Here is a 61,843-nt window from a genome sequence, read left to right as displayed (position 1 = left end):
GAGAGGCCCTCAGATGTGAGCTTTAATCTTCCTGTCAATTAAATGCTGATTGACACACGCACAGTTACACACACGCACGGTTACATGGGCTGACCTTAAACAGCCTGCTCTGAAAGAGACGCCATTCATTTCAACAGCCAAGTACCGCTCTCTATTTGGCTCCGACAAGCTTTTTCTAATTATACAACAATCCTTTCCATGTTTGAGTCACTTTGTAGCTTCATCCTGTGCATTTTCCACGGTACTCCTGGATCCTCTTACAGTTAATGTCGTTATTAATCTAATGAGCTAATCCTCTTTTATTTGTTAACCCATTAGCTTTGGGGAATCTGGGATGACTGCCCTTTTTCGCTGTATATCCTGCAGTTTTTTACTTGAAACCATTGATAAAATGAGACATGGCTTATAAGGACAAACATATTTTATCCATATAATTTTACAGAGACTAGAACTTATTTTTTATGTTTAATGGATAACTGGAAAAATAAAATGTTACATTGAAGGTATATCTTCATGACAGTCTTATTGCAACTCAAAGTCTTTCAAAAAAAGTGTGGATCCTAATATATTAAAAGGGGTTGTATTCTAACTGCAACAGTCAGCAGTAGGAGGGCTATATAGTTAAAAATATATTTTTCCATCTGTTTGCAATAACTTTAATACATTTACATGTATCTTTCTTCCTAAATAAAGTCAGTAATTAGAAGCATGGTTGAATATCTTTTACTGATTCAAGAATATCATGCTTCAGGAATAGAGAAGGAATCATTGACTCATTGAAATCTTGTTATACAAAACAAACTAGGCTCATTTTTACAGATGTATACATGTCATAGTTTTACCAAAACTGGAGTAATACTTATCTAATCTCCTTTATTTCTTGTAAACTATGTGGAGACACTCCAGCTCTCTCAAAGAGGGAGAAGAAAATCTGCGAAGTTACTGCCTGAGATAATGTTTGGGATCCAGATGTTTATTGAGTAAATCCAGCATCACTTCTCACATGCCACACTTTTTTACTGGCTGGCAAACGTTGAAATGAAAGGATTCATGGTTTTTCCCTGTCTTATACCATTTCATAATGCGTAATTTATGAATATCTATGGTGAGATTTCTTTGAATGTGTTAACTTTATGAATTGTTACTGACATCTGGTGATAGTTTCATGTTAATTGCACCTTTAGGATTATATTTACTTAGAAAAGCACTGATGCATTCAATACTTATCTTACTCACTAACTACAATATTATTACTGTATATCTGTAATTTCATAAACACTATCTTACCTTTGTCTGACTTTGTCTATGACTTTTGGCTGCATCTGTGTATTGACATGTGCACACAGATTAGAGCAGGGGTGCTGTGATTGACGGAGTATGGTAATTCAGGATGTAAGGACGCTGTTGCAATTTGTATCCTAAAATGTACATAAAAGACATAAGACATTTGATAAGGTTATTGGTTCTTTCTCAAAATACTTTTAAATCTTTAACTTTGACTTTGATTTGCTACAAGATAATTATTTAATCTACTGCAACAACTGTTTATATTTCACTATATGGAAAATGTCTTTTTTCAACCATCCTGTATTTATTTTTTTAAATTCTTCTCCTTTCATATTTTTGCATACTGAACAAAGTTTTGTTGTAGGTCATCAGTTTGTCGTTAGTGCGACATCCAGCTTAACACTATTTAGCACCAACTGGAAATAAACCAGTTGAACATTTAGAATGTAAATAAGACATTTTGCCACAGAGAAAATATATTACATATTATTATGTTAATTATTCACACACAAAAAATCTGGTTTTAAATGAGTCATTGATAAGGCTGTATTAAAACTAGAAGATTTTTTAAAACTAATTTACTCTAAAATATTTGGACACTGTACACAGTATATTTGACTAAGACTTGTTGAGTTGTGGTAACTACTTGCACAATTTAGTCTTTGTTATATAACTGTGTGGGCAGCATTGCCAAAAAATAAGCATGCAGGTTTATTTGCCAGGTTATACTGACAAAGAATATAGAGGTAGTTCTGATTACATTATTATGAAAATACAGTATACAATTGTTCAATCTTATACTCACATCATATGCTTAGAAATGCCTAAAAACCTACTTGAAAAGTTTAAGATGTTCAGTACTTGACCAGAATTTTAGTGTACGATGCAAAAGTGAGCTGAATCTGAAGGACTTGCCTTTTCCATGAACTGGAAAAGGCATGCAAGGCATGGTTTTGTCCAGAAACACTAGAACATTATCACATCTCACAGTTCTCTGTGAATTCTCGTAAAGAAGACATACCCTCAGACATCATAATTACAATTTAGCCGATTCCAAATCTGTTCATTAATGATAGATGAGGGCAATTCAAATGGAGAAACCCACATTTTTTGAGCTTTTACACAAATTCTTCAGAATCCAGGCAAGGAAAATTCCGATATTCTTTTTAAGATTATTTATTTATTTACCAAGTGTCAGTTTTTATTCCTCAAATTGCCTCTGGACCCCCTTCTGCCATTCGAATGACAGAATTCCACGTTAAAGGTTTGTGTAGTAAACCTGACAGAAAGCACTCAGCATTACACTCCCTTAGGTGGAGTCGGCTGTTTCTCAGACACAAAGAAGAAAAGAAGCTGCTCTTTGAAAGATTGTGTTTGATTACTCCTGTCCGCGTGTATGTGTGAGGATTTCCCCCAACCCCTAACAGAACATAACAGAGGCGAATAATAAACTGATCTCGGTACTCTACGGGGAGCTGCATAGACCACAAAGAATAAATCAACATTGTTCCTGAGCCTTTTTTGTCCTGAAAGTAAACAGTGAACATTTCCTGATGTTACAACCCCAAGGTTCGTTGTGTTTTAAAGGGATTCTACATGCTAGGCCAACATATGGTATTCACACCTTTTTTTACAATTAAATATAAAAAAACAAATGTATTCAAACATCCTTATTTTGAAAACCCTAAATAAAAGACATCTACAACTCAGGTGGAGGAATGTGTTGAATGTCTTGCTCTTCAAAAGTCTGGCCTTGATTGAATAGGGGCAAGATGAAGGTCCTTGTTTGAAATAAGCCTTGATTAGTCTCATTTAAAGTAGGAGACACGGAAAATGTGGAATAAAGTGTTTTGGTCAGATGAAACAAAAAATAAACTATATGGCCTATTGACAAAACACTGTTTGTCGTGGAAAAGCAACACAACACAATCCACCCTCAGGGTGAAACATGTTGGTGGAAGCATCATTCTGTGATGTTGTCTTCCATTAGCAGGGACAGGATGTTGATGGGAAGGTTGAAGAAGATAAATTAATAGACCAATAAATCATCATTATGTGGATTTTTTTTTTTTTTTTAGCAGAGACGATGACCTCTTCCTCTTTCCACTTTGTAAATGTGTACAGTGTGTTGATCAATGGGAAAAAAAAGAGAAACTAAGGTTTGTGTTTTCAGTGTAACAAATTGTGGAAAGTTCTAGTTATCTTGCAATGCTCTGTAAACAGAGCAATATGAATTGAAGTCTGTGTTTGCTCATAACTGTCATCACTGTTGGTTTTCTGTGACGAAGTTTTACTCAAACATGCTTATTTTATTCAACTTAGCTGAAATTAAACTGTTTCTATTATAGTATTTGCAGGATCTACCACATCATGTGAACACAGTTTGAATGTGTAAGCACAAACAGGCAGAAAGGAAATTATATAATAGAAAACAGAAACAAGGAAATGTAAAAAGAGGAATTAACAATAAAAAGTCCCAAGATTCTGTGAGTTTTCTATGCAACACTTCCATCATGTGGCTCCAACCCTAAACTACAACTAGTGTGTATCTCAGACATTCAGTTTGCTCATTTTCTTTTTTGGACAAATCTAAACATCTAGTGTTTCCCTTTAGCTCCTCCGAAATTACTTCACTATAATTGTGCTGCAAACATCTACAAGAGGATATTGAAATGTCACTACACCGCAACAAGGGGCTTTACCAGGTGGCAAACTTCCTCTAAATATTATGTAATACTTGCTTCAAAAAATCATCAGGCAAGTGACATCACCGTGTTGCCTTTCCAGTGACAACTGGTGTTTTAGGGGATGTTTTAGATGCTGTGTTTCACTTGTAACCAATAGTTACTCTCATTCCACTTGACATACATGGCATCAGAGTGAGTTTCATTTTCACATGTGGAATGAGGAAGGGGCAGGTCTTAAGCTCTTAGACATATCTGCCTAAATAACAGATGGAGAGAAAAGAGGTCAGTTGTTAAAACCTTACAGTGAGTACTATTCCTTTTTACCAACTTTGTTGTGTTTTGAAAGCCTTGAAAGGCAAATTTTGTTAATTTCTTGTTAAGAGTTTCATATATTTGTCTGATAAAATAGAATGGGAGGCAGCCAGTGTGTGTCCCAACAAAAAAATCGTTCCTGCTTGTGTGTGAAAGTCATCTGATGGGAAAGTTAATCTTTAAGGAGAAGTTCTCGGCATATATTAAAACCACAATTATGCTTTCTGCGACAGGATGTGACTCCAGAGGCAGCAGAGGAACAAGCTTACTGCCACAGGCATGGGAGCTGACATTATGATGGCATGCTTGCCCCAGGAGCTTTTACTGAAACGACGTGCTGAAATTCTCCATGCGCTCTGCAGCGGCGGGTCTGTCGAACATCTAGAAAGAGTCATCGACATGCTGCTCGCCCAAGGGGAGCTCGGATGGGAGGACTGCCAAAATGTTCTGGTACCAGGAAGGGCTCTATACAGCAATGCACGGCAACTGCTTGACTTGGTTTATACAAAAGGTGCAGACAGCTGTGAGCTCTTCTTCAATGCGGTCAAACAGGTCTTGCCAGAAGCTCTGGGAGACGCTTTCTTCTTGTCAGGATGTCATTCCACTTTAGATTACAAAGAAAAGCCTCAGAGAACGTCCACTGAGGAACTCTTGACTCAAAGGCCGGACCTCGTCCTCAAGCTCCAAGGCTGTATTGATGGTGCTCTGAGAGTGCTTGTTGAATCAGGCCACTTTTCCTCCACAGATTGTGATGGAATTCAGCTGCCTATTTACACTCCCTCTCAACAGGTATAGTGAGAAAACACAGCAGTCTGAAAATATGTGCTATGAAAAATTATTTGTATTATTTGCTTTTTTTGGTTAATCTTACATGTTTCATGTTATCAAACAAATTTTAATATCAAACAAAAATTTAATCAAAAAATCATATTATGATTTTATTTAAGGGAAAAAGCCTGTCCAAACCAACCTACAAATAAAGTAACCAACCCCTCTTGTTAATCTTGAGTTAACTAAAATGAAAACAGTGTGATTGACTTCTATTGATATTTAAAGGTAAAGGGTTACAAATCCATTTAAAATGTTTAGTGACTCTAGCTAATCACAGTGAGAGTTAGTATTTCCAAAAGAGGAAAACATGAAAAGTAATGAAGCACCATAAGGGAGGCAGACCATCCCAACACCAAAGCACATTGAGGATATACAGTAGTTGGGGAGGTGAGGGGATCGCAAAAGAACCAAGAACACCATTGAAAGCACTGTAGGTCTCATTTACCTTAACTAAGGTCAAAAAAAGAGCACAAGACTGGGGACAAATCCAAAGCAAAAGTCACAGCTTGTCAAAATGAAAACCATGGCTTAAATTTTGCATTTGTCACAAAAGATATGATGATCCCCAACAATTTGGTAAAATTAGACTTTTGAGTGACAAGACAAAAGTTTTTTTGGACAATATGGGTCCTTCTACATCAGGTGTAAAACTACGACAGTATTTCAGAAAGAGAACATCATCAACTGCCTAAAGTGGTGGTGATGTGGGGCCGAGGTGCTGCTTCAGGACCAGGACATGTATGCCTATGAAATATGACTCATGATGGCATGAATTCTGCTCTTTACCACAAAATTTTATAGGACAATGTCCAACAACTGGTGACTGAGTGGCTCATTCTATGGTGTGACCATAATAACTATATAGAAGACTCATTACCAGCTATAGCAAACGTGATGGCAGTTCATAGTAGCAATTAGACTTCTTATCCACACAGAGCCATGTTGCTTTGGATAGCTTTTTTGCCTGCTTATAAAAATATATTTTTAGTTCATCATTGCTTCATTTTGTAATTTATTTTATGATCGGATACATTAAAATGTGTCAGATCATAAAAGCAGAACAATTCTCTTAGGGCCAAATAATTTTTCACATCGCTCTTTATTAGAATAGAACAAAAATGAATAAATGGTCTTGTCTGACCTGCTAGCAATAAAGCTTTTCTCGTCTACGTCTATGGCTAAAATACATCAACACATGCATTCATAAAATACCTATTAATAGGTATTCATAAAAGGTATTAGGTATTCATAGGTAGGTAATAGGTAGGTAGGTAATAGGTATTCATAAAATACCAATTACTGTTATGATGTACATATATGCCTGTTCCTTTGCAGTAAATGTCAAACTGGTACCTAAAATTGGTATTTCCTTCAAAGTTTTAGAGATATGACATGTGTCCTAAATGAATCAAAGATCACTAAAAGTGATCCTTGGCTCACTTTCAAAGGATATTTTTGTTCATTTCACCATGTGACCATCTTTCTATTTTAAAATGTTCACATGACACCTCAGAAACTTCTGTGGTTTTATCTATTTAAGTCAAGGTCTTCCCCAAATGTTAAGCTGTTTCTGTGATCTGAATGTTTCTGTTGTTTTCACAGGCAAGACGTCTACTTGATCATGTCAGATCCAAAGGAGAGTCGGCATCTTTGGTAGTCCTGCAGTATGTTCAGCAAAGCCTAGAACCTGAATCAAGCCTGGAGCAGACAAACCCAAGCCTGACTAAAGGTATGTTGACCACAGTGGTTAAATTTTCAGTTGTGGTTCCTTTTTAAAAATGTGTCAATAAAATATTGTAAAGACAAAGACAAAAAAAAACTCAATAAAATGGTAGTTAAGATAAGTTGAATAACATTATGGACTTTACAGTTCAATACGTAAAGAAATCAGGTGAAATGTGAAGCAACTAATGGTCCACTCATATTGCTTCAATCTGCTTCTATTAGTGAAATAATATATTGTGACAAAACACTTAATCAAATCCCATAACACGTGAGCAGAAATTAAGGTCACTGTTCCTGACTGCATTTGTAAACTATAATCTGACCTTTTGTGTAATTGTTGCCGTTTTTGCTTCCATCTTGCAGATTGGTCTTTCAGCTTATGTCAGTTCAGAACTTTCCCTGCAGAAAATGACACTCTTATCAATACAAATACAAAACTCATTGGGGTTTACTATGTTTCACATTTTGTGTATATCTCCTTCTTTTCCGTCAGAATTTGTGAAATACCAGAAGAAATTGAGAAGCTCTGTGTCGGCACAGTCCCGCTTCCTTAGTACTTATGGAGGGACCAGCCACATGCCCTTAGATGACATCTACACTGAAGTCCAGATGGAGCTACCGAACAACAGTGCTGATAACTACAAATCTATGGGCTTTGAGGAAATAATTGGACCCGTGGGGTCAGTAAATGATGATGCAGACACAATGCTGGCATCCGGGGAAGCAGGAAGTGGAAAGAGCACCTGGCTCCAGAGGCTACACCTTCTTTGGTCTCAAGGGAAGGCCCTCCAGGACTTTCTCCTTCTGTTTCCATTCAGCTGTCGCAGGTTGAACTCAGAGCAAAGGGATCTGTCAGTACAAGAGCTGCTGTTTCAGCACTGCTGTTGGCCAGACAGGGGGCAGGAGGAGATCTTCCAGTTCATTCTGGATCACCCTCATCTTGTCCTCTTCACCTTTGATGGTCTAGATGAGCTCAAACAAAGCTTTGCAGACGAACATAGGATTTGCTGCCCCAGCCAGCGTGCACCTGTTGATGTACTATTATTTAACTTAATCCAGGGTTCTCTTATGAAAGGAGTGAGAAAGGTTGTCACCAGTCGTCCAGAGGCGGTGGGTCCTGCTTTGAAGAAACACTTACACAAAGAGATCCATTTGAAAGGCTTTTCCCTGTCTGGCATTGACTGCTTTGTGAGAAAACATCACAGTGATCCAAATGAGGCTGCCAAAGTCTTAGAATCACTACAGGCAAACACAGCTTTACTTGGACTGTGCCACAGTCCAGTTCTCTGTTGGATAGTCTCACAGTGCCACAAGGAGCTGCTTGGATGTGGTGAGGGAAGCCTGCAAACAATCACTGATGTTTACCTGATGATCTTACAACACTTTTTCCAGCACCACAGCACTGTTAAGAGTGCCATAGGAGTAAATTGGCTGCAGGAGAACCTTGGGACAGTCTTGCATCTTGGACAGCTTGCCTTTGAGGGAATATCAAACTCCAGTTATATCTTTTCAGTCACAGACATGGAGACATGCGGTGTTACTGAATCAGATATCTGCATGGGCTTTCTCATTCAAAGCAAGGATATGTCCCTGGCCAACAGTAAATGCTATGAGTTCCTACATATTACATTGCAATGCTTCTTAGCTGCTCTCTTTGCCATTTTGTCAAGAAACACTGGTTGCTCAGGTATCTCTAAACTCTTTGAGCTGCAGGAAATGAAGAAGAAGAGGCTTAGAGGTACATGCTTTGGAGCTTGTCTGAATTCAACCAACATACCGAACATTGTCAAGGAACATTCTACAATGGCAGAAACACCAAATCTGCAGATCACAGCCACCTTTGTGTCTGGACTTCTGTCCCAGCGCTATCAAAAGCTCTGGATCCAGTGCAGCTCTAGTGTTTTGGTAGAGAAGAAGACTAAACAAGCAGAAAAATGTCTTTCAAAAGGCATGCAGCAACATTTCAGGTCAATTCCTCAACCTGTGCAGGGAGAGAAGAAAAGCATGCATGCAATGCCAGAATTTGTTTGGCTCATCAAGTGCATCTATGAAATGCAGAATAGCAGACTTGCTAAAGATGCCATGAGTAAGCTAGAGGCTGAGCACCTGAAATTGACATACTGTAACATCGGCCCTGTGGAGTGCACTGCACTTGCTTATGTGCTCCAACACCTAAAGAATCCTGTTGGCATCCAGCTGGACAACAATTCAGTTGGCGATGTTGGAGTGGAGCAGCTTCTACCCTGCATGCACATTTGTAACTCTCTATAGTGAGTAAAATGCTTCAATTCTTCTTAACTTAAAGGGTTTGATTATTTAATCAAACAGGCTCAATCTCAGCTTATTTTAAATTTTTTCAGATAATTATTTCAATTACTTGAAATTAATGGAGGTGGAAAGAGGGTGTGATTAAAATCAACCCACCAATATTAATCCTTTGATTCACCTTGAGAGGTAGTCAAGACTCATAAAGAGTATAATGTTGTATAAGGATAAGTGAAACAGAATAGTGCAATGATGTGATTTATTAAATGGTGAAAAATACAAACTGTAAAAAGAACATCTCTAATTACAGTAAAATACCAGCAGCTGTAGTTGCCAAAAATTTGCTCTATAAATACTGTAAAATTCTAGCAACCACAAAATTTACTGTTTTTATACTGTAAAATTCTGTGAACCACAGCTGTCGGTACTTTACAGTAAATTAGAGACACTTTTTTTACAGTGCAGAATTCAGCCAACAGTGAAATTACTTATACATACCTTCATACGAAGACTTGTGGTTTTGTGTTTACTGTGAAAAAAATCTATGACAAAGCCAAGTGGCTTGTAGAATAGGCCCTATTCCAAATTCAAAATTAGACATCAAGAATCTAAAATATCTCAAACATAAACTTTGTTGCTGTAGTTTAAGCAGATTATGTGTTACTATTTTTCAAAGCAATACTTTGATTTCAGGTTGTTATTTAGACTGAATGTAACAAGTTCCATGTACCATATATGAGCCATATTCAAGGTTGTATAACTATGAAATTTTATAAAATAGCGAGCCTTTGACTGTTTATAAAATTCTCAATTTGCTCTGCCAGCTCAAAATTTGCTCTGTAATTGCTCATGTTCTCACTAGGTATCATAGTCAGTAGAAATTGATTTTCCAAACTGAGATTGTTCTATGTTTTTTCTGTTATCACACTAGTTTTCCTTTTTGACCGTATCCATCAGCTTATTAAGTTTATCGAAGTTTGATTGTTTGAACTATGACAGTAAACAAATGTAACATATTAATGTAAACTGTCATTGTTAACAAAGTTGCATGTTGTTTTCTTAACAGCCTCAGAAATAATAACATTACAGATGAGGGCATCCACAAACTGATCGACAAAGTCATCCACCTTCAAAACTTCCAGAAAATTGCGTAAGTATATCAAGAACAGTTGCTAACTTAAATATAAATCTAACAGTGAAATGTTATCAGTTTGTATAATCACTTTGTTTATTTTGTCCAGCCTTTTCAACAACAGGCTAACTGATGCTTGCACAAAGCATTTTTCTTACCTGCTAAAGACAAGACAAAATTTCCTGTCCTTAAGGTCAGCTCATGCCATCATCAAAAGTGGAACCAGACCAAAGATTAAATTTACAGTATCCACAATGCCTGTGTAATGTGATAGAATAATGACAGTATATTTTGTCTTTCAGGCTAGGTAACAATAACATTACAGCAGAAGGAGCAAAGCAGCTGGCAGAGGGACTGAAATTCAATCGTTCACTGCAGTATTTAGGGTAAAAAAATGCTTGTGCAAAGTTTCCTTCATTCTGTTTTTCAGATATTATAAGGTACTTAGAGTATTTCTTTGTATTCAAAGGCTATGGGGCAATAAGATAGGCAATGAAGGAGCAGAGGCCCTTGCAAATGCTTTGCAGAATAGCGAGTCCATTGTGTGGCTCAGGTAATATTTGCTTTAAACATTCATAAACACTTTGTAAGCTTTGACAGTTCACAGCATTTCCACTTGTTTGTTATTGTATTTCCAAAATAAAAGAATACAAAAACTAACAGTACAATAATACTCTTGCAGTCTTGTAGGCAATGGTGTTGGAAGTGCAGGGGCTTGTGCCATGTCTAACATCATCAGGAACAGCACATCACTGGAGGAACTCTGGTAAATCTTAGCAAAACGTTTTGATACATTTAACAAGTGCAGATGCCATATGCATGAGCTAACTGTCTGGTTTGCCATTTTGGCAAATTATGCAGCAGTGCTTAAATGACTGTGCATTGTTATTTCCTTTAAAAGGTTGACTGAGAACTGCATAACCAGAGCAGGGGTGGAGTCTCTGACTCAAGCCCTAAAACACAATCATCATGTCAAGTCAGTATGGTAGGTGATGCAAAACCATACCCATACACACAGTCTTGCAATACCTCTTCAACAACAGGCTAACTGATGCTTGCGCAGAGCATTTTGTTGCATTACAACTGCAGGTGTGAATCTACTAAATTCTGCTGAATATTTGCTGGTCTTCCTTCACATCAATTTTAACTTGTATAGAAGTTTGCTTTACAGTGTGCAAAGTGAAATATTTTTAATGACCAAGCAGGTAATTTTAGAAAATTTTCACAAAGCACAAAGCACTTTTCCTAGGTCTAGCACTAGGAAAAGTGAGGCTTGACTTTGTAATCTGCATTCTGAACTGACCAGATGAAATCTCATTATCCGAGAGTGTTTGTGTGCAAAATAAATATAACCAACATGCTTTGTACAGCCCATAGACATATCATATCCAGCACCACTAAGTGCATAGTGATGCTGGAATAGAATGGGGACATTACCAAACTGAAAATTAGGATAGTAAAATTATCCCAAATGTCTTGGAACGATAACGAGCTGAAGGTTGAGGCCACAGGTTGCTTGTGATCCAAAAGTCAAAAACACCAGCCTTTTTTTCTTTCAATCACATTACATAACATCATGCTTTTGGATGATGAATACTTTCAGTTTCTTCCTTTTCTTTCCAGGTTGAAAAATAATGACCTCACTTCAGCAGAGATTGAAGAAATGCAGCAGACTGACTCACGACTTGTTTTCTGATTTGTTGTGATGTCATTCAGAGGTTATGTTTTGGAATATACCCATTATTTCCATACAATTGTTGATGGGATAATGTATACAGTGTGTATCATAACTTGTACAGCGTGCAAAGTGAAATGTTTTTAATGACTTTTTATTCTAATTTATTCTTATTTTAGTGTATTTGTTTTTACTGTTGCAACTTGATGTCAGTGTCATTTTGTGCCTAATGTGGAATAACTATAAAGATTTTTATATTCAACTTTTTTGTGTCAAAACACTCATTGAAAATCCCAGAACTAAAAATAAATCAATCGGGGGTTTTTTGGGGGAAAATGTATGTGTACTTTTTCCTTTAATATGTCAATTTGAGATATTTAATATTTCCTATCAACTACTAATGATTTAACAAAATTCTAATTCTCAACTACAGCATGGTGTAAAATATAATCTTTTATATTGGCATAGTTTCATGCATGGCATGGAAACTATGCCATGCTGATTTTTGTAAATTCTTGGGTGAAAAGCAGCTAAATAAAATCACATTCATGCCTTCACAACTATTATTTGGTTCAGATATGATTGCATTCTTATGGAGGCCAGGAGAAGGAGTTGGCCATTTTGTCGGGGTCTGGGACGGGTTACCCTACAGTGGTGTTTGTACCCGGACCTGGGAGTATGGTTTATCTTTCAAGTCAGGTCTTAGACTTCCCCTTCCCTTTTAATATTTCAGGCCCTCAGCAAATGTGGGGCCTATTTCCTCCTGTAACACTCCCTGTGGGGCGCCATATCCACCTTATTCCTGGAAAAATCAGGCTACATATACGGGACATTGGTGGTTCTTGGAGTCTGGGGCTGGGTGTTCAGGTGTGTGCTGGTTCTCTCCTAGTAGCTGCTTGGTGGGCCTGGACTCCCTGTCTTAAATATTTTGTTGTCTCTAACAGGGTGTTACATTGCCCTGATTACCCTGTATGTACCCCCATCCATCTTCTCATCAACTGTAACCAGCTTCCATATGCATCCCCACAGAAAGAGGCTGCCACCACCATATCACACTGGGCATAGTGTGTTCCAGGTGGTTATCCAAGCCATTTTGATACTGCTTTATGCATGTGTCTAATTTGATTTTGAGTGACTCAGAAAATCTGTAACATCTTGTATTCACTGTGCCCTCCTGTTAGGGTGAGAAAATAATGAATTACAGTATGGCAAAAATACTGGGTATGTAGTAATAATAAAATAAATATTAAGTAAACCCAAATGATTGTTTGCAAAGTTTGAGGACCTGCTTTATGACAATGTAGCCAATTTAATTAAGATTTAAAGATTTATATTAATGAATATCACTGAAAAATGCCTTCAGTGTGTAAGTATGTGTGTATGTACTTCAACCTAACTATGTTTTCCTGACATAGTGGGAAAATCCCTTATACTACGATTTCCTTAAGCACACAGAATTAACCAATCACAGGTCAAGTAAAAAGATAGCTGGCCAATGTCTATTAGAGAGCGCAGTGACGTCACGCCATACCAACGGTGAGGTCGTCTCCTGTAAATAATAAATGTAGTCTATGTATGCTGCGTTATAGCGTATTGTTTGAAGTTTTTTTTATATATAGAACCAATATCTAAATGCTTTTAGTTCATTTTAATTGGTGGCAGTCCTCTGCCCGCATCCTTATCACCTCTCACGGCTAACCTTAGCCTGACACTCAGCTGTTTTGAACGTTAGCGTTAGCTAGCTAGCGCTTGTGCTAGCAGAGGTTATAGCAGAAGGGATTTATCATGCTTTCAGAAGCCGCTTTCTAACTGATGGATGTATGAAATGATTTGTCAGTCACCCACAGCCTCCGAGTAACCTGCCTTGTCTCGAAGGTAAGCCGTCTGCCTCGCTTGCATTGGTTATGAATGACAGTTTGGTTCATTTTAGCCATTTCCTTCAAAAAAGGGGGGGCATTGACTGGCTGTTTCTGCCTGGTGATACAATAGTTTATTAGTTGGCAAGGAAAACGTTAAATGACAACCTGTACAAAATTTGTCATGTGGAGCTTTTCTGAGAGACAACATAAACAAATGTCATAGAACAACTGCTTTCCCGTTTCAGGTTGAAAATAGGTTACGCTGGTACAGCGACGTCTTTTATTGCTGTGCAACTCTATCCGTAACAATAATGAGTTAACGATTTGTCCAGATGCTGTGTCAGTTCTTGTAACCAAAAATATGTGAAGTAAACAAGTGTTTTAAATATTTTTTTTTGCCGTCATCCTTTTAACAAATGACGGATGCGGTGCAGGAGATATGCTGAACACTATCATATCTGAGACGTGATCAGGGGAAATCCACCATGCTGTTGTTAGTTCTACCATGCGTGGCAAAAAAAAAAAAAAGTCCACCGTCTGCTTCCCGACTATTTTTAGTATTTTCAAATGTGTATGTTTGAGTAACACGAGGTGCTTCTGAAAACAGAAGTGTCATACAGGGATGAATCGGCTTCATAGACCTCAGGAATTAAATTGAATATCAGATCTATCAAATATACACTCACCAACCACTTTATATAGCACTGGGTTGGAACCCCTCTTGCCTTCAAAGTCATTTTAATTCTTTATAGGCTAGGATGGGCAAGGCATTGCACATTTCTCAGAGATATTGGTAAAACTTGACATATTACTGAGGTGCTGCATCAGCTCCACATGTATGATGTGAAATTCTTCCACCATCTTCTAAAAACTATTTTGGTTTTGCTGTGTTGAGTTTTTGTCACTCTGGAGTACAGTTACCTCAGTGTGATGGTTAAAAACAAAACAGTTTCAAAGGAATTCATGTTGGCTGATTCACTATTTGTATTAACAACCAATTAAGTGGTTGTAATAAAAGGCTTGTGGGTGTAGTATTTTGACCGTGATATAATCAAAAAGCAATATTTATAATAGTAAGGTTTTCTGATTTCTGAAAACTGAAATAACATCTCCACTTTATTTTACATTTTGTAATGAGCTAAATCTTTGAGTCTTTCTGGTATCTGTAAATTCTTTGTTTTGTAAAGCTACGAATAGCAAAATGCTGCACCCATGCGTATGGGGCATTCACTCATCCAGTCTTACCGCTTTTAGTCATAGTGAAGATTAAAGATAACGTCTTTTCTTGTGTGATGTGTTGGATTTTCTCTAGATTTATTTTTAGCTTCTTCCATACATTTTAATTTTATTCTTATGGACTGCTCCTGTATACATTAAGGGGAGGCTATTTTACTATTAATTTCAGACCGCCAGTCAAGCTTGTCTTGGCACTGGGCCCCCAGTCTGCCATGCAGCCATGAGCTCTGCCCTGTGGGAGAAGCCTAGTGGGGGCTTCAGGGAGGACTGGCGCTTCTACATGGTTGTGAAGGAATGCACTGTGGAGAAGCCCACCCAAAAGACCCTGAGGATTCCCCGTGGAAGCCTGGGCCAAGCCTGCCAGGAGCGCAACAGCCTGGGGCGCACGCTGCCCCCATGTAAGGGTAAGAAGAGCCTTCGCATCCTGGACCAGACCAACGTGGTGCTGAGCCTGGATGAACGGGACGTGGTGGAGCTGGATGAGAAGCTGGCTGAGCTGCTGTTCCCTATCACTAACTGTGAGGAGCGATGCAACTTGCTCTGCGACGAAGAGCGGCTCGAACGGGTCAGAGACATCGACTGCGGCTCCAAGGTGCGCGTGCAGCTGCGCTCAGGGGATGAACCTCTGCCCGGAGTGGTCCGCTTCAAAGGCTCACTGCTTCCTGACAGAGCTCTGTCTGGAATCTGGTTTGGAGTGGAGCTCCTGGTAAGAACTAGATAATTTTTTTTTATAATAGATTAAATACTAATAAAGAAAAAAATAATTCAAGTCAGTTTAAATAATACATTTATAAAGAAGGGGAAATAACATGAAAATCAAAAATATTCTGATAACTTAAGGTACATGCAAAACAAATATGAAAATGTCTGCTTGAACCACAGACCAAAGCACTGCACAGATGTTGAACAAAATTAGGTTAAAAGAGAACTACACCTCATCAATAGGAAAGAGGTTGTGGTTTTGTAACTTAGTGTTTTATTTTAGGATTTGTGAAAGTAGGAACCTGACTTATAGAGAAAATAAGCTTATATTTCAAATTTTCTCACTATCATGTTACTTTTGTTTTTTCTTTTTCTTAAAGCCAAAAGTTATACGGTATGTTAACCTTATAAGTTCCTGTCAACAAAGGAATGAATAATAAGGGCTACCATATTGCTTAATTGTGCAATTATTAGTTAATTTTGTTCATCACTACTTACAGGTAATAAATCTTTAAATTATTGTTTGTTAAAAAATATTATACAAGACTAATAAAAAAACCACAATAAAGATTAAGTATTCATAAAATAAACTCTGTATCAATGTGACCTAAACATACATATACTGCTGTATTTGTGAGCATGTTCCTTTTGTGCTGAATGCATAAAATGGATGTAATTTTTTATTGACTAACTTTGCTAATAGTAGTTAACTAAGAAACCAATTGACAAATTATAAAAGTGTCCCTTTATCCTTCCAAAGTCTACTCAACTAGGGTGAGACGTTATTCCCAAACTGATCCGATCTCCAACTTCCATATCTAATTGATCAAACTCTATCAATCGATAGGTTGGCCTCATTTCAGACTTTAGCTCTTTAAAACTCAAAATGTTATATCAACACTGTGTTAGAGGATATTAACTGTGACAAGATAATGTTAAGTTTGTCATCATCTTTTCAGCCTGTGTTATGACATGAACCTACTCTGGTAGAGGCTACTGGTCGTATCAGTGACTCTGACCTGCTGCCGTAATCCCCAAACATTACAAGGCCTAAAAAAAAACCCGATCATTTACGTTTTTGATGCCATTGTAGAAATGTCATCAAACCTAAACATTTACTTTACTTTACTAACCTAAGCCAGACTGCTGAATTGAAGTAGATCAGGGAAATTAATGCATCCAGCCAACATCAGAAGACAACAACAAACTTAGCAACAATCTTGAAAGTGTCTAGATTTAATCTCCAGTAAAATTGTGTTTTCTTTTGTGTTTTGCTTTTTTATTTCAAAAATCAGATTTGACATCTATCAGCTATAGAAAAGGAAAAAAAAAAATTCTGATTAAAAACTTTACAGAACCTCACTCGAAAAAAATCAAACCTATACCTTTAAAGCAAACAAATGAAAAACATTAAAAACATGATGGATGTTTAAAGTTGTTTATACAGAGCGCTGAGCTGCAGAGATTAAACTTGCAGCTATTTTTAGTGAAAATGTCAAATGTCTTTTCATTTTCATACATCACATCTGTGTTTTTGACATCACAAAACAGTTCTTTTTTGGCTTTTTTTAATTTGGATTTTTTTTAAAATTAGTTAACTATTTAAATGTAAAGTATTTTTCCTTTTTGTCCTATTGGTGTTAAAGTCATTTAGTGTTTTGACTGAAATAGATGTAAGCAAACAACTGCATCATGGCAATTGTTTTTTGTATAATCTTGGTAGTAAATCTAAATCCCTGATGTGATGCAATTTGTTCTGGACCATATGTACAGCAGCAAGGTACAATGGGTTGCCTATTGTAGCACAATGTTGTTTTTATTCTAAGTCCTGCTTCAGTGTTTATGAGGGGGCTGAGACAGATAATGCATTCAAGCGCTACCTCCCTAAAATGCCATAAAAGAGTGCATGTAAGAAGACATTTTGGATAAGAATTGTTAAACCATGCAGGGTGAACAATGCATTGATCTCTCTCTTTCAGCTTTGTCTTGTCTCTCTCTGAATTAAGTTTGATATTCTCTCCTTTCATGTCCCAGGAGGAGGGTCGGGGTCAGGGCTTCACGGAGGGCTCCTACCAGGGTCGACAGCTCTTCCGTTGCGAGGAGGAGTGTGGCGTATTTGTGGCGTTGGACAAGCTTGAACTCTGGGAGGATGATGATGACGAAGATTTGGGCCCACTGGAGGAGAATCAGGTTAGACTGGAGGACGACCAGGACTATGCTCCGCTGGAGATCAACTCCAGGGTGGTGCTGAGAGAAGAGCCCGAGAGAGGAACCGTCATTTTTTGTGACCTGCTGCCAGGGAACGAGAGCCTGGGTTACTATGTGGGAGTTGACATGGTAAGTATGGCTCCAGTTAAATAGGATGCTGTACCTGCTGTTTTAAATCCAGACAGAAGTGGGATGGAACATGAAAATGGGATACTTTTAAATACATATGGCTAAAATAGTTGTTTTAAATGTAAACTGTTTGTACAGCGAAGTATATGGTCAGCACCACAAATGCTGATGGGCTGGCCACTGTCACGACAGAAGAAAAGAAGACAGTGGCTGATATTTAGACCTTTGCCGGGGTAGATAAGATCAGCAAACATGGAACTGTGCATTATGCCTAAATGTTTCCACTTTGGTCAATTTTGTCCTAAGGAAGGAGAGGTTGAAATACCTTCCAGATAAGTAATACTTTAGTGCCTTATTTTGCTTGAACATTTAATATTCTAATTGTTGAACTTAATGTGAAGGTTTCTTATTGGTCTTCATGTTAAAACACACTTGGATTCTCCAGAGAAGATATAGAAATGCTCACACCTGCCACTGAATAGGCTTGTCAATAAATGTTATTAGCACGTGGCTGCTACTCAGCAGTGTCGGTAAGCATTAAAGATGGACTTTCTTTGTTTTTTGTTGACTTGGTGTTATATGTGGTATATTGCTGTTAATCTGATGATTTGTATTTTGAGTTCTCTGTCCAGTTTTCTGACATTTTACTGTTATTGCAGATTGACCTGCACTGGGTTTAGGTCGGATTCTGGTTTAAAGATATACCAAAGTTTAAAAAAGTTAAACGTTTCTTTCATACTGCTCCCAAAGTTTAAAATACCTTCAGTGAGATACTAGAGAAGTGCTAGAGAGTGCTAACACTGCTATTGATGAGATTAATGGTGTGTGGTTGAAGTGATGCAGTGGTTAACAAATCAGATGTTGGGGTTTATCTGTTGATTCATAGTGACAGTTTAAATTATGCCACGATGGACTTTAACAGGGGAAATACGTTGACTAATGTATGCATGTAATATATTGACTCGTTTATCTTAGTTTTTGTCTTTCAATGACTCTTCCTTTCATTTAGTATCCATGGCTACTGTGGCGTTGTACTCATAGTGAGATTGAAGCATTTGACTACAGATTGCTAGTAGCAGCCACAGCGGCAGCAGCCCACTCAGTGCATCTGAGCCTCCCACACAAAGGCAAGGCAGTCACGCGGGGAGTGAGGTAAAGACTTGGAGCTGTATGACCCAACAGCGTGGCAAAGGGCCAACTGGGAGCTGAGGAGAGCCCACTGCTCTGCCTCACTGTTCGTCCAGCCTCGCCCTGCCTTCTCTTGCTAGTCGCTCTGGTCTCAACCTTATTCCACATAGTCCTCTGGAGCACAAGCCTAAATTTGAACCTGAGGAGGAGGAATAGCAAGCTTCTGCTTGGAGCTTTCAAAAGAAACGAACTGAGTTGGAAGATCTGCTATTTAGGTAGTCAAGAGGAGTTGCATAGTTTGGAGTGGTAGTATGCAGGATCAAGCTAAAGCACATCCTTTAGGTTGTGCAACAAGACAACTGGTCTCACTAATTATCAGAATCGAGGGAATTTAATATTTGGGCCACCAGCACAAAGGCATCAATTGATAAGGAGCACCTGAGACCTTGTCAACGTGTTCATGTCTCCAACTCTTTTAGGACAATCCTATCGGAGACTGGGATGGCATGATTGAAGGGAAGCTGGTGTGTGATTTTGCCAGTTTGGAGCACACTCGACTTGTTCCCATTGGTGACGTAATGCCAGGTGAGTCACCACATCTGTGTCGACGTTTTTACTCCACGTCTGCGTTGCTGGAACTTTTAGTTTCTGGAAACGTCCCTCCCTCGGACGAGCACTGCGCTCCTTCTGAGCAGTCTGAGTTTGTGTTTGGTTTGCAGCGGGAACAGAGAGCCTTTTGTAGTGATGGCTGTCTTGCTTTTGAAAGTCATGCGAGATACTCTGGCTCTTTGTTCTCCACAGTGGCATATTGATTTGCTTATGCATGTTTCTGCCATCTCTCTTGAGAAAGACACAGATCTATAAATACTGACATTGTAATTTATTACATTTCGCTATTTTCTTTAAAACTCTTGAACTCCACATTTAGACCACATTTAATCTTGAGTATATATAGAATGCTTCCCTGAACTAATTTTGAGTTAAACATTTTAAATATTTGATTGCATAACCAATAAAAGGATAGATTTTTTTTTAGCTTTCTTTGGATTTTAACATAGAAAAAAGATGGAAATTCCTAGTTTCACTTACTTTGTAGTGTTGTGCCTCTAATTTGAATTTCTTTCTGTGCAGAATATTCCATGCAGGACCAAAGGCTGCCAAAGCACAGTTTTGCCCCCAGAGGCAGCGACAAATCGTCCTCTGGCCAAAGCAAACCAAAGAGCAAAGGTACAGCACTGATGTTATGATGCTAAGCTACCTAACATTTCCACAGCTTAACCAGTGATTCTAATTCTTAAAAAGGCCTCTCACCCCAGAATATTATGCTTTTTATTGTACAAGTGAACAGCCGCCTGCTTTTCTCATGTTTTAGAGGGTTTCACAGACTTCTGTGTAGTTACAAACCACACTTAACAATAACTTTTTACCATTTTAGATAACATCTGATGGGCAGTCTTGATAAAATAAGGATATGAGGTGTGAGTTGATGTGAATACTGCTCTTCTTTGCTGTGATTTCCTTTAGTTTGTAGTTGTTTAATGAATCTTTTTATGTTGGATTTTATTTCCCATTGCTGTTGACACAACTTCAGATTCATACTAATCAGCTGTGCACGTGCACATTAAATCCTTCTCTTGTTTTTCCCTCCTCATGTATTTGCGTTACTTGCAGGATTAGCTCATCAGTGTGGCGGTAGAAGCAAGTCTGACTTTTACTATACTTTAAATGGGAGCTCTCTTGATTCCCCAGCCCAGCCCAAATCCAAAAGCACATGGTACATTGATGAAGGTAAAACTCGTGAGATGTTGATCGTCTCATTGGTAAGCTCCTGTTCACCACAAGCTGCGTACTGATTGGTCCAATAAATGGGTTCTGCCCGACTGCTGAGCTACCTCCACTCTATAATGACACATTCAATCTGGTACAGTTGGCTTTTCTAATAAAGGTTTCCTTGAATATGACCTCAACCCTGTTAGTATAGGATGCCACATCATAACAATTTTGACATGGTTTGATATGAATAAAAAATTTAACATTAATTCAAACCCATCCAGCAGACTCAAGTTTGCTCTCTTTACTACTGTAATTAATATAAGATATACAGTTCCTTGCAAAAATCTTTGTAGCCCCTGAATTTTTTTTTAATTTGTCACATAGGCCAAGACAGTGTTGTGGAATATAAGCCAAAAATCCCTTTTCAAAGCAAAAATACCATAATTACACATTTTATCACAAGTACCTATTGTATTTTCAGTAGGTTACATAAAAGATTGATTAATTATACACGTGCAAAATAAGCAACCATTATTGTATATAACATAAAAATGTATATTCCTAAAATGTTGGGTTTTTTTACATTATTTTTGTAAAATGCTATATGTAAAATATTTTTGATATGACTGCTTCCATGTTAGTGTCTAAATTGCTTGTGGAGTGGCACATTTATAGAAACAGTCATGTATTTGTATTGGAGATCGATGACATGAAGCAATTTCAGACAACAGAAACAGAATGAATGTGTCCTAAAATTCTCTGATGAAGCAAAAAATACAAATATTAGCTCATAATTTTTCTTTCTTTAACCATTTAAAAGTAATTGAAGGATTGGAATTTTTCTGCATCAGTTTATATTTATTTAGCATTTAATAGAATAAAATGACTCCCTCATTTTTGCGCAAAAATGACTGATGTTTTATTGCAGCAGTATTACTGTAAACTCAACGGACTTGAAGTAAATGTGTCCAACTAATTATGTTGACAGTGAAGAAATCTAGATAGTAGGTTGATGCAGGAGCTTGCTATGCAGACTTTTCCACTCGTCTTGTCCTTCATCATTTCAGTGTTATTTTGTTTCATATTGGGTTGATGGGTGTTGCTAAAAACTTTTAATAATGCTAAGCATTGCAACAGACTCTCATATGCCTTATTCTTATTATGACTACAGTTGCTGATAAGAGATTCAGTGTGTTTTTGTGGCTGTTTGCATGCCTGAGTATTTATAAAAGCTTTTGTCACTGAGATCATAATTGATTCATTTTTTTCAACAACACATCTCACTGTTTTATTTATTTTTTTATTGTTTCAGTGGTGTCATCACACAATCTGGATCCTTTTGTTGTTGTGTTTGAGCTGGCCGGTTCATGTTGTTACCAGTATCTTCCAGTTGTAAATAAGCTTTTCATTTTAACACCCACTGAGATTTGATGTTTTTTTTTACATGAGACAATTTATTTTTCTTGATAGAGGAGAAAAAAATGCATGTGTTATAAAATGTGAAATGAACCCTAAAACTCTGACTGGTGAACAGATACAGTAGAAATAAATGGCCGTAGTGTTTCCATTTGGCATAACAGCAGTAAAAATCGAAGGCAGTGTAAAAATGTTTTAGCTCTACGCTGTAATATCTCTCTATACTTTGCAGAAATGAGAAGGTCATTCGTAAATGCTGAAATTCTGTTTTTACAACTGCTTACTCATCCTGTAAAATGCTCATGTGCTCATTTACATCTTGCAAAGGATTGCTTTTGGGGCAGTATTGTCTCATGGTTTGGATGCTTGTAGTTTGTATCATGAATTAAGTGGAAGAATCTACTGACTTGCATTTTTTCTTACTGACGGAATATTTCTCTCTTAATCAACCCAAACAAGATGGATGAGGTGTGTCATTACTCCCCAATGAGCCAACTCCTTAAAAATTTTCAAGAGCTTATGGTAAATCACAAAAATATATTTTAAATTTGTTATATTACTTTAAGACCAGTGTGATACAGGGACATTACTGGGTATCAGAACAAATCTGCAGCCACATTTGAAAAGAAGTTATGTATAAATTTATGACCATGCTTTTTCTGTTTGTTACTATCAAATAAACAAAATGTCCATTGTAAACCAATTTAATAGCAGAATCCATGGCAATGCAGTAGACTGTGTAGATTATAAAAATTTGAATATTAGAGACAAAACATCACTAAAGTGGAAACAAAAAATCCTGTGGGAAACTAAAAGATCAGCTCAAAGCAGGTGAAACTGAAAAAAATATCAAATGCAAAAGGTTGAAATAAGTAGCAACTTTCACGGGCGCACCATACTATGTTAAATGATCTTCAAACTGGGTGAAAGATACCGGCTTGTTTTCCTCATGTGTTGAGATAGCTGTTGTTGAGATAGCTGCAATTGAGTATTAGTGAAAAAGGTTCTGAAACCATCCTGTCATCAAGGCATTGGTTTTCACTTTCCTCCATACAACATCTCTAAGATGGTAAGATCGACGTCGCATCTACACCAAATGGTAAATTTTGCTCTCTGGGTTTTTCTCGGCAGTTGGAGAGGACCCCGCCAAGTCGCTCACCGACACCCCTCCAGAATTCAGTCAGTCCTCTCCCCCCACCAGAGCACCGCCCTCTTCTTCGCTGTCAAGTGACAACAAGTTCCACTCACTACCCTTCAGCCTGAACCGCAAGACCCCCGAGAACATAAGCCAGGGGCCCATCTCTCTCTCCGTCGGGTCTGTAATGGGCGAGCAGCCTGAGCCCCCATCACCTGCTGCCCCTCCATCTCCACGGCCTCCGACGCCCCCACGAGGACAGCCAGGTCTTGAGGTGGGGTCTCTGGTGGAGGTGAAGGAGAACCCCCCTCTGTGTGGCGTAATACGCTGGGTGGGCCTGCCGCCTGGTCTGCTGGAGCCTTTGGCTGGACTGGAGTTGGTGAGACGCAACCTTTTGTTTATAATTTGACAACCAGTAACAAGTAAGCAGCTCCACCACAGCTCCACGTATCTGATATGTATCTTTTAGGGAATACCAGGGATCACATAAAATCCTTGAAAATGCTTGAATTTTAGTTGGGTGTTTTGAAGTTTTGGAAAGTGCTTGATTCTGTATAAAGTCCTTGAAAGTGCTTGATATTCAAACTGCAAAGTATTGTAATAAAGTGCAATCTAACATTTAATTTATAACCTAAATTTGGAAAACATTTACAATTGAAGCCAGATATTTTCAAACTTTCAAACAAATTTTTTCTTGATGTCTGAAGTTAAATCAGACTAAACTTTTCTTATTTTGGGTTAGTTAGAATTACCAAAATGATTTCTATTTACTAAATGTCAGAAAACTTAGTGAGGACATTTTCTTAGGTATAGTTTTGTAATTTGTTCTGTACGTTGTGTTTAAGCATTTAGTTTGAGTAGAAAGGTCTTTAACCTTACGTGATTTATTTTGGCTATTTCAATGTAATGAATATTTATTATTCCTAATTTCTCAGTAACTTATTGTCCTGGTTAACTGACATAAAGGTTGGTTATAGTTTAAACAACTTTATTGAAAATGAAATTTTTTTTGTTAAATTAGTGTTTTGTTTTCGGACCAGTCAGTGCATAAGGCGTGTGTGTGTGTGTAAAGTTGTAGAATACTATCACAAAACAGTGACAACAGTAATAAATGATGTCATATAATTGTGAATTGAAATGCTCTTGAATTGTTTTTATCTCCCAAGTGTGGTGCTGGAAAAGCTTGAAAACTTACCTAAAAATGCTTGTAAATGCATAGATAAATACTGTTTGAAAAGTGCATGAATCCTGGAAGATATGACAACTGGCATGTAAAAGGTAAAAATTTACCTTTCTGTAAAAGGTAAAAATGGAGAAGCAAAATAGGACAATCTGTGGTTTCATAGGGGGTTTTGTCTCAGTCGTTTTCATCTAGCTGATCTCATTGACTTCCTGGTTTTTCTTGTGGTTGCTTGGCAACTTTATGATGATGGGCAGACTTGAGGAAGTCACCACACCCAACAAAAAAGCGAACAAGCAAATTTCACAAAAGGCTTCACCTTTTAAGTCATCGTAGTACTCCAGCAACATTTTTCCTCTCATTGTATTGGGGCAAATGTGAACTTCCTTTAGAAAGCATTAGCATTAGGTGGAAGTTGCTTAACATCTGTTAGAGAAAACCGGTGTTTTCTACAGCCCACGCTTAAAGTAATCCCTTCCACTGATGACATTTATCGATTTGAACCTTCTCTCTCAGGAAGAAGAGTGTCCTGGATGCACCGATGGCACCTTCAAGGGGACTCGCTACTTCACCTGCCCACCCAAAAAAGCTTTGTTTGTGAAGCTGAAATGTTGCCGGCCTGACTCCCGCTTCCCATCCTTGCATCATTCCTCCAACCCCATAGAGCGGTGCAACTCTATCGGTTAGCCAGTCAGAGGATAGACTCAATATGATCAAATGTGTCGTAGCTTTTGTCTTCTAAAACCTTCACGGCTACTTCTTGTGACTTTTGCAGCATTTGGGGGCTATTTGAGTGAGGTAGTGCACGAGAACACCCCCCCACGAACTGAGAATGATGGTCTGGATGTCATGGTGGGAAAAAAGAAAGGCATTCAAGGCCACTACAATTCCTGCTACCTGGATTCAACCCTCTTCTGGTCAGTGGTCCTTCACCATTACAGTAAACTTTATTTTTAATGGTCATATTTGTTAAATATGCAGATGCCCATCAGCCAGTAATGTTGATTTATAGTGTAAATATTTCTGCGCTTTGCTGTGCAGTCTCTTCTCCTTCAGCTCTGTACTGGACACGGTTCTGTTGAGGCCACGATCAAAGACTGATGTGGAGTATTACAGAGAGACTCAGGAGCTGCTACGCACAGAGATAGTCAATCCACTGCGCATGTAAGTGTTTGTACTCCAGGTGTATAACAGTACCTGCCTGTCATAATTGTAGACACAGAAGACTTTCTATTTTTAGGTTGCATTTACATAAGAAAGATGAAATACTTTCAAATATTGTGCCTTGCAAAAGTAATTGTGCTTCTTTAACTCTTTCATATTTTGGCACTTTACAACCATAAGCTGTAGAGTATTTTACCTATAAGACCAATTCAAAATAGGGTATGACTGTGTCACAGGAAAGAATGTTGCATTATTTTATATCCTTTTTTTTAACATATAGTAAGGATATGAGGTGTGTGGAGTGGAGTGTGCATGTGTGTTCAGATCCCTTTTCACTGATCCACTTAAATAAAATCCCGTGCAGACAATTATCTTCAAAATATAACTTTATTGGTGGTCAATATGTGTTTAATTTCATTTTATTATAAATCCAGCTCTGTTCTGCAAAAGCCTCAGTGGTTTGAGAGACTGTAGGTAAACAAACAGCATCATAAAGACCAAAGAACATGCTTAAAACATGTTTAAAATGCTAAATGTGTCAGATAACTAAATGTGCATTGTCTGGATGCTCTCCATCCAGACTGATTAAACGTGATCTATTTTGCAAAAGACGTGCAAAATGTTCATTCTCTAGATGTAAAAATGTGGTTAAAATCTTTCCCCAAAAGATTTGAAAATGTGAATACAGCTAGCAATGGTTCTAATAAGTTTTAAGTAAGTGACACAGCATATAAATGCTCTTACCATTTTAAGATTTTATTTGTAAAAAAACTGTTCTAGACTGTATACAAGCTTATGTCTGCTTCCACCACCAGGTAAGTTTAAGGTTTTAGCAGGTGTGTACATTTTTTAGATTTCTAGGGGAATGAATACTTTTGCAAGGCATTGTCACAACCCAATTGAAAGAACAGAGTAATTTTTCTTTTCACCATGTTATCAAACCTGAAATGCCCTTGTGATTGAACTTTGACCTTAGCACTGTCGCTGTCGTTCTCCAGACACGGGTACGTTTGTGCTACAAAAGTGATGAAGCTCAGAAGGATCCTCGAAAAAGTAGAAGCTGCCTCGGGATTCACTTCTGAAGAAAAAGGTTGAGTTTTCCCCTGAGATACACTGAATGTAAAAATGTAGAAGAAAAAAAAAAAATATATATATATATCAAATTTTGTTGACCGTCTAAATTTTTGCGTTTTTACGTTTAGACTGAGATTTTTTTATGCTGAAAGTTTTGGGGATTTATCCAATTTAATAAATGTATTCAAAACATTACTAACTCTTGAAGCAAACATTTTCTGTGTCAACAGTAGATGGCAGCATTGGCACATAACTATAATAATACCAAACCTCAGTGAAGCACTTTTTGCTCTCCAGATCCCGAGGAGTTCCTTAATATCCTTTTCCATCACATATTGAGGGTGGATCCACTGCTGAAACTGAGGTAAGGGGAAAAATGTAAAGTCCTTAGACGTTACATGTATTACTAGATTATTAATGACAACAATATTGTTATTACAGAAAGAGCCAGTTACTTGTAAAATCATAGCCATATAGAGACTTTCTTAATGTGTATTTAATCTGAGAAGTTGGTCTTCAGATATTATTCCTCGTGTAATATATTTCTGTTATTGGCGGCGAAGAGTTTTTCCCATTTCTAGAATTTAATAGTATAGCTATATATATTTTCTATTTCAGTAGCCAGTTTATACTTTTATATCCTAATTAATTAAATGGAACAGGAAGAGCTTGGGAATTGAAGAGCAAGTTGCTCAAGTTATATAAACATGGAACAGTGGGAAGAAATAAAGCCATTTTGCAACATTTAGGGTAATTGTGACTGTTGGAAAAGGTTCCTTCTTGTTTTAAAAATGATAATCTGCTAATTATATTCTAACATTGAGAGTGACAAGTTGATGTTTTAGGAATTACTAATTTGCATTTTACAGGTTCAATAAGTCAAATATTGAAAGGTAAATTTATTTCATAACCTGTATTATATATTCATGACACATTGGGGGATTTATTTCAGTCGTTTCAAAATTCTGTTTCTTTACATGTAATGCCCCAGAGATTCATGCGGCTACATCAGCAGACGTTAAGTATAGTGACATTAGCATCCTCAACCAGATGTTAAGCTACTTAGTTAAAGCTATAGAGGCTGACTGTTCAAAGTGCTACAGCTAAGCATGTAATAATGGAATATTGAGTGAAAGAAAATTAATACATACTCAACAAGGCTCGCCACCAATTTAAGACTATGAATGAGGCCAGCATAAAAGAAAATATGTTTTTTAATACAAAAATATCAGCATGCTGTAATAAAATAGTACGTCCATGTATTGTACAATATGTACATTCAGTATGTGGTTGGGGCTCCTTTTACATTAATTACTGTGATGAGCCTGTGGCACTGGTGAGGTTTTAAATTTCCATAGATTCTTTAAGGATTAGTTGAGACAAGTTTTCAGGCCAATCTAGTACAGTGTTACTGTCAGGTCTAAATACATATTAGAGACAATTTAAACAAATACAGGAAAGACAAGAGAGTTAGATTCTGTTATACTCGCGAGGAGAGCAGACAGAGATGTGCTTTTAGTCACAAATCTCCAACCACTCTGCAACACATCTGTCTGTTCCTCTCTTTTATTGATCTTTAGGAAACCCTGCCACACGGGGCGCTGCAACTCTAAAAGGGTGGAGTCAAAACATGGTTGCAGCGCTAAATAACATTCACTAATCTAGACACATGTTATCTATACTCTAAATCTTTCTTTCTCCAGACACGTTGCATAGCTTCAAAGCAACGGCTTTGTATCACAAAGAAGCACAGAGCAGAGTTTATTGTCAGGCATGTAAAACTCTGCTGGGAGCAATTAACACCTCTGTCTTGTAGGAAGTCCTGCAAGGCAACAGCTGCTAAGAGTAGCTGTCACCTCTATTTCCCAGGGAAGTCTCAGGATAGAATCAAAGTTATTTAACACACAGAAACATTATCTAAAATGTAACTACAAAGCTACATGCTACAACAAATATTTGATAATTACTAATACAATTTTCCTAACAGTTACCATCTTCATTACACCAGGTATTGATACTTATGGCAGTGTGAGCAGGTTCCAAAAATATCAAATCAGCATCTCCATAAAGCTTGTCAGGAGAGGGAAACATAAAGTCCTCTACAATTTCCTGGTTTACTACTATGCTGGCTTTGGAAAGATGACCTGACTTGGCTCCCCAAATTATTGCTGGCTGTGGAAACTTAACACCGGACTTCAAGCATTTTGGAATCTGTGCCTCTCCACTCTTTCTGTAGAACCAGGGACATTTATATCCAAATAAAACACAAACATGACTGTAATATGAAAACAGAACGTAGCCCAGGTGAGAGGCTTATGATATATATTTTTTGTCTCAGAAGTGGTTTAACATATGGAATGTGTTATGTCCTGGAAATAGCTGCATTTCCATTGACCATATAATTGTGCAAACTGGAGTTAAGAAAATAAATTTGCTTAATGAAAGCACTCCAGTTTTGAGACAACTCACATCTTTCAATGAAAGCTTTTTGTGTTAGGAGGAGGTGGTTTAGTGAAGCTGGTGTATTCCACATAACTGCAATGGAAACACTTTTTGTTCTCATCACATGATCCACATGATCAACAACCAGATGTTATTACTGGCAGAAAAGACGAAGAAGACGACGGAAGTGGGAGGATTTCTGTGGCGGTTTTTTTAATGACTTGTCGTACAAACAAACGTATTTATGAGTGATTTTAATTGCGTTTCATATTTAATGAAAACACCAAAATTTTGAAAAAAAAAATTCGACATTGACAGAATTTCGACAGAGTTTTCTGAACATTTGTAATGGAAATGCAGCTACTGTCTCCAATTGCAGGCCACACCGTGTGAATCTCAATTGAATTACTACCAACAAATTAACCTTTCAATGATATGTAGTTAATTTCGATGCACCTGTAAACCTTTGTGAACGATTACTGATATCTGTAACCTTAGAGATAAGAAAGCAAAAAAAGATGTAACTTCTGATAGCATTTTTTTTTAATCGCCCCGCAAGGGGTCTTTTTGTGGGCTCTAGTGTCCCTTTTTTCAAAGTAGGCTGACAGGAAAGGAGGAAGGAGAGGGGGGAAGACATGCGGTAAACGTCGTCGGGTCCGGGAGTCGAACCCGCGACAGCCGCGTCGAGGCTATGTTTGCCTGAATGTGGGTCGCGCTAACCCCTCCGCCACCACGGCACGCCCCTCTGATAGCATTTTGATTCATCTTCCAGGTCTGCAGGTCAGAAAGTCCAAGACTGTTATTTTTACCAAATCTTTATGGAAAAGAAGGACAAGGTTGGAGTTCCAACCAGCCAGCAGCTGCTGGAGTGGTCCTTCATAACCAGTGACTTGAAATTTGCAGAGGTAAGTAGAACTTTGCTTTTAGGATTATTTATATTTTCTGCACTGTGTAAAATTTCAACTCTGATTGGTTATAATCGTCATAATTTTTTCTTTCCCCCTTTTCTAGGCTCCCTCTTGCCTTATCATCCAGATGCCGCGCTTTGGCAAGGACTTCAAAATGTTCAACAAGATTTTTCCCTCCTTAGAGTTAGACATCACAGACCTTCTTGAAGACAGTGAGTTGTATTTATTTATTAGTCTATAGAGGTGATTCACAACTCTGTGGCATTTGATATTTAAAGAAGCATTTTTTTTACTTAAAGAAGGGTGTGTTTGACGATGAAGGCTTGTGTTTTGTTGTTCATTCAGCTCCTAGGGAGTGCCGCATCTGTGCAGGCCTGGCTCTCTACGAATGCAGAGACTGTTATGAGGACGGGGATATCACTGCTGGCAAGATTAAGCAGTTCTGTGAAAAGTGCAATACACAGGTAAGTAACAGAGAATAGTGTTGCGACATCACTTTGAATCATCCTTGTCCAGTTGGTGGCGCCAAATCCAAAGAAACCACGTTCTCTTGAACAGAGATTATATCCGCAAAGAGGACATGTTTCCACATTAGACTGCAACAGCTTTTACTTATTATAATATTCTAGTAGTGTATTCCTTTATGTTTTTATTCTAAATTGTTTCTTAAAAAACAAATTTGGCATCTTTTATTTCTCCACAATGATGACGGTGCCTCTGCTGTTACTGATTTAGGTTCATCTCCACCCGAAAAGGAAAGCCCATCGACACAACAAACTGTCCGTCCCAAAGGAGCTCCAGGAAGGCCAGGGACGTCAGGGCGGCTTTCCCCGCCAGCGGATGGAGCTGTTCGCTGTGCTGTGCATCGAAACCAGTCACTATGTGGCCTTCGTCAAGTACGGCAACGCCGATTCTGCCTGGCTCTTCTTCGACAGCATGGCGGACCGTGATGGTGGGTGTGACCGCTGCACAACGCTTTGTTCTGAAGTAAAGTAACTAAACTCAGGTCTAAACAATTTAAGTATTGTTCACATGTTGGATATCTTCTGAGGCAACATGTAATATCATCATCTAAAAAAATTTATAAATTTTTTTTTAATAAGCTACAATGGTAATATTGGGGAAACAAGTTGCACAATAATCAGAACAAAATAGTTGCATATCACACAGAAGTTTAGATTGCTTTTTTTTTGTTTTATCCTTGCAAGCCTTTACAACTCAATGCTCATTCTGATTCCTACTTAGTATTTTTACATATTTCAGTATTTTCCTATTGTTTTGCTTGTTTTTAGAATATCATTGAATCTATTCCCTAAATTAACTCCTCTAATTTGGAAGAGGAATTATCATATCGTTTATCATTTATCGTGATAATTTTTTGCGAAAAAGATTTTGATTTGTGTTTGTCACAACAAATTCGAATTAATGTTGTTACACCCTCCAAAAGAATGTCATTTGGGATTGTAAGTTTTAGTATTTTTCTTTTTTTATTATTTTCTCCGCTGTTTTTTTCAATTAGAGCATCAGTACATTTGAAAATATGATTAAATTCAGTTACTGTGTGCAGCTTAGTGATACAAATCACTTTTCTTTATGTGACTGGCGTCCTAAAGAAGTGCGTTACCAGTGGATAGGTTTCTAAAGAGCAGTATTTGTGCCTGTGGGGCTATGATTGCTGTGCCATGCAGTCACAGTCATACGGTTACCTAAAAAAGTAAGAAATATTTCTGATTGCCACTTTTATCGTTATCACTGTAGCAGTACAAAATATTGTGTTTTAATTCCATATCACCCACCCTACATTTACAAAGACACAGTGCTGTTTCACATTTTTACTGCACAATTATTTTAACATTATCCTCATCATTAAAACCTCCAATAGTTTTGATGTTTTTAAACCTACTGCGTCCTGAAAGTTTAATGTAAATAATTTAAGAAAAGATTCATTATCTTAACAAGTTTTGCTTTTTAAATGCATAGCTTTATAAGTAGTTGTATACATGTTACTGATCAGTTCTCGAAGCGTCTAAATTTAACAGTGACTGTTAAATCTTGTGTTGCAGGAGGCCAGAATGGTTTCAACATACCGCAGGTGTCTCCCTGTCCTGAAGTGGAAGCCTATCTGAAAATGACCCCAGAGGAGCTGCACACCTTAGACCCCAAGAGCATCCAGGGTCAGGCGCGACGTCTGCTCTGTGACGCCTACATGTGCATGTATCAGAGTCCAACCATGAGCCTTTACAAGTAGATTCCTCTCCCTAAAACCTCCGCCTTTCATCCTCTGCCGCTCCATCTCCACTCCTTCAGGCCTGGCGGTTCAATGAAAGACCAGAACTTTTATGGCCGAACTAATAGAAGAGAAGCTGTTTGCCAGCAGGAGGCGCTATCTGGCGTAATCCTCTCCCTCAAAGCCGGCTCATTTCTGGAAGTTAGGGAGATGGACGAAAGAAGGGAGAAGCCTATTTGCACTGTGCGTTATTTTAAAGTATTGTGTTCCTTATGTAGTCCTATGTAGCTTTCATGTGTCTCACAGCTGAGCATCGGCAGTGGTTAATGAAGCGAAAGTAGGCATTATGAGGATTCACTCCCTGTTGAGGGAGGATGGAGACGACGGACTGTGGGGCGCGTTGCGTCGCAGTGGCTGACTAAACATGTGCAACAAAAACAAATCGAGCCTGTGGGAGGACCTTGCTCACCTCATTTACCTTAAGAAAAGAGGAGTCCTGCTATTCTTAATCACTGTAATACATGGGAGCTTTCCATATCGCACATTAAGGAAGCAACACAGTGTGGAAAACCTCACCCAGCCTCTACGTGCTGTTCTAAAAACCTTGTGCAAAATCTCTTAGTAGCATAGATTTCTCCGGGTAGTAACAGTATAAATGTCAACTCGGTGTGCAGTCGCATTATGACCATGCTCTTTGTGAACTGGTTTACATATCTCCATATCATCTGTAGAAATGTCCTTCAGTGTATGATTTGCAGAATAAGACAGAGCCTTTGTAAAAGTATCGCGCTTTGCCACAAACTTCAGCACCTTTCCGCCATTTCCAAGTGGAACTATCAGGAAACGTTTACGTTTTTTTTTTCCATGCACTCTCCCGTTTGAAAACCTGAGTGCTAATTTGTTGGTAGGGAGACATCAGCGTTTTGTTACGGAATACAAATTTGCTCCTCTGCTGTTGCTCTAAAGAATGGCCTGCATTGGTAATGCAGAGTAGGTGGTAGATAAATGCATGAAAGGAGACTTGTACAATGGCTTCTATTGTAAAGCTGCTTGGTGGACCACTCTGTGCATTCATAGGGTCAATGAGGTGAAAAACTGGAGAAGTCTGGCTGTTTTTCCTCTAAGTCGAGAGTGCGTGGTGTGAAGAAATGTAGTGTCTCGCTCTTTGTGTTAACAAGGAAGTCTGAATTATGTTTTATGTTTACAAAGCCTTTCTCCCCCTCTCCTGCCTGTCCTGGCAGGGCTGATTTCCAGCAGAAGCAAAGTATTGACTCTTGCTGCCTTTAATGAAAGTGTGACGTGTGATACTTCCAGCCTGGCCCTAGATAACAGAACAGATCTGATCAAATATTATTTATTTAACTCTAATCCTAACAAAATCAGAAATAATTAAACAGGGTTGATGATGTTGGGTACTCTTTGGCCTCTTTCACTGTATATTTAAGTGAGTGTTTGTACTTTATGTTGTCTGATAGCAACTACTGATTGTTAACAGGGACTCAGTTATCAGTTAACAAAGGATGAGAAATGAAGAGGCACAATGGGTGTAACCTTTGAACACCATATATCTGTGTATTTAAATAAGACATTTTATTAAAGAAATAAAACTGACAAATATTGCTTTGATTATGTTCCACTTTCAGGAAACTGAATTTAGATCCTATGTGGTCAACTGTTTTGTACCACACACAGAAATCAGCGAACTACAGATATCTGCATTGGATAAAAACATCTGAAATCAGATTTTACATACACTGAATAAAGCCTTTGTTCTTCACTATGAAGACAATAAATGAGGTCAGTTTGGGTTACAATAAGTATTTCTATTTGCTAAACGGCAAAAATAATAAGTCGGTTTTTGTAAGCTTAAATTTGGCTTTTTTGTTGCTTGTGGACTAATGGCTTATTCATGACTGCATGGCATTTCAGTCTATTTAAGGAAAGTAACTTGTTTCACTTTGGATAACAACACTCTGCCCAACTTCAGCCAGTTAATTTCACAGTCTTTTGCTTTTAGGTTGATGCACATATTTCACCCCAACACCGTCATCTCTTGGACACAGAACTCGTCTCTCCCCTGAAAAATATGGTCACTAGTTACTGTGTTCCTTATTGCGTATTATTATTTGAACCCATAAAAGTCACACCGTCTGGCATCTGGAAATTGTACCCAAGGAAGCACCAGACATGTGGAGGTCTACAATTATCTTCCAGGACTCTTGGCTGATGTCATACACGTCTTGGCAGATGTGTGTTTGAGTGTGTTGCCTTAAAATACATCCACAGGTGTGCCTTGCAAACCCATGACATCATCATCGGAGCTTCCCTAAATAGCTTAAAGGCATAGACACTTTAGTTTATGTCATCTTCTGAGTTTGAAGAAAGTAATAAAAAATAATGCCATTATTTTTGGCCTTTACCATATAGAAATAATTTAGGTAATCCTTGCTGATCTAATAATGGAAACGTTTAGGAAACTTTACTGTCATGCTTTTTATTCTGTATGTGAATATTTGGCTTCAGCTATATGTGTTTGGATATTTTTCTTAACCTAATCATGTCTTAATCATGGATTTAAGAGTATAAAGTCAAAAGGAGGTTGAAAAATAACCAATCTGATTGGCTCTGTGGTCTTGTCCGCTGTCGCAGGGATCCTGACAGAACACACTTCCTGCACTGCTGGAACTCGTTGCTGATTATCCGCTGGCAGAAAGCTCTGAGTAGAGGTTGGGGTTTTTAATGTTTTTTTATGTTACATCTGTACAGTGTGACATATGTAACGGGTGGAAGCTTAATGTCAGTGATGTTCCTGTAAATGTTAACTAAATAAAGCCCATTTTGACGGGTATGCTGGATGTTGTAAATACATTTAGGACTTCTTTAGTGTGGTGACAATTCACCTTCGAAGAAAGGAAACTTTTGCCTTCAAGTTTAGCTACTTGTGGCTTTTATTGCAGTAAGCTTTATTTAATCGATAAATTATGAATCATCTGGCCAATAAGTTAAATGCTGCATATGTTAAAATGTATATTTATAGTAGCAGACTGTCTGGTGTTGAACAGAAAAAGTGATAAAACTCCTTTTTTTATTTACTTGGTAAAGGATCCCAAACTAAATGAAAGTGGATTTCACTTTACCAACAAATAAAAATATGAACGTTAGTTAAGATTTTGTATTTACTCCCCAGCCCCCCTGTTATTATAATGACTATTTAAAATCCAATGAAAAAGTCATCTGTGAGCAAATGTGTGTAAATTCAGCTGCTCTGTGAAGGCCTCGCAGGTTTGTCAGAGAACATTTGTGGTCAAACAGTCATGAACTCAGCAGGAGATTTACTGAAAGTTTTAAAACAAATTTAATGCACTTAAAATTTAACTTTTTGGCCTACATGCAAAACAGGATGTGTTGTGGAACACAAACACCTCACATCACCCCGAACATATTATTCACACTTTAAAACAAGATGGTGGCAGCAACATTTTCCAGCAGAGGCAGGAAAGTTTAAAACTGGTATGGAAAGTCAGAAAAAGTTAATTGATGAGCAATCCTGAAAAAAAAAAATATATATATATATATATATTTGAGGCTGAGACTGAATAGTGGTCCATCTTTACCTTCCAAAAACAACAGTGATATTTAAAGTGATAATTTGGAAAAAAATAAAATTTCAGTCGAAGTCCAGACCTAAATCTATTTGAGAATCTGTCCCGTTTCCAAATAATCTCTATACAGCTTCAGCTGTTTTCAAAGAAAAACTGACAAAGTATCTGTCAACAAGTATTGTTTTAACTGTACTTCCTCTTTTCCATTAGGCATTATTTTGTCTTAATCTTTCATATGTAGTTCTGAATTAATACTTCTTCAGGGTAATATTAGCCATTATTTAGAATATGTGTGTGAATGCTTCTAAACTTCTTGTACATCTTTATTTCTCTCTATAGAGATCAGATTACTATGATGGAGCCTACTTGAGGTCTTTGGATGAAGATCATCCACTGAGCTGTAAACACAATAACAATATGATCACAATCTGTTTTTCTAACTGGAGGATAACAAAGATTAGATGTCTGTTTTGCCCACTTGGCGGGCTTCAGTCGACTATCTGCCCTGTATGTTCAGATTAAATCTTCATCCAGTGACCCAATTCCCCAGACGGTCTCTGACAAAATGATACCCAGGGATAAATCAGCATGTATTACACACACTCTTCACCACCCCTCCCTTGCCTTCCCCTCAGGAACCCTTTCTAACACCTTACCCTGTTTAGTTTGAAGTCAAACTTGAAACCAGCTCAGCAAGCTGAGTTCAGAAGTGCCAGATAAGTATTTGTCAACAGAACAGCTGGCGCACAATGCCCTCTTGTAGCTTTATGCCACAGCATATGCCAGCCGCTCGTAGTGTGCGGTAATTTAGCCGGGGCTGGTTTCTACAGGAACAGATGGGCTCGAGTATTGTTATTCTCACTCCAGCCCAGGGTCCCTGGGGGGAATCACTAAATAAAATCAAAGCAGATGGACCTCTCTGGGCTAGGCTGTGTTTATGATAAACAGCCACCACAACCGGTGTCCATCCAGCACCTCAGCCCCGCCCTCCTCACAAGCCAGCGACAAACGGCGGCACTGCGGTCTGACCTCACCTGCTCTGAGCTTCGCCCAAACAACCGCAAAACCCAAACACGCAGATTTGAAACGAGAGGAAATACATTATGATTGTCCATGAACTGAGGAAAGTTCCAGTAATTTCAATTTCAACAAATCTTTCTTGACCTTAAACTGTAAAATTCTCTCAAAACAGAAACTCTTATTTTGGTGCAGATTTAGAAATGTTCCCTGTTATTTCTCACTGACAGAGGACTGTTTTGTTCTCTTTTAACCTAATCTAAAAATTTCACTGCTGCAGCTCTCACTTCCATACCATCAGACACAGGCCTTGGTGGCAGTGTGGTCAAAGCAAACAGCATTTCTTAAGGCTCTTTGGTGTCCCAAGTTGTTATACAGTACATGGGAATGCAGGGCACTTCACACTTAGCATTGAACTCTACATCTGCTTTCATTCCGATGGGAAAAGACAGCAATAAACAAAGAAATCCTATCAGCACAGGAGGAAGGTAAATGTTTAAGGCCACTCAGACAACAGGAAAGCAGTGATTTCCGGCACTAAAGATGAAAAAGAGTGCAGCATGAATGTTTTTAAGCGAATCAGTCCTAACCCAATATACCACTTCGATGTTGTTTCAACTCCATCACGGTAACTGGTTTTATTTACTGTCTTCAAAGGTCAGTTTCTGATGAAGTCAAAGTGGTGTAATCAACCTAAATGTTTATTGCCAAAAGTATTAACTCTGCACTTACTCGGTCACTTCAAGCTGTCTAAAAATCTGAGCTTTAGATGTTTTTTCTTTTCCTTCAGGCCTCAGAGGACAGTTATTTTTCACCATTATCTTGATCGGTTTCTTTTCCACAGACGCATGCCTCCTCCAAAATTACGCCCAGGCATTAGGCAGATCTATCCATTTGATTCATCAGCAGAAGGACCCCGCTGCCTCTGGCCTCTGTGTTGTCAGGACACAAAATGAGCGTTTTTGTCACCACCCTTTCTCACCTGTCTTCTAGTTCTATTGGTTCTACATACGAAAACGTGCTAATAATCCCATTTGTGTCTGATTTTGGTTTGAGAAACGTTACAATAAATCTTGCATATTTATGAAAAGTAAAAATAGGATCTTCCAGGTTTTTATGCAAGTTGTAAAAATATGATGATTCAGATGTTGTGACTACCTTCAGTGCAAAGTTCAAAAAAATCACTAATAAACTTCTTTGTTGGGCAGATAAGTTATCCAAATCAATAAGATGCAACTTAAGTATCTGCTGGTTATTTTATATAAGAAACACCCTCAAAATAAAGTGGTCTGATTATTTTTTGGGAGCTCTGTTAAAAATGTGGGAAAAGTGAACGGGCAACTATGACACACATGGTCCAGTCACCATGGACCATGTGACTGGACATGTTGGGTGAGTGAAGCACCCAAGATAACTACAGGGAAAAACTTTGTCTGTGAAACGTGATGGTGGTGATGTCATGGTTTGTGCTCTGTTTGCTGATCCGTTCTTGGACGACTTAATATTATTTAGGCACAATATGTTTTGAAATACAATATATTTACGTACTTACAGATTTTGTTTTTGTTAAGATAAATGTTTCAGATCATCAAACAAATTTTTTAATTAGACAAAGAGTAAATTCAAGAGCTGTTTTTTAAATGAGGGTTTTATTAAAGGATCAGTTAGATTTTTGACCTTTACGTTTGTAACCCTTTTTAAATTTATACATGTTAATGACTTTGTTTTTCATCTGTTCTTGAATTTTTTTTAGAATGAATGATGATTTGTTGCTTTCTAAGATCTTTTGTCCCACTTTAGATTATTATGCAGGTTCAATCAATCAATAAATCTAATTTTATTTGTATAGCACATTTCAGCAGCAAGGAATTTCAAAGTGCTTTACATCATAACAAACACAAAAACACAAAGTCATGCAACATAGAATCAACAATCAAAACATTACATTAAGTCAAATGCCATAATTAAATTTGTAATTGATTACGTTTCAAATACAACTCTAAACAGGTGGGTTTTCAGTCAAGATTTAAAGGAAGTTGGTGCTTTCAGTTCTATTTAAGTGATCTTAAATTTTAAATTAAATCTTAAAACACATAGAAACTATTGCACCAAACAATTGACCATTTGAATGTATTTTATGGTTTTTACCTGACTACTCTGCGAAACTTGAGCTGATCTAAGTGAAAAATAAGTCATTCTTCCGCATTTTCAGAAAGGACCTGTACACTTGGCTGAAGAATTAATAGCCCCTAAAGCAACAGCTACCAGATGTTGTTGCTCCTGAGAGCCAGGTGTGGATAAATTGCATATGCAGTATGTGTGTAAAATATTTAAAGTCGTATCTCTCACTTAAGGTGGGAAGTGTTTTTATTGCCCATCACTGCTTTGAGTACGATGAGCTGAGAGGCCGGCGGCCCCCCCTGTAGGGCCTGCAACGGTGGTGCTCAGCACCTGTGGTGTTAAGAATATGGATGGTGAGGCTGAAAGTGAGACTTGGCATGAAGCTGTGTTGCAGTGGGGTTGGTGTTGGGGTGGGGGTCCCTCCACCTGCTCACCTTCTAATTCCTGCCTGGCTGCCACCTTTTACACTGCATTATTTACAGGTGCCTCTGAATGAGGACAGAAGCCACTGTCTTCTTTAAACATGAATCGCCGTGCGTATGCATGTGGGCGTGTACATGTGTGTGTGTACACAATCTATTAGAAAGTGAACATCTTCCTGTCTTACCAGCAGGTCTCAAACAAATTATTTACAAAGTTTATATTACAACCAGCAGGAGCTTATATGTGATTTATCTGAATTATATGTGATAAAGCAGCACAATGTAGATCATAATTCTGAAGTGCAAGAAAGATGATTCTACATTTTTCTGCAACGAGTCTATTGGAAATGTCTCTAGAAACTGGAGATTTTGCCTATTCTTCTTAGGAAAGTAGCTGAAGCTTTGTCACATTGGAGCAAAAGCATCTTTGGAGATCAATTGTCACGTTTAGCCACAAATTTTCAATCGGACATAAATGTGGACATTAACTGGGGCAATTAAAATAACTTGATCTAAAACATTCGATTGTAGTTCTGGGTAAAAGTTTTGGGTCGTTATGCAGTGAAAATGTTAACCATCACCCGATGCTCAGGCTGGTGTGTCTTACAGGTTCTCTTCTAGGACTGGACCATTCCTCTTCCCATAAATCCGGACCAACTTTCCCCTCCCGGGTGAAGAAAAGCATCCCTACATCATGATACAGCCATCACTATGTTCCACTGTGAGTATGGTGTGTTTAAGATGATATGCAGTGTAACCAGATTACCCTTTCCCACATGCATACTGTGTTTTCTTGGTATCCACATTTCTTCTTGTTCTGTTACTTGGGTATTGTTTAACTTTTTTTTTAAATTTTACCTTGGATCTTGGAGATTTCTAGCTGGGAAGGACTTCATAGAATCCTAGTTACCAGAGGGAAAACAGTAGGATTTGCTATTTGTTTTGGTTTAAGCCGGTGTTAGTAGCACAAGCTGATAGGAGTCATTCATTTTATGTGTTCAAACATCAAAATAATATATATAGTAATAGATATTGTATAACACTTAGTACTCCTCTATTTTAATGAGATACAAACCACGAGAAGCACCAATAAATAGCTAATAGTGGCAGTTTTCACCACATTTTGAATGCATGGCAGCCATACTGGATACTCTGGGTTCCTCAGCGATCTCCGACTTGTCGGAATTTCAACTTCTTGTTTTATTTTCCAGCTTGGAACTTGGATAATCTGACTAAGTATAAAGAGAACACATAATTAAACTAAGAGACAGTATGTTCCCTCATTACACAGTCGTGTTTTCATTGTCTGCATATATGTGTTATTAAAACAGAATGCCCCCCTGGTTAGACTCTTAAGAGTAGAACAGGACTTTTAAGTTCATTAGTAGAGTAGCTGTAGAATATGTAGAATGCAGCTGATGTTTCTATGCAGTTAAAAGATATTGATTTTAAGATAATAAAGCTGAAATTAGGTGAATAATTCTTTTCAAATGGTTATCCACACCCTTTATAGCTCATCTGAAGACAATAAACAATCCACATCTTTTGGCCAGAGAACAGTGAATTAAACAGTGAATTTCTTTCTTTCTTTTTTTTTGAAATTATAAATACTCTTATCCACTTGGCCATCCATGCTAAATTGAATGAAGTGAACTATGTCCTGCTCTCCTTATCAATGACCTTTTCTAATCTCTCTCTTTACTGTTAGAAAATTAAGTAACAGTGGCAGATCAGGCAAATTCAATCAAAGAAACTTTTGATTATCAAATGCGGGCACATGTGGATCAAAGTACAATTGAATTATTGTATTGTTCTGAGGGTGTGTCATTACTCGCAGCAATGGAAGATTCCTGTTTTGTCACTTCAAGACTAACGTTAATGCCAATGATTAAAAGAACTACAATTTAAAAAATGTATTTAGCTTAACTTCCAGGCTGTTAAATTACTCTTCAAAAAATAAAAATAGTGAACACAAGCAACCTATTTCCATACAACTGTATGTTATATAATTTAATTTATTTTTACCATGAGTCCCAGTTGGCACAGTCTCTGTCTTGCCCAGGAAAACGACCGTTTGCTGGATGGATGAGGTGCTCCCTGTACAGATAAATGCATAAACACTCCTTGTACCCAAACAAAGGCATCAAGCAGGCATTTCATTAGACCATTGTGTGATATGGCAGGCTGCTGCTGTGAATGTATTTATTAGTTTGCGATACATGCCTTTTCCTGTTGTTCCCGGGGCAGTGGATAATGCTGGTTTTGTTCACGGCCCAGTGTGAGCGGCGCCTCAGCTGCCAGCTGTCAGGGGCGATACCGTCTCATTTGGATTCCCAGCCTGCTCGCTGAATGGCTAATTAGATTTGCCATTTTCAATCCACTGATTGCTATACATAATAGGACAAAGGAGGTGACAGCATGTAGCATTCAGATTCAACTGTAACAATTAATAACTGCGGTAATTAACATGTGTGTTGGACACCATTGATTGTGACATTACCTGCAGTAAGGATGGCCCCGGCCCCTGCCGATTCATTACAGAGCACAGATATAGATTGTTATTAATAAACTGCTATCTGCAGCTCAGAGAAGGTTATTAATTACACAAATTAGCAAGAGCAGGGGTAATCAAGTTAAAGCGGTTTCATTCCCAATAATTGATCTAATTTTTACTGACCACTCCTGTTCCACGGTGTCACACAGAGCCACGTGAAGAGAAATCACCTCATTAACAAAAGTTTAATCCTAATCATAGTTCTTTGGTCTGCCAGGCTTTAAGGTCATATCTGAATGTCAGAACCATTTGGAATTGATTGCTGCTAAATTGAATCAATGTCATGTTTAGAGAAAACAATAACCCCTAATGGATGAGGCAGGCTTGCGCAAAACAAACAGAGTTGCTTGGAGGTGTGGATACGTGCGCATAGGGAGTTTGGGTCGGTTCTGCCACTTTCATAATTCATTCTGTCCATTGTTAGAGAATTGTCAGGATTGTGGGCAATTAGCAGCAGCTGCAGGGGCCTGTGGGTGTCGATACAGAAAGGGGAGGAGACCGGGATCAAATAAAGATAATGGTACTGACTCCAGCTGATAAACTTTGCGTTCACACTTTTTTGCGTAGTTATTTTTAACATCTATTTCTGTTACCATACTTTTGACATCCATTTTTTCTTCTAAAAACAATATTTTAGGAGCATTAAATGCAGTTGGTACTTTGTTCAAACCTAGTGGTTACATAATAGGTAGGTAACATACTTACCAGCACTTACTATGTATTTGTCTGAGAGGAAACTTACCTGTTATTTTCCAGAACTCACAAGGTACTTTTGCACTAAGTGTTATGCACTTTTCCAGATACTTTTCTTGAACTTACTATATACTTTATTAGCACTTTTTGTGATCTTACAGGGAAAGTCTTTGAATTCTAATGGAACTTGTTGGTTACTTTGATTTATAATACTGTGCATTTATGGGTCTAAACAGCTCATTTCATTGATCGTACAATTTATTTTCTAGGACCTAGCACAATGCCAACGCCATGGGTCTGAACTCCTGCTTTAACTTCTCTTTTTTCAAATCACATCTGTATTAACATTTCATTCATACAGCGACACCAATGTTTCTCCATGCTACACCCAATTTAACCAACCAGTTTAAAAGTTAAATTGGGTGTAGCATGTTTTATAGATGTTTTAATAAACATCTATAAAACATTAATATCTTTCAAGAAATAAGAAAAAGAAAACAAAGCTGAAATAAATAAAACCAGATCAAGCTCATGAGGTAAAGTTGCGCAAGAAACTGATGCAAATAAAAGACTTAACTCTGCCACAAATGACAGAAAAAAACCCAAAACTTTTCTTTAGAAACTGAGTGTTTACTTTCTTTATCTGCAAAAAGATCCCTACTCCATAGTTTAGTAACCACTTTTTCCTTAATGTTATAAAAACTTCTTTAGATCCATGTTGTAAAAGACAGAATTGGGCCAAACAGAGACCACGCCAACATGTGCAAGTCAAACATGCTGAATGTACTTCTTAGCATGATGCATTGGTACTTTCTGCTTTAGGCTACCTCTTAAAATCCTTCTCACTGAAAGGTCAAGCTCCATTCAAACCTCGTACAACTGGTAATTTCCAAACAATTTTGACCAAATGGTGTTGCCGTAGGAGCTCAGCTACAGTTTGGTGAGTTACAATGGTGCCCTCCTGAGTACATACAATATATGCCTGATGCATATTTAAGTGTAATGTTGATTGTATGTAAAGCTTGTGCATATTAACTTAATAAGTCTATTTTTAAAATGCCAATCATTCACTTTGCATTGGCATTTTAGCAATCTATAGCAGTAATTTAAACATGTTAACTATTTCTAAATAATAATCTAATGGAACATTGTTCAATATTGTTGATTTTTTCTTTATGCTGTCACAGTTTTACTGTGTCTTGTCTTGGAGGCAGTAAGCAGGCTTTTTCATTTCATTGGAATGATGTTCATATATATCAGAAAACTGTTTAAGTATATTCTGGGAGGGCAGAATAACAGCACAGGTTGTATGTGATTACTTAATTATACTTCTGTATCATGTTAAGAGTTGTGTTATGAATGCTGTCATTCATCAAAATTATTAGCATTTAATGAGACCTTTAAATTCTTATGCTGCATCAAGTGTAATGTTGCTATGAGCTTAAATCAGATATTCTACTAAAACCTGAACATTGAAATCAGTAAACCTGAGCAGGACATTGTGGCCTAGTCTAATCTACTGGTTGAAGGACTAAATCCATGGAAATGGGAAAACAGGAAGTGAAGCTGAGAGAACAAATAGACCATCAATGACGATGAATTATTCATAGATGTATACTATGAAGAGTCATAGATATATGACTTAATCTAAGAAGGTTATGAGATAGTAGGCTTATTTAAAATTACATTTAAAACTCTGTCAAACAAACTTTGCTTAGGACATCGTAAAAGATCCATTATGATGTGTAGGAAAATATTTTTCTTAAATATACATATATAACTTGAAGTGTTTGTGAAAAGCTCTGGATTTGCCAGCCAAAAATAATCCTTTTAACTTTTCTAAAAAAAACAAGATGCAGTTAAATTACTATTTTCAGTTCTTCTGGCTGACTCAAGATATAGATAAAAAAAAAAAGTGCAACTCCAGAGCCCTCTTCACATTGCCACTACCTCTTTGTAACAAAACAATCCCCCACATTAAATTTCTTTCCCCACCACCACCTGGCAAAACAGCAGCCATTTCCATCATCCGGAGCGTGTGAAAATTCACGCTCATTTTTCTCAACACATTCTTTAATATGTGCTGTTCTTCTTTTCCCCTTCCACTTCCTCTCTCCTCCTGCATATGAAATCCTTCCATTCTTTTCTGCCAGCACCCAAAAGATGCATCCAATCATCTCCAAGCGATGGCAGTTACAATTTTCTGTGAACAATTTGCTCCCTTAAGAGGAAAATTGCTTTCAATATAAGCTCCCTTTGAAAGACAACAACAATAAAAAGATACAACTGTAATACCGCTGTCTCTGTCAGCACTTGTCTGGGACAGCTTCAGTGGGAACGTATGACTGGGGGATGAGGTGCTTACAAGTCAGCCTTGTAATATCAGCATCTGTGTGAAGCAGTGTTGGCAAATGAATCCCACTTTGAACATAACAGCTTGGCATCACATGAAAATGACTGCCATGAGCAGTGGCTGTCAGATATGCTCCTGCCACGGTGCCGGGGAATTGTCATTTATTATATGTTGTGCCTGCCTCTGTCAGCTCGCGTTGAGTGCGTGTATTGATTTGCAAGAGCAAAAGGGTGCAGAGGTCACTTTGATCAACACTCTGCAACACACAGGAATCACACAGAGCTGACATTCCATTATCTGAGACAAAAGGGATCCAGAGCAAAGAATATGTTAAGGAACAGTGGACTTCAATACAGCAATATGACTATAATTAACAGAGAAATGGACTGCTTGTGTTGGTGCTGTCTGCTCCTCTACGCAATTGGGGTGTCCCTTTGATATTACATGCTCAACCTTCTGGCTCTTCTATTGGCCCTGTTGCTTTGTCAAGTAAAATAAGCTTCTTTTATGCACTTTAAGATCACTTGGGAGACCAAAGGGGAAAATGACTAAAGGCATTTGTTTAAGATGACTAAAATTAATAGTGTACCCTTATATTAACATGTTTTTTTTTTTTAGTTAAAGAAAGAAAATAGTTAGGCATTCACGTCGATGCTGGGTTGCAACTGACAGTACAGAGTTACGCTGGAAGAACTTGGAGACTCCCAAATTTAAAAAAAGCCTTATCACTTTTAATTCCTTGAAAGAGTCTACAAGTTCTCTAGTAAAGAACATAAATGTCTTAAGCTAATAAATAAAACTCAGAACACAGAATATACACATTACCTGTCAGAGCAGTGTTCTATGACAAATGTAATGAATGGGTTTCATCTCCAATTACATGAGAAATGTTTTGTTTTTGAACTCAAGTTGACAGACATCATGTCTAAAGGTGTATTCACACCAGCACAGTTCAGTCTGCTTTAATGAAACTCTAGTCCGTTTGTCTAGAAAGTCCTGTTTGCTTGGGGAGGTGTGAATGGACAATCAAACTCTGACGCGGATTAAAACAGTGAACTGGTCTGCCTAAAAGCCTAAGTCTCGATTCCATTAAAGTGAACTCTGGTGCGGTTCGAATGCATATGTGAATGCAAGCGGACCATAGTGTGCAGGGTGTTATGGGTAAATACAACCAAAACAAAGCAAACTCACTAGTCTAGCACTAGTGAGAGCAATAGTTGTGGTCTTCTAACAAAGACAAAAGAAAAATCTTGCAGCCACTAAAATCTGATGCTCCTCTATTTTTGTTTACATTTTGTGACGAAGGAAGTTGTCTTCCTCAAAGGTTTTGGTGTCGTTACCTTCTGTGGTTTTTGGTGCAGCGCCACCACAGGCGAGAAGGGGAAGAGGTAGCTCTAAGGGTTTGGTTTGTTTGACACATTGCAGTGTGAAAGCGAATTGCAGCAGCTGAAAATGTAACAAATGTTGCATTTTTGGTCCCCATTCAAACCTTGTCTTCTGGACTGTCAGGTAGGAAAAGTAAACTCAGTCAATTCTTGGGCTTTTACAACATTTGGGCTATGGTTCCCCACCAGTTGTTGTACTTTTACCCATTTTTGGTTGGAATTCAATCCACAAGCTGGTCTAAAGCTGAGCGGGAAAACTTTAAATTGTAAGTGAAGTGAAAGGTTTGCTATTGATGCCAGTAAAACACTATGACATGGTGGAAAAATCTTTGCTTAAATCATGTTTTCTCCTCAAGGGACTCTTTGAAAGGTAACAGACCTCTCTGAACAGACAGCAACAATATGCTTTTCTTTATTAACAGGTCACTGGCAATAATTAGGGAGATGATTTCAGGCGTAGGTGGTCGCTTTGATTGTCCTCTTACACATGAAAAGTGTCTCATTGCTCTTCTTTGAGCCTGCTTGACTGGCGTTATTGCATGGGCAGGCCTTGCTGCTGTCTTTTCCTGCCTGTCAAAGTCATGAGAGGATCACTTTATCATCGTTTGTCTGCCGTGTCTGACACTATTGAGTAGGAGGGAGCCCTTAGGGAAATGGGCCAGGCTGCTGTATTTGCTGTATGCTCTTTCTCCTTTTTTAACTTAGTTGCTAGCCTGGCTTTATCAGGATTGTTATTTCATTCTGTCAAATTGCTTGGAAAGGCTTGTCGTGTGACTCGCAATGACCAGCCAGACTATCCTAATGTGGTACTACTCAATATGATAGCTTGTCAAATCCATAGTGGGACAACTCTGCTTTTTGAGACCTTGCTGTGTTTACAGCCACATGATTTTCATCACTCTGTTGTGTTTATTTTCTTCTTATTGCAAGTTTTTATTTATTTCACTCAAAGTCTAAGCTACGTATATTTACTGCTTGAGAAGAAATGTCTGAATGTAGATGTATTATTTATAGGAAGATTATTATAGCAACATTAACATTACTTATAGCAACATTAACATGCACAATTTGTCTTCAAATATGAAATATTAGCATGCTCTTTGCAAACTTTTGTTAACTGTTCTGGCATTGGTCCAAAATGTCTGACTTTACCACAGTGTTTAACATAAACCCTTGACTTCCATTTCCAATCAAATTAGCTTCCTTCAAAGTCATCCTTACTGCCTGCAAATCTGGTTCCATTTAATCTGGCTTCAGTATTTTAATCTAATTTTTAAGCGAGATATGCTGAATGAAGTTAGCATTAGAGCATACTGCTGTTCTCTGGAAAACAAAGCAATTTAAAGAAAAGCTCCAGAGTGAGACCGGACAGCGCACGTGTGACTATGGAGATAAAGCTTAATGATACCATATAATGGTACAGCCAGTTCCCAGTTATCAGAAGTTTGACTGGAGAAGCGTTTGCATGCATCTGTCCTAGTACAGGCTCATCATATATTACACACTGCACTGGACCAATGCACAATGGAAAATTGATTAATATTTGCTTTCAAAATGACACAGCTTGATGCATGGGGGCTCTCCACATGGAAATGAACACTTTAAAGGAGATGAATAGCCTCAACAGAGCATTGTAAAGTTCAAGCAGTGGATTTGCATATTTATATTAGAGGTTACTGATAATAAGCAAGGTAGAAGGAAGTAAATGCAATCCGTTTGTCAATGTACAATTCTTACATTACAAAAATAGGTCTTATTAGCCTCTGGGTGCTGATAAGCTGAATTACTTGCTGCACTGATGATGTATTGGACTGCATTTTGCCTTCATAATGCAATTTAGATAAAGATGAGCACAAGACAATTGATGATTCAGGTACGAAGGTTAAGGGAATTCAGTCACATTATCACGGTTGTCATATAATAGCATATTATATGTTTATGTGACTGCCAGAGTACCAGAGGTGTATTGGTGTCCCTTTTCATCCAAGTGTTATGCCAGTAAGTCCAGTAATTTTTCCCCTCCATAGCAGCAGTGGAGTTTGTGTGTATCAACTCCACAACAACGCTACAAAAGTCATGAAGTTTTATATTTTAGTTTGAGACACTTATACCATGATGTCACATATTAAACACAAAATGACAAGACAAGACTTGATAGTTTCATAAAAGTTGAGATAATACTCCTAATGTCAATAACAAATTTATTAATATGGCACATTTAAAACCAACAGCAAATGATCCAAATGCTTCACATTCACCCAATAATCAAAATAGATAATAAATAAATAATAACGAAAGTAAATAAAACTGAGTTTAGATTGCTGAAAACTATTTAGCTTCTTATACACAATCAGTCATAGCCAGGGAAAAGAGATGAGGTTTTAGTAGACCATATAGTTAATATGGTGCTAAACTATTTACAACTTTCAAAGCGAGCGGTAAATGTGTTACATATGGAATCATGGTGCTGGACCAGAGATGGTTTGTCACTGAATCAAAGCAATCATAAGATTTGTATTTCATTTTCAGTTAGAATTTTGGAAGGGAAAAAAAGTGTTTAATGCATGGCAGCTTTTAAAGATGGTTCATTTTAAACAGCAACATTTCCAATTTTCATGATAACCTCCCAGATGAGGCTCTGAAACAACCAACATGCCAAAGAATTCAGATTTTTTTTAATCTACTTGCCTTGCAGTTATTATTCCATTTTTGACAAAATGTGTTTCACATAGTTAGGTTCAGTTAAACTTTTCATAAACCAGTAAATGCCTTTGAAATAATAAGTTTACAGTTTTGTTATTGCCTACCTGAAAAGGAGAGAAGGTGACTGCTATAAAAAAAAGTTACAGGTAGAAGCTTAAAAAATTCAGGTGAATTTACAAAAGCAAACAGTGGTGGCTCAAGTGGTTGTCTCTGACTGTTGACTTATTTAACTACTAAATAAATGCATATTTGAGTCACGCTTCTTTCTTCTTTATTCCCAGATCAAGTGTTGCATTTTGAAGATAAGAAGCACTGAAAGTATCAGAAACCAGATATTCCTCAATAGCTGGTGCGATATGAGTAATGAGGAAGGACATATGTTGCATGAAGCTTCTGTGTGAGAAAGATGATACTGCCCAAACAAAACACAATATATGTGTAATCTAATATGTGCCATATGTTGACCATACATATGAGACCTCCCATCTTTTTGCTAAAGAGAAAAATGAAATCAAATATCACCAATGAGGTGGGCCAATAAAATTAAAATGATTAACAGGAGTGCAACACACACCTTTTGTTTGAATGGGGACATTTTAATGTTTTCCTCAGTCATTTTTTCCCCCCTTAAGCTCCTTAGCAGCTCATTATGGTGTGGTTCATGCTAAAGGACTTGGCCAGGAGTACAGGTGTTAAAATGCTTTTGGCTCTAGCAAACAGCCCAGAAGCAGCAGGAAAGTAAGTCTCCTCCTCTGCTGCACCAATGTTTCAGGAAACTGCAGATATATGTGAGCTGCATACTTGCTTCCAAACGGGTATGCATTTTATGTTCTGCAATACAACTTGGCATCATTTAACACATCCTTTCTGTAAATGCTAACTGTAAACAGTTACTCTCACATATGAAGCAGAAATCAGCCCATGCTGCAAAGAACTGATTTAGACACACAAGAGAAAGCCCCACAAAGTGGACACATCCTTCACGTGTTATCCACCATTCATATCTAATAGGAATGTTATTTTTTCCAATTAAAGTGGCATAAAATCTCCCAGAAGAGTAATGGAGATTTGATTTAATTTTCTACAAGTGCTGTAACAATTGTAGAGTCAAACAGTTTTTGTTGGCGTACTTAGGGATCGGATCCCGGCGAGGACAAGAGAGCGGTTGAGGCCCTGTGCTTCAGTTGAGCCATAAATCTCCATCATTTTAACAAGAAGAGACAGGAACCAATTTGTGAGATTTATGTTTTTTTTTCTTTTTTTTCCTCTTGTTCTCTCAAATATGAATGAAGAACAGACATATCTGTGAGGCAGTGATGAGTGCGCTAAATCCAATCAGAGTGGAAAATGAATTTTAACGGGCTTGTCGTTACAGTTTAAGCCTTGTAAGGAGCTTCTCCTTCTGTCATGTTAATTCAATTCCCCATCACGATGATCTCGGCAGAATGCAGAAACTTCTCAGCCATAAAACGGCTTTAAGGGCAAGCGTTGCATGTTTGAGAAGGAAAGATATGTCCTCTAATTGAATAATAAACAATGTCTAAATTGCATTATAGTTCTTCAGGGTAATTGGATTAGGAGGAGGGGAAAACTGCAAGCAAACCTCATAATAATAGCATATAAAGAAATGGATTGGTAGCGGTACGCTGGTCATTGATGGGACAGGAAGAGTCTGTGCTGCGCTGTGGCCTTGTGAATGCGGCACTTTCACCATGCCCCTTGTCTGGAGTCGAGCTTTCACAGCTCTGCAAATGAGCACAGACAAGCTCACCCACACTTGGATGCAAACACTCGAACTGTGAATCAAAACATGCAAAATTAAGTGTCAGATATTCTATGTGGAAAAACTCCCTGTTTTCTCAGGCTCCTGCTCCAGTTTTTGCTAACATTATTACAACATGATCTTTGAAATATTCATTCCTTCAAGGTTCAGAAAATTATATTAAAGATGAAAGCATTTCTGGCCTAATTATTTAAATCCATCTCTCATGACAGAGGTTGTGTTTTTATTTTTTTCTCTTCCGAAGGAAAAAAGGGAAATCACAAAACCATTAAACAATGTTAACTTATTGAGGTGGAAGAAAATGTGAAGTGCTCAATTCGATCATTACGCTTGGGGAGTCGTATAAATGTGGTGGAAATAAATCAATGAAGGGAATGCACCAACTTTAATTTCAGCAAACCTACTAATTTACTCGAGTCAAACAAAGTCTGCTGTGAGGATATTATCACGCCTTCAGATGGAAAGGTGGTTTTGCAATCATCCTGCCTTCTAACCACTATAATATGCATAAGTGAAAACAAGTCAAGACATCCTGTAGTGAGCACTCACACTCCTTCTAAACACTACTTTTCTTCAAAATCCTTTAAAATCTCATTGACTGACATTGCAGATTTAGCCACAACTACAGCAGATGGCATCCTGAATATTAAGAATATTTTCAGGACCTTGAAGGGAAGCTTAGAAGAGAAGTGTTGCATGAAAAAGTTGACTAACACCAGGAGACACAGCCACATCACTCCTGTACTTTTCTCCCTCCACCGACGCAGTGCATCCTAGAGTCGATTTTAAACTTTTAATGTTTGTTTTAAAGTTGTTAATGGCATTGCACCTTCCTGTTTATGTGATCTTTTACAATCACCTTACCTAGAGCTCTTTGGTCTGCTGATCAACATCTTCTGAAAGTCCTCAGGTCAAAGTCCAAACAGCGAGGTGACCGTTCGTTTGCTGCATCTGGTCCAAAGCTATGAAATTCATAACCATCAATCTACATTTGTTTAAAGCTGAGCTTAAAAACATAAATATAGAACTGCTTTAAACAGATAGTAGCAGATAGTAGTGCTCGGTTTTTATTCTAGCCTGTATTTTTTATTACTGCACTTATGGAAAGCAATTTGGTTTAGTAGTGACTGTTTTGAAGTGCTGTGCAGCTAAAATTTGATCGACTGTTTGATTGAAAATATCTAATTTTTTCAAAATTCAAAAAATAGTAAGCAAGCTTCCCTTTTTAATTAATAAGACATGAATCTAACAAATGTTGAAAGAACAGTAGCATCTATTTATCATAATGTGAGTGTTTAGTGCGACGTTGATGCGAGTTTCAGAAAGTCTGCCTTTGATTGGTTGAACATGCCCTGATGATTATTCCTTCCCTGTGAAGCAGCTGATTTATAAGACTTACAGGTTCATCTATCAGATTGTTTTGCAACAAATGTTTTTGTTTGGTGTGTGCACTTTGCTGTTTTAATGCAGTTTAGTGTAAAACTCCTGCTAAATTTTTGTATTTTCCAGTTTAACCCAGTTCTGAATTCAGAGTGAACCACTGCCTGGACATCCAACAAGCAAAGCCAGAACCAACAGTCCGTGCTGATGGAACCGCTCTTGGAAGCTGACAATCCCACCAGACGACAGAATCCCAGAACTGAAACAAACTCAGGTTAGTTCTGAGAAATGATGTGTTTCCACAACCTTGAATTCCTCTATTTTTACATTTCCCAAACATCTGCATCTTAAATTTACAGAAGACAATAGAACTAAAAATTAAAGTCCATTAAACTTCCATTTTTAAACTCTAGAAAGACTAGTAAACTTTTGATAAAAGTCAGACCTTTAATCAGTTTGAGGAATGCTCTGAATGTTAAGCTTCCTAGAAATAAAGTTCCCCCTTAGCTGTAGCACTACTTAATTAAATCTTCAGAAAGTAGACCTTGGGTTAATCAATAATAAAACCAAGTCATTGATTACATTAATTATTAGTGTTTATCCCAAATATTCCTTGACTGCAGTGTATTCATCATAGTGATGTTGAAAAGATCTTAATCTAAGAGATATAGGAGTCTCCCTGTATCTGTAAAATTGTGATAAAGATCCTGATTATTACTTTACCGATGTAACTTACCTGCTACAATATCCTTAGACTATAAATCTTCTTGCACTTCAGAATTTATGCTTTGTCTCATACACGTACAAACTCTGATGTTACAATAAAATGCATCTTGACCGCAGAGTTTCCATTTCCCAGCGGAGGAGTTGAGGCAGACGTCCTGACAGAGTGAATGCCTCAGCTCTACAGTACTCAGCTGCCATGCCGTGTCGTGCATGCCGTAATCTGGTAATATCAATCATAATTGTGTTAGATGTAATCCATCAGACTTTCAGTTTGTCAGGGTCAGGGTAGGAAGCAAGGCCCCACTTGCCATCAATTATCAGACATAAGAGAGTAAGAGGATGGAGCTCTCCTCTATAAATAATATGGTGTGGCCCCGGCCCTGCCGATCGATGCCGTACAGTTCCACTGTCATGGCTTTAATGGCAGCTGGCTTTCTTGGCTACGTGGATCAATAGCGTGTCTCCTCGGGGCTCAGTCTGGGTCCAGGTCACGCCTGGTGATGGGGGCGTAAATGACACCTCTGTTGTGATTGGAAAAATGCAAGCCTTTTGGGTTATTTAGTGCTACCACTGGGTGTTTTTGTTTTTGTTTTGTTTTTTCTGGCAGAGCCTGTGGGGGGACACCTGTTGGGATGAGTCAAACATTTCTCTTATGATCCGCTGCACCTCATAGTAAACATCTTTTATTTTTGAGTGCATCATTATAAAGATTTATGCAACTCTTTAGTTTTTAGCTTTTCCATTGGTTCTAGGTTATATAAACAGGGACGACTGGCTGTTTAAATTCTAAACAGGCTGGTTTGAAGTGATGTCTAATTGAAAAACATGAAGAACCACAGCGGCTCAGTTTGAATGTCAATGGATGCAAGAATGACAGGCAGCACAGCAGACAACCAGGCCAGGGTAGCTGGGCCAAAACTTACGGGACACATAAACAAACACACACACAACCCTTGTTCTCACGGTGACACAGACCAAAACTAAGTGAGATCATGTACAAAACAGCAGCATACACATAAAACTAAAAATGACAGAGGTAGATGGTAAAAATGCTTTGCCCTCAAAGAAACAAAAGCAGGCACATGAAAATCAAGATGTTTGCAATAAGAGCACAGTTCTGGTTGCATGAAAATATCTATAACAGTTTGTTAACTTTTAAGAGGCTCTCCTTCAAAACAAACAGAAATAAATCATTAATGGGAAGGTTCAAAAGGGGGGCTGAGAATTAAAAAAAAAAAACTATCATTGCAACAACCGGTTCTCAAATGTCATGTGAAAATACTGCAGCAGTTTCTCATGGGTGAACTGATAGCAGCAAGACACGAGTTGTTGGTGTCACAGAGAGGCCACAGAGCTGACACAAATCTGTCCACTTTCCTGGTGGTGGTGGCCTGAAAGAGCTGGTGTGTGAGAAGTAAGAGAGATATTGATCAGAAGGCAACTGAGAGTCAACCCAGTTCTATGAACTTTCTGACTAAAGCCAGACAACATAGAAAAATGAGAGGGGCCATCTTTTATGTGTACTGTCAGTCTGCATTGTGTCTTTCAGGTGGTGCTGAATGACAATTAATTGAATCTTGAAAGATTTTCTACTGTGTTTTAGCTAGACAAACATTCTGATATGAGTGAATCAGTTCATAGTGATGACTCACTCTACTGTGTTGCTGGCAGTTTGGGCAAAGAGGATGGTGGGTCTGGAAACCTTGCAGTGTTAAAACAAATTTGCTCTACAAAATGGGGGAAAGAGCTGAACATTCTGCTTGTTGCATAGTAAACTTTATTCAATTAAATAAATGATAAATATCTGCTTCAGGTGTAAAAGTGGACAAGGCCTGAGGCATGTAAAGAGTCAAAGATTATGAGGACAGAGAGAAAAGAAACAGGGAAGGGTTAGGGCTAAAACAATGACAATCACAACAAATTAAAAGAAAATAAACTGTATGTACTCATCAATTTACCAATTTCTCAGGTACAATAGTTTAGTTGCTTGTTGCCACAACTATCAACTTAGCCATTCCCATAGCCCATCTCAGTGCTATAGGTGGTGAAGACAACTGTCTGCAGTACAAACTAAGCACCAGAATGGTGAAAAAAGTGGATTCCAGGGACTTTCCATGGTGTAGAGGGGTTGGACCGAATATTTTGAAGATGACAGTGAGCTAACTGTGCTCCAAAGCTCTTCACCAGACTTCAACCCAGTAGATCAACTTTAGGATGTGATGGAAGGGGAGAATCACATTCTAGATGTGAAACTACCTGCTGTCATGCAAATAGGCCTTAGGTTGCAGGACTCTAATATCTTGTTAAATCTCTAACATGAGAAATGAAGGTGGTTACTAGCAGGTTGTGCTTTATGATATAAACATGTGCTGTGAAAGAATATAAAAGTAGAAACGTTGTACCTGCAAGTCCACGCTAGCCTGATGTAGAAAGCAGTGTGGTTTGTCCACTTTTAAAGTAAGACATCCAGGTATAAATTCAGTCTAGAAATGATTACAGTGAATGAGTAAAAAACCTGTGTAAATCAAGTTTAAATCCTTGCTCCAGAAGCTACATTCATTTTCCATTGACCTCTTTCATTTAGAAGCAATTGAGAGGAGGGTCTGCTGCTGTGCTGCTATCAGCCTTGGTCTGTCCTGGAACTAATGGAGCTTCCTCTGGACTGCTTTTCCCCTCAGATGGGCACAGCTGGTGGGAGATCCGCCACCTACTGTGGGGTCACCCCCACCCTCCCCACCACCTGCACAGTTTCAACCACATCTTGACTTGCACCTTTGGTGTGCTGCGCAGAGCTCAATCCTGACAGAACAACAGCAGTGCAGTGGAGTTCCAGGCACTGTCGGACCTTCAGAGAAATGTTGATGTCACACTCTTTTTTAAATTGTTCTCCCATAAAAGCCATGGCGACAGACTAGTTTGAATAATATGACCATCCAACAAGACAATGAGATTAGCTCTGCAGGCTCCGGGTCTGAGGGTGGTCGGCTCCACCTTGCTAATATTTTACATGACCTGTGAAACGAGTTCTGGAAAAAAGGACTCAGGTCATAAAAACATTACAAGAGGAACTGTGAAGCAGGCAAAAAGAACTATTTAATGTTTTGTTCAACGCAAAAAAGACCCTCTTTTCTATTGTTTATCTTTTTCACAGTAGTAGCGCTGCTCAATCAAACTTTAAAGTTATTATTGTAAACACAATGTGTGGTGCAAGAACTTTGAACAAATATAAATGTTAAACTAATTTAGAATTACATAATAAATCATTTTAAAATGTGCAATATTTTGTAAAACTATCACCGATGTTTTACAATCGATGTGAGAAGCATCATACCTATGCAGAAACAACCTTTTGCCAAGAAGACAAAGGAACTAGAAAGGGGCTACTTTCCACTTTGTGCACAGCGGAAAGTCTGCGTGTGTGAGAAGGTTATAAAAAAAGCGTACCTTCACACCGTGCAACTTGTAAAACATGGCAAAGGCTACACCCTTTGCAGCCACACAGCAGGATCCAATTAGGTCTCTTATCTTGTAATTATGCCCCTTACACATCTGCATTCCAGAGTTTTTCGAAAAAGCCTGCTGTCCTCTTTCTTTCTAACAAGCTCTCAAATTAATTAGATTGCTCTGTAATTGAACCTTTTCATGGGTCCCTTGGCAGGCAAAATATGCTAAGCTAGATCTGTATTAGCAGAGCATCAATCATAGCTGATCAACTGATAAACTGTTGATGACGGTAGGCGCTAAGTGGTTGCACCTTTATGTAAATGCAGTGTCCACCTTGCAGCAGATGCAGTTTAGATCAGAGGGGAGGAAATGTGTCCCAGGGCTGGCCACTGTGGGGCACTGCGCTACAGATCACTGAATGTCACCACACCAGAGTCCACAGGACAACATAAACATGTTCAAAATGGACAAGACTGTGTGCTTAAATGAAGCGTACACAGAAAAGTTTCTGTTCTCCCATGCAGTGCTAGATATCTATGTTGGTGTGTCTCAACATCTAAATCCAATTCAGATAGTCACTTAAATAATTAAAACATTTATTTAAATACATTTTAAAAGTTTTTTAATATAAATTGCGTCACATCTCTCCTAAACAATTGCTGATGTTAAAGAATGTTTATCTTTACTTGTTCAATGAAAATAAAGGCAGCAGAAAGCTGATATGCAAATACCTGTTTGTGCCTTATAGCATGAAAGTGATCACAGGTTAAACAAAGTCACAAGTTCCAGTATGACAAAAAAAATTATCAGGTTCATTCAATTTCCACAAACATGCTTTCCATGAATGTCAATTAAATCAAACAGACCTTGCATAACCTGACCTCTATGTGCCGATCACAAATGGTTTGAACTTGTACAAAGTTCTAAAGGTTACATACAGCTCAATAGATAAGTTCCTAAAAGGAAAAATAGTCAACATATTTGAATGACAACTTACAGTACTGCTTACCTCTGTTTTTAGTTTACTTTGTTGCATTAATTTAATTTAGAAAACAATTTTGTTTTTGAAAAAAAAAACCTCTTGTAGTAAAAACAAGCATCAAGTAAAGCATGCCTAGAGGGTTTTTTCTTTGTCTGAGTGCACAGTCGAGGAGTCAAGTGTTCTCACAGTTTAAAATGTTCTTGAGACTTAAGAGGGGGAGACGTCCTTATGCTGTGAAAGTTGTCCCAGTTATGCAGAGTGGAGTTGAGTTGATCAGAACTAGGAAAAGAAAAAAATAAGAGCGCTTAATCAGAGACTCTGCAATGAGGTCTATGGTCACTATGAAGGAGCAACAGAAACTCACAGCCCAGGTGAGACAATATATTGACATGGTAAATGGCCTGTACTTTCATAGTGGTTTATCAAGCCCTGAGGACTCCAAAGCACTTTACACTACATTCACTCATTTCCCCATTCATAGTCTAATGGTGGTAAACGACACAGTCGCCACAGCTGCCCTGTGGCAGACAGACCCAACACTGGGTCCCAACACACCTTTTTCAGGTGACACAGGCTGAACAATGTTAATGTCAAGATAGAGGAGTATAACATAAGACAATCTGGGCAGAAAACTTGATAAAAGTTGCAAAAGATAAGAGACTAGGTTTGAGTTTCATCCTCCTCCAGGACAACAGATTGACTGAATCTCTCCACTCAAACAAAATGGAGAGATAGTTCAAAAGACATGAAAGTGTGAATGATACACTTTGTATCATAGTCAGGGATATCAGATTTTATTTGTAAATCCATTAAATTCTTTCACAATTATGCACTACCTTCTGGTCACATAAAATCCCAACAAAAGAAATACTCTGAAGTTTGTTGTAATTTGACAAAATTTGAAAATAACTTAACGTACGTTAATATATTTCTTTAGGTTTAACAGGCACTGTACATCTGAAACTTGCCTTGAATTTCAAACTGAATCTTTCTCCTTCTTTTCAGCAGCAAATATCTCTCAGGAAACTGGTGATTAATAATTGTTAATGCATGTGATCTCTAACCTGAAGGTTGTGTCACAGATAGTCACTCATGTTTCACAAAGAGCTGGACAAGCAGGGCAGGGGATCTGAAGGTGAGTGGAAGGGGCAGATGCTTTCTTGTGAGGCTGAGCTCACTTTATTAGCATTGATTCCCTTTTTTATGTATTTTGTCGCAGCTAATGCTATTGATCAGCACTGCCGCTGGTCATTGCCCCATTAAAAATTAAACAAATACTTTTTTTGTGTGAAACATTTACCTTTTAAAATTAATCTGACATACTAGCAGAATTGTATTATGTGAATAGATGAATTTCAATCATAAAATACTGTTTTTAGAAATTAGTTTATGTAGCTGTGAGATAAACACAGCTGCTAATGTAACCCTTTAGGAGAAATTATAAAAGAAAAGAAGTTTGCTTTAAAGAGTCATGGTTGGTGTGGATGTCACCTCCCCCTTCGCCCAGCCCCGCACGGCCCAGCATGCTGACAATACAGCCCAAGAAAGCAGCTATAGAGATCGAGCGGAGTTGGCTTGTCCCCTCCGTCTCAAACAGGACCCCCACTGTGGAGGAGAATAGTAATTAGCATGCTAAAGGTAGCGCAAATGGAAGACCATCTTTGAATCAGCCCTGAACCAATTTTCCCATTACGAGAGCTACTAATAGGCAGAGTAGCTCCGTGTTTATGCAAGATTATCAAGCATATGGGACTTAGAGGGCAGATTCAGGAGGCTAACGTGTGTTAAGCTGTGGGTCAGAGAGTCAGAAAGGACCAGAAATGGAACATCACATGTACAAAAAAGATTTTTACTATAAAAATAAAACTGTTAATTGTTTTTTAAGTTAAATCTGATAAAAATCAAAACAAAATAGTTGAGAAATTAAAACTTATTTGCATTCAAATATTCTGCTAACCAGTCACTGAGCAATCATAGCAGGGCTGCTCTTATCACATTTGGTTTGGTGTCCTCTATATTTGTAATACAAGCATCTTCAAAACTTAGATCGGCACAGATCTGTTAATATTTAGTTTTGTAAGTTTTTATTTGAATAATATCTGAGCAGCAAAGCATTAATTGAGATACAAATACAATATTATACAGTTTATGAACCACTGCTTTTTGGGAGACATTCACCACAGTTTTTGATAAACAAATAAACCAAAAAACAGATTTTTACAGATAAAAAATGGAATTACTTTGCACATGCCAAACTATTGCTTCCTGTGTTAAAAACCACAACTCAAGTTGTATTTCTTGTTTTCTGTCTTGCTCTATCCTGGCTCACTTTCTTTTAAATATCAGAAATAAATTACTTAGTGAGCAGAAAAGGGAAAATGAGCCAACAAAAAATGAGAGGAGTAGCCTAGCACTGCTTTAGTCGTGGTGACATTTTGATGCTAAATTATCCTTAAATCTATGCATAACATACAGATCCGGAGGTTTACTGTAGCTGTACAGAATACAGGTAAAGAATAAATGTTAAAATGTAAACAGCAAAAACACTAGAAACATTAAATATATAGCACAACAAAAAAAACATTTTTTACTTTGAGCCCATTAGTAAAGCTTAGCAATACTCCACTGTGTAAGCTAAAGTGTTCTTATGGCATCTCTGAGTGACATGCAGATGCAACAGTTGGTTTGCTGTAAACATGCATTTTATTGAGTTTAATAATTTGCAAATAAAATAGCAAAACAAATAGAGGATCTAACTGTGGCTTTGATGATTGTTTAATTTATAAAGGGAAAAATTGTTTATGAGCTGAAATTTATTTCAATCTCTGAATTTTCCAGTTATCATATAATGCTGGTTTTAAGTTGAATGGGAACACATGACTGACTGAAAGAAAAGATGTCTGTTGAGATGCAGGAGCTGTGGCGCAGACACAGTCCGAGTCTCTTGTGTGACATCCCGAGCCTTCCTCATCAGCTTATGGTAATGTTGCGAACAGTGTGACTGCTCCAATAGAGAGCCAGCTGACAGCCACTACCATGGCCTGCCTGTCACCTGACACCTGCCAATAGAAAGGGGGAGGCCCACACACATACACACAGCACATATATTACAGCACCCACACACACACGCACGCACACCCCCGTACACGCACCTGATAATCATTGAATTATACACAGTGCGCCTCTTTCACTAACCTCTCCTCTCCTGGGACCCAGCTGTTCATGAAATACCTCCCAGTAAGGCGTTGGGGATGGAGGAAAGGGGCAGCTGGGGGAGGCAGGAGGGAGGAGATGAGGGAGGAAAGGCACGAAAAAGGAAAAAAAAAAAAACATCATGCATCACTGACTCTCAATACCATGCACATTTTTAAGAGAGCCAAAGTGAAAAGATACAATTTCACTCAATGAGGCGGGCTCCAAAGCCAGGCACAAAGGAGACAAGATAGTGCAATCTAGAGGTCACTGACACTGCCTCTGCTGTAATTACTACACTTCCTTTAATACTTCTGCAGCGCGTCCACCCCTGGCTCCCTCCACAGCACCTCCACACACTCGTCTCTTCCAGACAAACATGAACGTATCAGTCAGAACAAGGGTGCACTGTATAGCTTAAGTTCAACACTGGCTTCATTTATTCAGGATTTTTATTAGATAACAGAGGGGTTGGTGACCCTGCCCGGAAACATATCCCTTCTCTTAACTTTTCGACTCACTCTGGTGGCTATCAATAGGTGTGAGAGATACAAAGCAATAGCAGCTCTTTGGTTTCTGGTAACATGGCTTTGGCACTTATCTTCAGACTGCAGCGCTAAGGGTCACACCAGCTGAAATTGGTGGAACAAAACTGAACACACACCAGCTCAAGTGGACATGAAAGGTATGGCAGACCCACAAGGCTGGTAGGGCCCCCACAGCAACTTTAAATGCTGTTATTTGGCTTTATTCAGTTTGGTCAAAATATAGGTCTGCTGCACCCTTTCTTTAAACTATGGGGTTACTGCAAGATTATCCCAAACAGCTCTCAATTTGTGATTGAAGTTCAAACTTCCAATTTTCAAAGCCTATAGTAAAATTTCAAAAGGACTGTTTGTACACTGCTTGACATTTTAGCATTTTTCAATTCAAAGTTTGTGCCGCAAGAGATATTAGAGAAGTGAGTGGCAATGAATCACATCAGAAGTGA

At 38.1% G+C, this 61,843-nt stretch overlaps 2 protein-coding genes across 4 annotated transcripts; both read left to right on the top strand.

The window, feature by feature from the left end:
* The first annotated feature begins 4,047 nt into the window (after positions 1 to 4,047).
* nod2 (nucleotide-binding oligomerization domain containing 2) lies at positions 4,048 to 12,176 on the top strand. Of its 2 annotated transcripts, none has more exons than XM_032560653.1 (11): positions 4,048 to 4,256; positions 4,520 to 5,075; positions 6,720 to 6,846; positions 7,336 to 9,112; positions 10,174 to 10,257; positions 10,349 to 10,432; positions 10,542 to 10,625; positions 10,709 to 10,792; positions 10,922 to 11,005; positions 11,141 to 11,224; positions 11,863 to 12,176. In XM_032560653.1, exons 2-11 carry the CDS (start codon positions 4,566 to 4,568, stop codon positions 11,933 to 11,935), a joined length of 2,991 nt encoding a protein of 996 aa, XP_032416544.1. In that variant the 5' UTR covers positions 4,048 to 4,256; positions 4,520 to 4,565; the 3' UTR covers positions 11,936 to 12,176. The 2 variants fall into 2 exon arrangements, with proteins under 2 accessions (XP_032416544.1, XP_032416543.1); XM_032560652.1 differs by having other exon boundaries at positions 4,048 to 4,277.
* A 1,257-nt stretch (positions 12,177 to 13,433) lies between these two features.
* cyld (cylindromatosis (turban tumor syndrome)) lies at positions 13,434 to 35,343 on the top strand. 2 transcript variants are annotated; one of them, XM_032560482.1, is made up of 17 exons: positions 13,434 to 13,789; positions 15,179 to 15,715; positions 17,746 to 18,048; positions 19,656 to 19,761; positions 20,308 to 20,403; positions 20,848 to 20,964; positions 23,497 to 23,879; positions 25,197 to 25,362; positions 25,456 to 25,597; positions 25,722 to 25,844; positions 26,843 to 26,934; positions 27,216 to 27,282; positions 30,133 to 30,265; positions 30,372 to 30,480; positions 30,614 to 30,732; positions 31,004 to 31,220; positions 32,332 to 35,343. In XM_032560482.1, the coding sequence occupies exons 2-17, from the start codon at positions 15,230 to 15,232 to the stop codon at positions 32,514 to 32,516; spliced, it is 2,844 nt and encodes a 947-aa protein (XP_032416373.1). In that variant the 5' UTR covers positions 13,434 to 13,789; positions 15,179 to 15,229; the 3' UTR covers positions 32,517 to 35,343. The 2 variants fall into 2 exon arrangements, with proteins under 2 accessions (XP_032416373.1, XP_032416374.1); XM_032560483.1 differs by lacking the exon at positions 20,848 to 20,964.
* Positions 35,344 to 61,843: the final 26,500 nt, after the last annotated feature.

The sequence above is a fragment of the Xiphophorus hellerii genome, chromosome 4, assembly GCF_003331165.1.
Source record: "Xiphophorus hellerii strain 12219 chromosome 4, Xiphophorus_hellerii-4.1, whole genome shotgun sequence".
In the NCBI taxonomy this organism is placed as follows: Eukaryota; Metazoa; Chordata; class Actinopteri; order Cyprinodontiformes; family Poeciliidae; genus Xiphophorus; species Xiphophorus hellerii.
Note: the sequence above shows the minus strand (reverse complement) of the source record. Positions and strands in the feature narration are given on the sequence as shown.

Excerpts from the sequence above, each read along its gene's own strand:
- nod2 (XM_032560653.1), top strand. The coding sequence starts at position 4,566 with ATGGGAGCTGACATTATGATGGCATGCTTGCCCCAGGAGCTTTTACTG. Across the intron at positions 10,258-10,348 it reads CAAAACTTCCAGAAAATTGC|CCTTTTCAACAACAGGCTAA; the intron begins GTAAGTATATCA and ends TATTTTGTCCAG. Across the intron at positions 11,006-11,140 it reads ACATCACTGGAGGAACTCTG|GTTGACTGAGAACTGCATAA; the intron begins GTAAATCTTAGC and ends TTCCTTTAAAAG.
- cyld (XM_032560482.1), top strand. The coding sequence starts at position 15,230 with ATGAGCTCTGCCCTGTGGGAGAAGCCTAGTGGGGGCTTCAGGGAGGAC. Across the intron at positions 23,880-25,196 it reads CTTTGGCTGGACTGGAGTTG|GAAGAAGAGTGTCCTGGATG; the intron begins GTGAGACGCAAC and ends CTTCTCTCTCAG. Across the intron at positions 25,598-25,721 it reads CTGGATTCAACCCTCTTCTG|TCTCTTCTCCTTCAGCTCTG; the intron begins GTCAGTGGTCCT and ends TTTGCTGTGCAG.